Source organism: Diadema antillarum, unplaced genomic scaffold, assembly GCF_040938485.1.
Source record: "Diadema antillarum isolate AM-2024a unplaced genomic scaffold, OU_Dant_1.0 scf00000160, whole genome shotgun sequence".
Lineage (NCBI taxonomy): Eukaryota > Metazoa > Echinodermata > Echinoidea > Diadematoida > Diadematidae > Diadema > Diadema antillarum.
This window is the reverse complement of record NW_027271049.1, coordinates 757,324-829,412: the sequence shown is the minus strand read 5'-3', so window position 1 is coordinate 829,412 and position 72,089 is coordinate 757,324. Positions and strand designations below refer to the sequence as shown.

General features: G+C 37.2%; 1 protein-coding gene across 1 annotated transcript; it reads left to right on the top strand.

Annotated features, from left to right (window-relative positions):
- The first annotated feature begins 23,170 nt into the window (after positions 1-23,170).
- Positions 23,171-49,044, top strand: LOC139722190 (lactosylceramide alpha-2,3-sialyltransferase-like). The gene is made up of 10 exons (XM_071633504.1): positions 23,171-23,522; positions 28,078-28,344; positions 29,786-29,864; positions 35,893-36,057; positions 37,458-37,645; positions 38,581-38,644; positions 40,745-40,840; positions 46,434-46,629; positions 47,711-47,854; positions 48,797-49,044. Exons 2-10 carry the CDS (start codon positions 28,185-28,187, stop codon positions 49,040-49,042), a joined length of 1,338 nt encoding a protein of 445 aa, XP_071489605.1. The 5' UTR covers positions 23,171-23,522; positions 28,078-28,184; the 3' UTR covers positions 49,043-49,044.
- The last annotated feature ends 23,045 nt before the right edge of the window (positions 49,045-72,089 follow it).

Here is a 72,089-nt window from a genome sequence, read left to right as displayed (position 1 = left end):
GTAAAACAGGTCCACTTCCCTATAATAGCTATAGACACTCAGTAAAACAGGCCCATATAGGCAAGTAATTGAGGCCCACGAGCTCGAGACTGGGCAGAAAAGGTCAACGAGTTCGGCGCTCGTTGGCTTTTTTTTTTTTTTTTTTTTTTTTTGGGGGGGGGTTGTTTTTTACCTAATTTCGAACTTGGAGGCCTTATAACCTATAGTCTAGCTCATGGACCGTACTGCTTGCGGGCCTTTTTAGCTGATGTTGAACTCGTGTACTTGGGCCTTGTTCACTTTAATCAGGGGGTGCCACCTTCCTGCTTTAATAGTGTAAAGCTCGTGGGCTGTATAACTCATGGGCTGTATGTGCGTGTTTATACAGGAGCCTCTCGCATCGGCGCGCATGAGCCGGTATTTTACTTCCCGCATGAGCGCTTTAATTATTTCTCGTGTTTATACAGAAGTCAAAATACCGGCTCATGCGAGCCGATGCGAGCCGATGCGAGCCGATGCGAGCGGACCTCAGCTGAACCGGACCTCTCGAATTTTGGGGTCAAGCATAGGTCACGTTCGCAGTGCAGTTTATTGCATGATGATGGGAAAAAATGAAAAAAAAAATCAAGATGGCACCGCCAGTCATCAGGACCACCAAGCTTGAAGGTCATTCTTGTAACGTTCCTCTTGACAACCACCCGGCCAAATGATCAATTGAAATTCAGTTTTTCAGTAAAGGCCCCGTCACACTACAGCGAATGCCCAACGAATGCCAAGCGAGAGCCCAACGAATTCGAAAATGTGAAGACAGTTTGCATGTCTGACGTTCTTTGAATTCATTAGCTATTCGTAGGGATTCGCAGAGATACGCTGGAGATTTTGGACATGTTTAAAAAATAAAATCGGCTCCAGCGTATCTCTGCGAATCCCGACGAATAGCTAATGAGTACAAAGAACGCCAAGCATGTTACGAACTATTCTAGTATTACCAACGTATCTTCACATTTTCAAATTTATTAGACATTCGTTGGGCATTCGTTGGGCATTCGCTGTAGTGTGACGGGGCCTTAAGAAGGAGAAGACGTGGTTCGATCATGACAGATATTAAAATACACGCTTTCCGGTTACCTCTCGAATTTCGGTCGTTTGTATAAATACACAGCAAAATACGCGAGGCTCCTCTCGCATATCTCGCATCGGCCACCTCAAATTTAAAGGTGGCGGACGGAACCTCTCGCATGAGCCTGCATTTGGCGGCGTATGCCGGCATACGCCGTGTTTATACAGAGCAAAATTCGAGAGGTCCTCTCGCATGAGCCGGCATGAGCGCGTATTTTGCTTCTCTGTATAAACACGCTCTATTATGACTCGTGGTATGGGTCTCAAGCTCGTGACGTGCACCCATATTAAATTGGCATAAGTGTAGTCTTCATACATTATAGCAAGCACACCGCATTCCTACATATTGCATGTAATCACTTTCTATCCCATGATTTTATCGTTGGCGTTTGTTCAATTTGATTCAGATCTCGATGTGGTTACAAATAGATTTCTTTTTTAATTCTCTGTTTATTGGAAAATAGAACGAGACTGAAAGAGGAGTAGGCCTACGTTTGGAAGGACGAAGAGATTTTCCAGGAAATGCAAAGAACTTTTGAAAGGGAGAAGACGGTGTACAACAGAAACGTTTAGGATCTTGCAGATTGGGATACAGAAGAACAAGGAATTAACCAAGTGAAAAACAACTCAGGAGGCTGAAAGCGCGATACATTATTTGAAAGTGAGTGCACACAGGGGATCAAATATTAAAAGTTTTGACGCATGCGCAGGTCACTTCTTCGCAAATGATCGCGACCCTTGTTTCGAAAAATTAGACAGTGATGAGAACGATCAATCCAAAAGAAATGACTCTCTGATCGCCACCCAAAATTCGATATTGTTTTTAACAAAGTAGGCCTATACCTGAGTTTTTTCCCCCTCTTTCGATTGTGTATTGCTCCAAAAGATTGAGTGGGGGTCACAGTCTATTTCCATTTATTTTTGATATCGGTCCAACAGCTCACTGATTCAATGGACTCGTTGGCCTTGTATATCTGTCGTTCTGCCCTTATTATTGTACCGCAAGGTATACAGCGATGAAAGCATCATTGTGCACTTTGTTACGACAAACTGCAAACAAGTATCGCTGTTATTGATGCCATTGATATCGCAGCTGCTATTAGCATGACGATCAAAATCAAAAAGCGAAACAAAACAAATTAAGTCATACAGTGGAAATAATATGTACTTTTTCAAATTGTTTATGACAAAAAACAGTATTCGTATTCTTTTTTTTTTCTTTTACTACTATATTTCTTCTTCTTCTTGTTCTTTTTCCACACTTAAAAGGGGAATTTTAGACGATTTTTATTATTTCACATCACGTACGTAGTACACATAAATTGATAGTGCCAGGTATTGATTTGTTGAGTTTATTGTGGTTCTTGAGAAGATAAACCAATACTCTGAAAAACCCAAAACAATTTACACTGGACAAGGATGATGACGTATGCAAAAGATACATTCCAGTAATGGAGCAATGTGATGCCATCATAATACCACTTGCTTAACAAATTCACCTGTGTAGAATTTATGCATGCTTTCTTGTTTGGATTTGTTCTGCTTCCTTCAACACCCATCATTCATTCTTATGTGAAGCTGCTACGTCATCATCCTCGTTCATTGTGATTTCTTCGAATTTTGAAAACCTTCTTTTTTCCGCGTCGCGGTCACAATAAATTCTAAATCTCTGTAAACAGTATAACCAATTTATACTGTATAATATGTTGAAAATGCTTAAGTCTGATAAAAATAATCCGGAGTTCTCCTTCAGTTTGTTTCAAATGAAGCCTTGTTCTACTTCTGGAAGCCTTGTGTTTATGACTATTTTACACAGGGAATGTAATGGATGTTACAGTTTAAAAGAGGTGAGACCTGTTAGTCCTGCTTCAGTGTGCCACATTTTTGTTGATATTGTAGCCATATTGACCGTAATTGATCATTACTATATGGGTTCGCGGAAGGGGGGGGGGGGGGCGGCTGAAGGAGGGGGCACTCTAAAAAACAAAACTACTTAAAATGGGAAAAATGATTATAACTTCAGAGGGGTATGAATGACCCCCATCGGCCCGCAGCTCACAAAAACAAAAACCTTCCGCAGCCCCTGTACTCATTGTACGTGTATATTGCATGGGATCTATAGTGTTACGATGATTATTGCAATGGTAGGTTCATTAATCGCAAGAAACATGAAACAAAAGTTGCGAAAAGCAGCGTTTCCCCCCCCCCCCTTCAATGAACTATAAAAAAATGGATTCACAATTAAAACAAAAACAAACAAGTCTTTGACAAACTTTCCCTATACATATAAGTACTTCAATAAACTATAGGCCTACCGTCCCAATATTGCCGCCGCGTAGTTGCTGTGGAACTCAACGGTGATGAAGATAGAACTTACGATGACGACGATGAGTCATGTTATGATGATTGTATTCATAAGGAAGCGGATAATGGTGATGGTTGAGATGCGAAAGATGACTATCAGGTGGTAATCGTTTTGATGCCGAGGTTGACGAGGGGGATGAGAATGATGATGAGGGCGACGATGATGATGAATAGGTGATGAGAATGAAGGGGATGATGAGGGTATTGATGAGGATGAGGATCCGATTACATAGCAGATCCGATTTAAAACCCGTTATGTGTCTGTTCGTCTGGTTTCAATGTATTTATTAACAATCTTGTTAACATGGCTAACCATTTGCGTTTTGATTCAACTATGTGCAGACCTATATACACAACTCTCACATACTTTCAAAGACTTTTACACTACAACATTGTCAAATCTGGAATAAATCGAGTTTAATGATCACTCAATTGTAAATTTATTCACAACCAAGTGTTTGTCATGGATAAGGCTGAATATCTTTACAAATATTATCTATACCTAGAGGCTGGATGTGTTTCCATTCATGGTTAGAAAGACTGAGCAGGCAATCCTGTCCTTAGCGGCCACCCGAGGGAGACAAAATGCACAGGTGACCGCTATAGACAATGTCGTCAACAGGGTTTTTCTGTCAGGGGATTTTTGTAGTGGCCGTTCACGGCAGATGGAAGCTATAGACAGGTGGTCGCAAAGGCAGGTTTGACTGTATTTTTTTTTTTTATTATCATATTCACGTTAAAGGGATGGTATAGTGTTGGCTGAGGTGAGGATTCAGCCTTTAACTATTAGTGAGATGTTTAGAAACCATTTTATGTAATGTTAAAGAGAGTACAATTCTAAGAGGAATTCAAAGTTCATTAGATGAAAATTGGTTTTGAAATTGCTGAGATATCCAAAAAACAAAGTAAAACAAAGCGATCCTAATAAAAGGTGGATGCCGCCTTTGATTAGGATCGCTTTGTTTTGGATATCTCAGCCATTTCAAAAGTTCCTCTTAGAATCTCATGTTCTTACACATTTCATAAGAGATTTCTCATCTTAAAAAATCATCATCAAAAATCGTTGGAAACCTGTTGCCCCATCTCAACCAAAACTGTCTCTTTACGAGTCAAAAAAGAATGAAAACAAAATAGGTCATTTTTATTTTTTTTTTGGGGGGGGCAGAATATAAGCAGTCTCACTTGTCAAGACTGAAGTAAAACGAAAATGTTGGGCACGAGAATATGAAACATAGTACATTTTAGGAGGAAGAGAAAGAAAAAGAATAAAGGGATAAGTTAAAGTAGTTAAAAAAAGAAAGAGAAAAAGGAGGAAAATGAAATGAAAAGGGAAGAAAACAAAGACGACAAGAAAAGTAGAAATATAGTTGGAAAAGATCAAGAAGGACATCTGTGAGGAGAAAAAAAAAGACAAAGGAGGAAAGTGAAGAAGAAGTGGAGAAAAATGAATTGAAGAAATTAAAAGTGTAGGAGCAAGAAGTTGACGAAAAAGAAAAGAAGGATTAAAGAACGAGGAGCTGCATTCCTCCGATCCTTCCGATTGTAATTTGGATCATTATAGAACCATTTATTATCATTTTGTGCTCTTCATTCAACGTGAGCTCTATATGGATATTTGCACTACTTAATCGGAAGCTTTCAGGTCATTCCTGTCGCTCGTGGATTACCGGGGAAAGGTGAGTCACAGTTGCGTAATATCCCCAACTCATCGCAGTGCAGAGAGCGCGCCCCAAATTTTAGACAAGATTGTTACAGTGTATGCAAGTCAAGCGGGAAAACGTACTGTGATACATAGGCCTACTATATTTTTACGATGCATATGGCAGCACCAGGGCTCGTCACTAGTCTGGTTTTTTTTTTCTGTTTTTTTTTTTTTTTTTTTTTTGGTGGTGGTCCTTTTGGGCAGCTAAAATCTTTCAATCTTTCAACAACAACAACGACGACGACGACAACAACAACAACAACAACAACAACAACAACAACAATGTAATGACCCGAATCAAATGAAAACATCACAATCTATTTTTTATCATAGTTGTCCGATCGGGCCACACACACGCGCACACGCACACACACACACACACACACACACATGAAAAATGAGTTTTTTGAAAAAATTTGGCGGCCCGACATAAATTTTTGGCTGCGTTTATCACCTTTTCCACGTTGGAAACGCGTTTCAATATCCTCTATCATAACTCGCTTGCAAACGCCTAGGCCTACGTCTGATCGCCTTTATCGAGTTGTATATCAAGTGGCCCCGATGACACGCGGTGATGATGATTATGCCGTAGACTTCCATGTGTTTATGGTTATATGCTGTAAGGATTAAAATGGAACACTATGTCAGAGATAAATAGAAAAAAAAAATGTAACGATGCAAGACATGGATCAGTCTAAAAGTAGAGGAAAGGCAACTCGTCGACTTTTCACACCTAGTCATTATTAGCAGTCTGGTAAAATGGATGATGCTTTGTATTATTTGTGAACTGAAGGTTTGGGGTTCAAATCTTGCTCGGGGGTTCATCAGGCGTTCATCCTTTGACGAGGTGTTTTCATCTAGGTGTGTAGATAATTGCTTGGCAATGCTGAAGTAAAAATGATAACGATAATAATAATAATAATAATGATGATAATAAAAATAATAATAATAATAATAATAATAATAATAATGATAACAATAATAATAATAATGATAATAATAATAATAATAATAATAATAATAATAATAATAATAATAATAATAATAATAGTAATAAACCGTATTTTTATAGCGCATATCACAAAAGTAGATTAATGTCTCTATGCACATTGAAGGAAGGAACTGATAGAAATTAGGAAAATAGACATGAGAGAGAGAGAGGAGGCAAAACAAGATGAAAAGTGACAGAACCGTGACAAACATTGTACAGTGTTAAGCCCAGTCCACGGACGTGTTAAAAAGATGTGTTTTCAACAAACGCTTAAAATCATCTACTGTGTCGGTTTGCTTGAGATACATGGGTAATTTGTTCCATAACTCTGCTGCTGCCAGTTGAAAAGATCTTGCGCCGTAAAACTGTGTTTATATTGTGGCGGTGTACAACAGAAGTTTGGACTGAGAGCGAAGATTTCTTGCGGACGATATTTTGTTATCAGCTGTAGATAAATAGGGCCTAGTTCTTGCAAACACTTGAATACCATGAGTAATCTTGAAGTCAATCCGTTGCTTTACTGGGAGCCAGTACAGATGTCTTAAGATTGGCAGACCCTCTGGAAGAACAAAATCAACACAGAGGAAAGTATACTCTGTGGTAAATAACACTATCTTATCATTATCATTATCATTATTATTATAATTATAATTATAATCATAACAATAATTATAACAATAATAATAATTATTATTATCGTTATCATCATGACTCTCATAACTACAATGTATTTTCATCTTACTCTCTAAAAAATGTTCATTTTCACTAATTTTGGAGTGATCCATGAGGTCACTCCAAAATTAATGAAAATGAACATTCTCACTCAAAACTCACTCCAAATTTACTCGAAACTCACTCTCTTCTGTTATTTACTCCTTCGAGAGTGAACATTTTCACTCTTCATTTTTTAGAGAGTATGTACATCATGAGTAGTGGTAATATAAATGCTTCTTGACCTTTTTTTCAGACCTTTTTTTTCTCTGTGCATTAATTTCTTCTTTTTTTTTCTATTGACGTTCTTTACCTGAGGGGTACACATTCTATACAAGCTTTGTCTTAATAGTGGGTACCGCCATTTTCGGCTGTTTGTGTATTGTTATTTCATTTTCATCACTATAGTTTTCATGACAATAAGGTTCCACTACTATACCGTTACCAAAGGAAGTAAAATGTCTGTGTTCTCGTCAAAAACTAAAATAGAATTTGAATTGAATTGAAATGAATTGAATTACTATCATTATCATTTTCATTATTAGTATGTCTATATTGTCATCATCATGTGGCATCATTTCTGTTATTATCGCCATCACTATTTTCATTCCTATTCAATTTATATTAATCATTCCATTCTACAGAATTATGCTTTAAACACTGACTTTAGTGAAATATATTGTATGATGTGAATGCGTGTTGCTTTCGCATCTGTGTCAGTTCTGATACATCTTGCGGCTTCATAAAGGTCATAGTCAGAGTACTTACACGAAGCCTGTATCGTAATCACTGTTGTTTGACCTTGAATTGTTGGATGAATCACTAATACCATTTTGGTGCAAGGAATCATATTTGCGCTTATTGTTGCATTTTGTTTCCCCCTCTTGATTAAATCTACCCAAAATCTCTAGCGTATCCATCACCATACCAACCTCCCCTGAAGACACGCGAACTTGCTCTCTCGTTAATCGTATCATCGCACTTGGGCCCTTGCCGCGTAGGGATAAACGCAGGATTTGCTAGATAGTGTTGTCTTTTTGCGAGGATCTCGCCTAATATACCCGCATTTATGATGAACTGATTTGTTACATTCGATGCTCCCCTGCCTGGCTTTTCTTCTTACAGAGGGAACATGTAAGTCTACACTGATGCAGTGGAATAAAGGCAATCCCATACGTTCAAGAGCCACACAGTGTGATTTACAACTGCTTCTTGGTGCAGTTTAGATATAGAAATTACCACATGAGTATAGCGTTACTCCTAAAGACAAGTTATGTAATGACAAGCATATATATATATATGATAAGGACCTATAGATACATAATTGTATTTCAACGTCTATTGAATGAAATGAAACATAACAATTAGACTTACAGGAATCGTAACATGTGCTATAGACATGACTCACAAAGTAAAATTATGTAATAATAATAATAATAATAATAAAACAGAAAATTTCTATAGCGCCATTTTCCATTCTGATTGAATGCTCAAGGCGCTTCACACCTAATGTAATGTAATGCAATGTGAAAGACTTTTCCCTTTGAAAAAAAAAAGAGAACAGAATATTTTAAGTATCAAAATTGATTTAACATTTCCGGAAATGAAATAGTAGACTACATATCTTTTTAGCTTAATCATTACAAATACTTTAGATCCGTGTTATACCTTAGATCCTCGTTACATTTCAACTTTACTGAGATTTGAAGCCATCAACAGGAAGGTGGTTGACTTGGAAATTTCAAATATAAATATGGCATTTCGACAGCACAAATGCAAAGGTCTATGTTAAAAACTTATGAAATCCAATCATTTCTTCTTCTTCTTCTTCTTCTTCTTCTTCTTCTTCTTCTTCTTCTTCTTCTTCTTCATCATCATCATCATCTTCTTCTTCTCCTTTGATAGAGAGAGAGAGCGAAAGTTGGAATGTGCGATCTCCATTTTGTATTATCGTGGAATAATGTCGTATACACTTTTGAGTGGATCACTAGCCTGTTCAAACTCTCAGATTCAAACATACGTGTACTCAATTACTTTGCTAAAGACAATTGACTTTTGTGTTGTACTAATAAAATACTAATGTAAGATATAAATATGTGTTTCATGATATCTTTCACAGAATGTATAAGAGGGAATCCTTTGCATAGAATTTGAAACAGGTTATTCAGAAAGCAATAAAATAATTTTTGTATTGAATATTTTACGAAAACCAGTGAGATGGATCTTTTATACATCTCCCTGATAAAACACACGAAGGCGATTGTAAAGAGTATCTATAGTATATTTTTTTAATTAATTTTTCTCTCAATGTGTATCATCTGGCAAAGAATAAAAAAAGAATTGATTTATGATGTTGCATTCATCACAGAAAAAGAAAAGTACATCAGTATTTTGTGACTTTTCCCATTGCTCTGTCTTTTGAGTATAGCATCATGCACGTTCTAAGATCATGTATATCTTATGTCAAAGCCAGCGGGAGGAGAGTGCTATTTTTCATTTTTTTAATCTTTTTTTCATCAATTCATGATATGATATGTAACTGGCAAAAGATGAATAATTAAGAAGACCATTTACAAATGCAATGCCCTTGTGAAAGTAATATTCATAGTAAAAAAAAAACTTTTTCGAATTTGAAGTTATATTCAAAATGCAGGAAATAATTTCCAAGTTCTCTATGAAATTGTCCTCAAAGAATCTGTTAACTAGCAACATCCCAAACTTACATAATATATTTTCGGGTGGATAAGATTTTGGTAAATCGGCACTCCTATTACTAAAGCAACTGTGAGTTCTAACTTTGATAGTTTTCCACCTAAGACATTTTTGTGCTATGGAGAGATCTAAATAAGGATCAATCATACGGAGGCCAGATCGTATAGTTGTTACAAGAAATATTTGTATTTGACTCTCTCTCTGTTACAACATTTCATATGAACTTATTTTAAAAAGGTTACGGAAGATTCTTATAAAAAAGATAAACAAGGATTTTTAAACAAGTTACTGGGAAAATAATTATACAGACATGGTGGCACATACCAAATACGAGTTCAACAATTTATAAAACATATCTGTCCAGTGACTATAAAGTTTCCAGTAGCTTAAACATATCAAAGTTGCCTTCAATGCATGTTTCATCGATAAGTATATAAATAAGGCCACTACAGTCTGCGATAAAAGATTAATTCTAAGGGTTGAGAACTAGCCCTTCTTAGAAAAATGGGCAATCCTTAGTCCTTGCTTCTGACCGTGGCACAATAGTTTTATGCAACAAGAACATTCAGCTTAATCATTGACTACAAAAATATAGAGTTCAAAGCCACTATTTAAAGGACAAGTTCACCTTCATCATAGACATGTGGGTTGAGTGAATGCAGCAATATTAGCAGAACACATCAGTGAGAGTTTGAGGAAAATCGGACAATCCGTACAAAAGTTATAAATTTTTAAAGTTTCTGCTCGGTCACGGCTGGATGAGAAGACTACTATAGCTTGTGATGTCACATGTGTACATCGATATAAAGAAAGTATGAAGAAAATTCAACATATTTTCACTTTTCTCGCATAACAAAAGGTCACTCCACTTCTCTCTTTTAGAAGGCAGGGGGAATAATATTACCCTTAACATATGTCAGTAACAAGTTGAAGGAATGTGCACTTCATTCAAAAAGTAAAGTTTTGTGAAATTCTCTTTTTATTTTCCTTATAACGTTGTACGCATCTGACATCATACACTGTAGTAGTCTTCTTTTCCAGCACTGATTGTGCAGACACTTTAAAAATTCATAACTTTTGAACAGATTATCGGATTTTCCCCAAACTTTCACTGATGTGTTCTACTAATATTGCTGCATTCACTCAACCCACATGTCTATGAGGGTGAACTTGTCCTTTAAGTATCTATTAGAACCATTAAAACTGAATATTTGCCGACAAATCCTTAATTGTATATCACCTATAAAACTACCTTTGATATCGTATTTTGATTGATTGCCAAGGTCATGGGTTTGAATACAAGTAAAAAACAAAACAAAAACTAGACTATAGTCCTCTGCACTGAAATATGACAGCCCTGAAAATGATCTCTTTCAATATCAGTAATGATAATGTAATATTAGTGGGAAAGTTTTTCATACTACGATAAATTGTATACTACGCCAATAATTGACAAAATTTTCTCCAAAATCAAAACGATGTCAGCCTAAAGCTCTTTTGTAATTGACGTTATGGTTTAGGCTGTCAAAGAATAGCGCCTGGACCCCGTTTTATCAAAAGATATAATCGATCATAAATTTCCTTACCACACAGGCTACCATATACTTATGATAGGAATCAATCATATAATCAATCATAACTCTTCATAAAAGAGGGACCTGATATGCTATATAATCCGCACATCGAGAGAGATATTGCGCAGGAACGACTCGAGAAAACCAGATCAAGCAATAAAAACAGTCAGTAAAAATCGAAGTCAAAACTCGCAAATAGGGGAGTCGGTGCTGGTTGGGGGAGTCGACCTCTCATCCGGAATGTTAAGCCTCCTCATCAACTGAAAACATGATACTTCATGGAATCAACTTTGTGTGCTACACAACCACACCATTTTGATTATTCCAGAATTTGGGCGAGGAAGAACAATCGACTTCCTCTGTCATATAAACCAAAAGTTGTAGTTTGTTCATAATCAAGACGATGCCGCCGATAATACTAGAGCGGATCGGGTTTAAATGCTACGCTGTCCTGCGAACTCCCTTGAGATAAATGGAAATCAGCGACATTGTGTAGGCGTATGTCGGAGCTGTGCTGATACTATATGTTGTTGTTGGGTTTTTTTTTTTCAGATGAAAAATATACACAAGTTGCATATACATTGCATATACATAGAAGAAACGGGGGATTGCCCGTTCAGCCATATCTGCATGAGGATAGGACCGTTCTTCCACAGGGTCCCGTGTGAATGATTATCGCAGTCAGTCGGTCTTTTGACATAGGTTTCCTTCTCTCTTTCTGCTTAGAAAACTACTCATCTCTTGCGGATGTAGGCCTATACCCCCTACAGAGATCAGTACGTGCTAAGAAACACATACAGTGTACCACTCCATGATCAGAGAGGGGGGGGGGGGGTTAGAAGGGGGGGACCCTCCAATTCCCCACAGCATGTTAGATTCGTATTCCTATTCCAGGTCGCTGGTACTGAGCAATTCGCACGAGGCCCTCACACGGAAGAGAAATACTTAAAAGTACAGTTTGTACGTCTGTCCGTCTCTGTCCGGGAGGAGTTTATAATATTTTTTTAAATACTTTTACGGCCCTCCTCCGGCCTCCGGACACAATAATAGGAGGGAATTCCGTGAAGCGTATAGTAGTCTCCGCGGAACATCATCCCTGACGACAAGATATCTTTCGGTCAATGCACCTCGATACTTTCTTCACTCTGCCAGACCAGGGAGGTGACACCTCCCTGGCCAGACCCCCTGGCCAGACCATGTGCCCTGCATCCGCAATAATGGCAATGATCGCAAAACCAACTTCAGCAGAGTAAGAAAAAATCCAGTATTTTCACGTGAAATCGGCTTCTGCTGCAATACACGCCAAGCGAATACATCGACGCTGCATGAAGATTCTGTACTTTGGAAAAAAACAACAAACGATTCTGTACTTTGACCTTTTGCCTCTCAGCTCAGCGAATCGTTGAGCGTGCCAAACGTTGTGTTCAGTTCAGTTTTCGCGTGTTGGATCGAGTTCGGGGTAGGGATACAACAACTGATGCAACGGAGTACAGTAAACCTCGCTTAAGTCGACATCGCATAAGTCGACAACTCGCTTAAGTCGACACGATAAAAAAGTCCCGATTTTTGCCTTTGTTATTCCTTGAAAATTTCTTCGTCTTAGTCGACATTTATAAGTCGACAACTCGCGTAAGTCGACCTGATTTTTGAGTGCCAACTGAGCTGAAATACGTGTTAAATCCCTCGTCTAAGTCGACATATTTTTTTTCGCTCGAAATCTTATCGCCATTTTCTGAAAAAGAATTGTTTTCCCGCCCCGATTCGCATCATTTCTACTCGGTAATTCGCTAGTGAATTATACGGCACGGTACCTTTCGCGCCGTGCGTCCACGTCAGAATAGAGAGGGCATACACTCATTTACATTGGAGAGTTACTGTAGTACCCAAAGCAGTTCACTTTCCCCTTTTTCTCCTTCTCGTTATTCTTCAAACGCACAAATTTTGTACACCTATAGGTCCTAGTAGAGAATCATTATCAGAACATGAAACAGGTGTTTCCGTTTATCCGAATATTCTTACGTTAATTATTCCGAAGCAGTATTATAGAAACCAGGGCCCGTTTCTAGAAAATTAAATAAAATACAACTTTAAATGCAACTAAAAATCAAATGCATGTGTACCAAATCACGAGCAACTTTGCACATAAACGCAAGTGCGTTGCTGAAAAGGCTTGCGTTTGATAATCATATGAAACTAGAAAATAGTCGTACGAACCTGAAACTCAATTGTGTTTAAACGCAACTCTGAAAATCAATGAAGTCCATCAAGTCAAGCACAACGCTGTATTCAAACGCATGAGCGTTGCAAAGAAGACTTGCGGTTTTCGTAAACAACTAGAAACTGCGTTTAAAAGCATCTCTTAACATCTACGGAGGTGCGTTATTGTTGAAAAGTCTTGCATTATTTTTTATGTCGTACGCAAAATTTAAAATTAAACGCAACTCTGAAAATCAAATGCAATTGCAAGTCCATAATATCACACGGAACGCTGAAAAGACTTGCGTTTTATAATCATACGAAACAAGAAAATTGTAGGGAACTTTTTAAACAAAAAACTCAGTTGCGTGTAAACGCAACGCTGTATTTAAACGCAAGAGCTTTGCAGAGAAAAATTGCAGTTTTTGTACGAAACTATAAGAAACTGCGTTTAAACGCATCTCTAAACATCTGCGTAAGTGCGTTATTGTTGAAAAGACTTGCATTATTATTTCGTACGCAAAATCAAAAATTAAACGCAACCCCGAAAATCAAATGCAAGTCCATCAAATCACACGGAACGCTGAAAAGACTTGCGTTTGATAATCATCCGAAACTAGAACATTAAACTTAAACTCAATTGTGTTTAAACGCAATTCTATAAATAAAATGCAAGTCCATCAAATCACAAGCAACGTTATATTTAAAACGCAAGAGCGTTGCAGAAATGACTTTTTTGAAAAGGTTTTTGTACGAAACTAGAAACTGCGTTTAAACGCATAAAAATCTATACGGAAGTGTGTTATTGTTGAAAAGACTTGCATTATTTTTTATTTCGTAACGGAACTTTCGCCGTGACCGAATTTAGTCTGCACTAGCGGGGGAAAGACATCGCAACATTTACACGTTTCAAACTACCGAAACGCATGCTGCTTCACGAAATGTCAGTGAAAAAATAGTAGCAAATTATTGTTACAGTTCGCTATGCCGAAGGTTTAAATCTCAGTCCAAAGTTAAATTAGTCCGACGATGGAAAGAGGTTAGCAATCCCAAAAGATGTCGTTTTCGGATTAACAAACTTTTCTTCTTCTTTTTATTTTTCAGACTGGCCCGCGCCGTACAGAGCGGTAATGTTGCGAATCGGAGCGCGAGAACAATTCATTTTTAGAGTATGGCAATAGAAATTTAAGCAAAGCAAATATGGCGACTTAGGGAAGGAAAATCACACATCCTATTTCAACTCAGTCGGCACTGAAAAATGATCTCGACAGAATCATACGAATTTACACGCATATCTTCGCAGCAACGCAGTTGAATCTAAATCGCAAAGCCGCATGCAATTTGGGGAATATGCGTTTGATTTTTCAAATCAAATTTAAAACGTACAGTGTCTAGAAACGGGCCCAGGTTTCCGATCCCGCTCTCTCAAAATCTCTCTAGAGATTTGGGAATTGTGCGTTGTCGTTACTAATCCGCGCGAGATTTATGCATGAACTAAAACATAATTGTTGTTAATGTCAGTAGGTATGTTTTGGCGGCAAAAGGAGTAAGATTTGGGTAGCGATCCGCATCGTGATCTTACTCTGTATAGGGGAAATAAGTTTTCATTTATAAGTCGACAAAATGTCGACTTACGCGTAAGTCGACATTCGCGTAAGTCGACGTGTTTTTCTCAGTCCCGATTATGTCGACTTACGCGAGGTTGACTGTAGTACAATAAAGACGTTAGTCCTCCGCGTGAGTAGGTTCCAATTCCACCAGCCAGACGGTATGAATATTTCTCTAAGTTCGGCGGTGAGTTCTCGTTGCTGAAATCCCAGAAATGAACGCAAGAGTAAAATGTGACGCATTGGTATCGAGAGGCACGGATTGTTGTCATATCAGGCAAACAGCGGATTCGTTTAAGAGCGTGAAATATGATACAACTTGCGGTCTCCGGGAATATATGTTCGTGAGATACATGTATAATGTTGTCGGCGATTCCCTCTGACTCTGCTCTCAGTCCCCAACTTGGTAAGTGAACGTACCCGACTTTTCCGTGTCCACTAGTGTATTCTAGTCGCACCACCCGACCATCGCAAGACCTGCATCTTACTGAATATAAGATATTGATTTGTTGCGTGAGAGTGTTTCGTTTCTATTTGGGACCTCGATCCATAAATTATGATTGTTTATTAGTTAAAGAAAAGAGTTCAGATAACTTATTTTGGATAACAATACACCAAATCGAGACTGTATCTTACTGGATAGAATATTTGTAGCGTGAGAGTTTTTCGTTTCATTTTGGGATCTTGATCTATAAATTATGATTCCTTATTTAGTTTAAGAAAAAAGTTCAGATAACGTATTTTGGATAACTTCTAAGGCGAGACCGTATCTTACTGGATACAGGTATACAAGATTTCTGGCGTGAAAATGTTTCGTTTCTTTTTGAGATCTCGATCTTTATAAATTATGGCGACGATAGACGAGTTCGTTTTGTTTCAATTTTGGATCGACTCTGTAGGGCCTATGTATGTTACGTGCACCTGTTTCTTGGAGGCCAATGTTGGCCCTGTGTGCATAGCTTTTCTGTCTCGAGATAGCCCACTTTAATGTTTGCAGTCGTGACACATGCCTCTTCGCAGAATGTTATCGGCGACGTAAATTGCTCATTTAAAAAACCGAAGTGAGTCATTGTATGTAGCCAGCCTCCTGTGTATATACCCTGCAAAATCTCGTTGCACGTTTATGCAGTGCAGTGAGGCATTATACAGGAGGAGAAGGAGCCGGGGCAGAAGTTGTGTTTGCACATCACGTTCAGTTGTCCAAAGAGCTGTTTATGGTGCTCCACGCCCCTCTTTATGGCCATTATACCGATCGGGCAGCCAAACATGGCCTTGACCGTGCCAAACAAACGGTGTAACGATCTATATTCTCCTCAATAAACCTCTCCTTGGTCCAAATCGCGAGAAGGTAATCTACATATTCTGTTTTCCCTCTCCTCCTCCTCCTTCGTCTTTTTCATTATCATCTTCTTGGTCTCTTTTAATTCTCTTCACTGTCATCCTTTCCTCATCCTTCTCTTTTAATTCTCCTTTTTAGTCTCTTCAACATTATCCTCGTGTTATTATTTTTCTTCTTGTATTCCTCCTCATCATCCTCTTCATCATCCTGTTCCTCCTCTGCATCCTCGTGTCATCATCGTCTTCCTTATCGTTTTCTTCTATTATTTTCCTCGGTCATCGTATCATTTCCTTCGAGCTGATGTTGCTGACACCCACGACCAATGTCCCCCATTTCAGTCGGGTCGGGGAGCGTCCTCCTAGTAAACAAATTTCCAGTCATCAGGCAGAAATTGACTCGAAGTGTGTACTTTCCCGTCTTTCCAGGCGGAATAAGTCTGCGAAATTTGTGCCCTGTCGTTTTATGAAAGACTCCCCCAAAAAGACAAAAAACTTAATAGTTTTGTCTTCATGTAAAGACGCAATTTCATAATGAAACAGGACGCTAGCGAAAATGTAGACTGAATAATGACATGAGGGATCGATATTATTAGACTATGGTGAAAAGTCGGCAGTTGATAACAGGGTGGTCTATACCAGGAGTATGAACAGGTTACTGCAATGTGCTCGAATTCTTGTGCAACATCCTCAAAAGCCAGGAACATGCTATGCAACATCCTGGAGAATCGGCCACATGCTCAAAATGAAATGTGATCAAACATGTGAAAATCATGAGCACAACTTGAGAAACATCAAACTATCAGTGGTACGTAAGAAAATTTGCGGACAAAAAATGACAGAAGATTGAACGTATGGCAGCACAACGGGGGAAATAAGTCGCGAAATATTGTGCGCTGTGCGCTCGTGATGACATTGTGCGCTCAGCCCACATACCATTTCCGCAATATTCTCTCATTCAGAGCTTGCAACATGCTCGAATTTCAAGTTGTGGTCCACCCTGGATAATTCATCACAAAAGTGCGTCAGGTGATTATTTGTAGGCCTTTAATGTATGAAGATTATGGTTATTCATTATCATGTCAAGTACTATGTCATCATTATCGCTGTGATCACTAAAAGTTTGTCAGCGGTACGATCAATATTCACGGCCGTAATTCTTATAAGCGTGATTATCATGTCATTATTTATAATAGCATCATCATTTTCATTTAGCGCCTCATACAGAGTGTGTTGAACCATATCTGATAGGCCATGACCACGGCAGTTCTAACATAATCATATTTATTGATAAATAGAATATAATAAACAACATTATATACACACATACACACATAATACAAGTAACAATAATAATAACAATAATTATAAAAATGATAGTAATAATAGTAATGATGATAATTATATATATATATATATATATATATATATATATATATATATAATTATATATATATATATATATACATAATTACATATATATATATATATATATATATATATATATATATGTATATAGATATGATGTATTATACAATTATGTTAATATTTACTGCTATTATTATTATTATCATCATCATCATCTTCATTATCATTATTGTTATTTCCAAGAGACAATGCAAGTGTATAATCAAATAACAGCAACAAGAATCAAAGAAAACAAGGGTAATTATACAAGAGTACAAGAAGAAGTCAGGTTTCCCCTGATGTGCTTCTCTATAGGTTGGCCGAGCTTTTCAACCATGTTAAGGAGGCACATCAGGGAATAACTAAAATATATATTTTAAAAAGTGATATCATAATGTAAATCGCTAACAATTATAATAATGTCAAATGGAGCATGTAAACCGACGGCATGAATTAATGTACGGCTAACTGGAAACCTATGCATGGCGACTGACACTCCTCCGCCATCTGTTATCCCGACAAGTCTACAGAACATCTGGCCAATACGAGACAGCAGCTTGATATTATTAATAAAATAATAATCATTATCTTTATAACACCAATTTAATGAATTGAATTTGCAGGGCGACCGTATGTAGACCTCAGCAGGATGATAAAGCGGACTAATTAGATGAAAGCAAACGCGGATCTCATACAACAAGTGCAAACACACACACAGACACACAAAGGGCCCGGACGGTAGACATAATTATGTTTCTCATTATTTTGAACTCGTCGTTTTACTAGCTGCTTCGACGAAATTATAGCATGTGTTACACACGGCACCCGGTATAATTTGTTTAAGGTTCCTTCTTATTGTATATTATGAAGGACTCGTATCGGCTGTTTCCTTGTTGTGTTGGTGGTCTCACTTTCATGATTTTTTGATTGACTAGTCGTGGCTGGTATATCGACTATCAAAAATACCACACCATATGCTCTAGGCGGTAAATCTTTTGAACTATCACCCCATTTCTCTTAACAAGCGGGTTTAGCAAAGCGCTTACGAGTCTATAGCTAAGCTAAGTTTTAACTATAATAATTATTTGAGTACGCAAACAGTACTATAACAGAAGTATAGTCTGAGATTACGGTTTACCATTCTATGTAAGACTGCATGTATACATGCCTGAGAATCACAGTGTGCTCGTTGGACCATGGTTGGACACAGTATCTTTTCAAAAATTGATCCAAAGCGCTTTGAAATACAATGTATTACTGTACAACGACAAGGACATAGTGCTGACCTGCAGGGTCACATAACTTCATTGTGCGAATGTCGGATGTTATACCACGTGATTAAAGTTTTAAAGTTGCATTAAACAGGCCTGGAATTAAGCCAACCTTTCTTTTACACATTATTGCTCCGAACCTGTAATTAAATATCTCATGTGTAAAAAGTGGTGTACATTCGTGAAATCACTTATGTAGATGTTATTATAAATGCAATAAGGCTACCTTTTCATTTAAAAAGCAACCATTATGGCCGACCATAGCGCTCAACACATGAGTGATAATGGATGTGGGTAAAATAAGTGTGAACATGATGGTAGGTTGTGGGCAAATCTATCATCTGTATCAATACATCAGCAAACAACACCTACAAGAACATGAATTATGTTATAAAAAGATTGACACGTTTGAATATTGTAACACCATGACATATGATGCAGCTGTGTGTAAGGAATGAATAGCCCCGTGACAACCCATCATAACAATGGTGTTGTTTTTCAATCAGAACATAGATAAGAGGTGACGAGCCTGTTTTGATATCGATTGAACGGGTTCATTCAAAGCGATATATCGTGTTACGCGAGACGATATCCATTCGGGAAGCTCAACCGGACCTGAGACACATGAGCTTGTGAGCTGCTACACCGAAAGCGATTAAACAGACATCTGATAGTCATACACTTGTAGAATTATTAACAATGTTAGGCATGGTCGTATGCAGAAAGCGTTGTAAGAGATCTAGGAGACTCCCGTGTACGATAAGATACTTTTTATTGGAAGCATCTTTATTGAAAATACTTAATTTACTGGAAGGAATTTATTGGAAGCATTCTGTTTCCGATTGTGAGTTTAATTATACCATGGAGCTGGGTATCTCTATGGTTATATACATTAGCCCTCTCTGAAATCATGAATTAACTCCATGCTGAAACCACCGACTCTGACGTATACTGTATACTGAGGGAGGGAAGAGAGAATTCATATTATTTAACCCTATGCAAGCCAAAGAATAGATTATTACGTGCTACGAATATGTGAGTTTTTAATCAATGATGCCAAACGTGGTTGAACCGCGGGAACACGTTTACATGCCCCTTTATACAGTATTCGACTTCAGTAATAAATATTTGATATCGTGAGGCGTGTATAGGCCTACAAAAAAGAAAGAAAAAAGAAAGAATGTGAATTGTGAACAGAACACGCAGGTACATCTAATGGTAATAAAGTTAATACATGTGTGCCATTTCTTATGAACACCAGGGCGGAACAGTCGAAGAATGGACTCCATAGTCTTGGCTTCACGTGTTCGGAAGCACGTACTGCTCATTAGACACGTGAATTTTCTGGTACGTACATTTATAGTAAATTGTTTTTGGAATCGTAGGCCTAGTCTCGACTCAGATTGATGTTGTTGTTTTTGGTTTGATTTGCTTTGTCTTGTTATTATATTTTCACGAACACACGTACACATGCAAGCGATAGACATTGTCTCCTTTCCAGGTGTTTCATTGAAGTCGGTAGTTTTCACTTAGATATTATTTTAGGCCATTTCTATTTTCCATGGTACGATTAGGCCTATATACCATTCTTATATTCCATTCATGTAAGAAAAACAATGTACTGGCATTATCGCCTCGTATTCTAACCTGACGGTTTAAATGCGTATTATTCTATAGGCCTACGTACAGGTATTGTTTACGATTGGGACCAGTGATTTGAAATATGTTCGAGGTACCACACTTGAAGCATATGTGCAGGTCAGTTAACTTGTATCACAAAAAAGATTTTGCATTAAAGCCTATAAAATGCAAGGGGATATCACAATATTTCTATCTATAAACCATAAATGTAGACGGTTTTAATATTCTAGAAACGATTTTATTATAACTATTGTTCTTTTGTATATTTAACAATACTTCGCGCTGATTATGCTGATTAGCATTTTTACATTGGTTGTTTCTATCCCAAACTCACGTTTTAGCTGGGTTTTTGTTTCATCTCCAAATGGTAAACAATGCCTTTAATCTGGTCTTTTTGTGTTTCCGTAGACAGGCTCATGGTCGCAAAGCCCTGAGCTTATTTCAACTTCCCACACAAAACAAAACCTGAAAGTAAAGCAAAATTAAAACAAAACCTTGAAAGTCATAGCAACGTGCATGCGTATACTTGATGACGAGGAGAAGTTGATCGAGTAACAGCTATGCGACTAACATTTTCACGAGGGTCCAGTGTTTTACTAACATGGAAACTACATCGAACCAAACAATGAACCCAAGATTTGGCCAGATTCAGATCAGGGAGCTGTGCCACAGCTCCTAAATCATTCCTTATTTAGTTCAACTCAGTTGAGGTTAGAGACAATCTCATTATCAGTCAGTCGTCAGAAGTATATCAAGGAACTGTTTCACTAAAATATTCGGGAACAATATCTTGTCCCCGCCCCCCCCCCCCCCCCCGCCGCCACGTTTTAGTCTATGTATTTCTTTCTCATCTAATGATGATCTGTATCCGTCCCTATACTTTTTTTTTAATTCATTGTTCAGCTCGATATACTCTCCGTGTTTTAATGAACAGGACGCAGACCTCGTGAGGAATGAAACATAGTACGATTAGACATTCAAGATGTATTCTAGAAAGCGGCAAGGTGGACGCGTGATAATTGTTCCCAAATTGCTTATAGTGAAACAGTTCTTAAAGGGGATGGCTAGTAACCGATCAGTGGGAATCAGTGGGAATGCTGAGGGACGATTGTTCCAATCCTTGTGTGATTCATTTAAGAGTACATTACATATCTATTGTTGTGTGAAAATTATTTGCTTCAGAATGGTCTCATATTCAAGTAATGTCCAGATTAATGCCCCGTCACTGACCAGGCACGCTCACCTGGAAACATTAAACTGCACATTACTTGAATATGAGATCATTCTGAAGCAAATAATTTTCACACAACAATAGATATAATAATGTACTCTTAAATGAATCCCACAAGGAATGGAACAATCATCCTTCAGCATTCCCACTGATCAGTTACTAGCCATCCCCTTTAACTTCCGAGAACTATCTGATCATAAAATTGTCCCTAAAAATATTCAAGTTGACTTGAACTTCGGATTGATTTTATATATTAGAGCTTAATGAAACAGCCCAAGGAAGGTGAAAGCAAAGATAGATGAATGAAGGGAAAGACATATACCTATTGACAGATGGATAGATAAACAGTTGGATATAGACATCTCTGTATGTCTCTTTCTCTCTTTCTTTGTAGCCCTATATATTATATATAAAGACATAGATCATGGATATAGATATAGATAGATAGAGATAGATAGATAGATATAGATAGATAGATAGATAGATAGATAGATAGATAGATAGATAGATTAATGCATTTTATGAGCAATATAGATAGAGGGTTCGTTTGCAAGAGAGCCGCCTCTCTCTATGTTTGAGCGTGTGGTTGTGGGAATGTGTTTTGTTTTGTCTCTTTTTTGTTGTCTTTTTTCTTCTATAGGCAATCTGCCTTTTAATAGTTTTGTTAGTTCAGTAATCAGTCATTGCTCATGAGGAAGCTGCACATATTAAAGGCCGACTTTTTCAGCAGTCCCCTCCATTTCTAACAAGCTTTCTGTGATACTGTAAAATCACAGTACGTATATAATGATTGTTCTTCCTTATGCAGTATTTCCCTCTATTATATAAAATAAGTTGCTTAATTACGTATAACTTTGTGTATGCAAATGTTATACTGTGATTAAGTTTTGTTAAAAATGGAATGAATAAATGAAATGAAATAAGAGAGACTCTGTGTGTGTGTGTGTTTGTCTTCTTTCTTTATCCCTTTTTTATACAAAATTCTTTCTTTTTCATTCGTAATATTGACAATGTAGATTTTATGTTGTCATAATGAAATTTGTATTATTTCGCAATTAACTAATCTATTTATCATTGTTCATATGAAAAAAAAGAAAGAAAAAATATAAAAGATTGACAAAGCCAAAAAAGTGTGTGTGTGTGTGTGTGTGTGTGTGTGTGTGTGTGTGTGTGTGTAGGCCTACTCAACTAAATGCTGCGCCCCGCTCAGACGCGTCTACACGACGACCCGACCTCAGCAGTGCGGTGACCCGTCGTATGACCCAACCGTTATCCATTTCCAGCTGATGCCGTCAAGGCGATGATCTCATTTCTGTCGACTATTTACCCCGATGCCCTGCGACGAGCACGAGATCGCAAGTGAACGACATGCTAAACGCAGACCCTATCATATCATCAACTAATACGCCAGTTCGTTTATAGTCGCTGTGATGTAGCGTGCTGCCCGTTCTGTATAAGGACAAAGAGCATACATTTTGTGTTTTCAGCGATGCATCCGGCTTTGTCCTGTGTGCGGTATTGGAAATTTATGGTACTGTGGTAGATTTGCATTATATATTATATGCATCGCATAATACGCCGTGTTTGGTTCCTGTGTCGTTCACATTGGTACGGCCCCTACCAGGACTTACATCTGTATATCTGTCATGTCATCCATATGCAGCATATCATAACTGAGTGAGGTATGTTACAATATGCTCATTGTCATTGCGATTGGGTGTATGTTTATGGTCTTTTCTTCAAATTTCAGATATAATGCAATGTTGGCATATGCGTTCGACATTGACATTCATATACTATACCAACGCGATACGCCTCATATTGAACACACCAGCATAATCGACATGCGTACACTCCACACGCGCTTGTTAAAGAGAGCGTGTAAGGCATGGTTTTGCTCTGTGTCAGCGGTCCGTTGAAACTAGAACTTGAACAAAAATATTAGTTTCATGCCAATAAATGCGCTGCTTTAGTTCCCTCGATGCCTGAATCTGTATTCAATATCACGTGCACATGTACTAGTACATTATGATAAACATGTTGGGCCCTAAATCAAAAGTCCCCGAGTATCGCGTCTGCTTACGCTGTCTTGAAATTATCATTGTGTCGAACAATGCCAAGTAACAGGGGCGGGTCCAGGAATGATATCCATATTATATATATATATTATATATATATATATATATATATATATATATATATATAATATATATATATATATATATATATAATATATATATATATATATATATATATAATATATATATATATATATATATATATATATATATATATATATATATATATATAATATATATATATATATATATATATATATATAGTGTCATATACAATCATAATATAGGCCTACATAAACATGAAGTTTCAATGGACTGGACATCATTGCCTTTGTTGTTTGGCTCCAACTTGACATTGGTAATTAATGACTCTTCTTCACACTGTCTAGATTAAAGTGGGAGACGTTTCACTGACTGTTCATGATATATGTATATAATAGGTCTACATACATACATTGTATTTCAATTTCAGTTTCAGTAAGTTTTATTTCTCCACTTGTACATAACAGAAAATAAATATAACAATATCGAACATATTATTCACGAGTCATGAAAATATAAACAAAATTTCGCATTACAAATATATAATCATGTGAAATAATACATCATTTCATTATTGTATTATTATATATAACTATATATGTATATAATTATTACATATAACTATATATATATATATTGTATGTATAGCAATAATAATGTCACAACAGAGGAATGCAGGGAATGCATTAATTGCCAATCTTGATTTTAATGAATAATCCGAATTTTCGAGGATCCTTCCTCTTCATCAGGGATGACAGCGCATTGTCATCCCTGATGAAGAGGAAGGATCCTCGAAAACTTCATACATACATACGCACATACACATACATACACACAATAACTAATGAAGTTGCTATACATTGGACTGCACGAGCTATTGCATCAATAAACTTTGTACATTGTAGCGGCGTTCCCAAGTGCTGGCTATATCCTGCGAAGGAAGTACGTATAAAGTTAATGTGGGTGTGCTGCCAGCCACATATGTTTTCAAAATAACATCCCCACTGGCGAGACAAAGTTTTCAATTAAATAAATTGTAAAGTGCAGACTGAAAAAAAAAGAAAAAAAGGAGGAGGAGGAGAGAGAGGGACGATTAAGGGGATGTTCAGAAGGAGAAGAAAGAGGGAGTAATGAGAAGAAGAGAAGGCGAAGAAGATGAATGATAGATGAGGAAGAAAAAGACTGTATTAAGATGAAAATTTTAATTCATACAAAAGAATTAACGGCACTCCTTTTTGTGAAATTAGTGTTGTTTTAGAGTAGAATTAATTGTTGGTGAATTTTCACTCAATTACTTTTAGCACCTCTTGTATGACAAAAGTGATCCCTTCATTTTGGAGATGTGAGACGAATATGTTTCATGTGAATAATATTTATTGTTTAATTTTTTGATTTGATAACAACGTTGCCACAAGTAGGTAAGATAATGCGCTGGGAAATTCACAAGACAATCAGAGCTTGAACTTCTCGAGGAGAAGAAGGCATCTTCTTCAATTAGTTTCTTAATCACTGAATGGATTGGCACCGCCTTATTTTTTCAAGTCAAAGAGGACAAATATTCCTCGCGATCTGATTATAACATAAAGATTTCAACACCAAGGACTAATTATTGTGAGCGAATGATTTCTTATAGAGGGAGCTTTCACTTTAATGTGATTCCTTTTAATGTGAAAAAGGAAACAACTTTTCTATGTATTCCAAAGGTATATTAAAGAGCACATTCATTCGTCATTGGGTCTTACTGGCTAATCGATTTCATTTGTATTCTATATTTATTAGATTATATAAACAGAGTAAAAAGGTAACAGAGTATTAAGTACACGGCGTATAAAAGGTGACAGATTATAGACAGGTATAATGCTATATGCAGGGCTTGAGCTTAATCAAAGTTAATTATACTGGGTTTTTTATGTTAGGATGGGGTGGGGGAGGGCGTTTTTTATTTGTTCGTGTGTAATTGTATATTAATAAGTAGTTTTATGCAGTAAATGATTTGTAAATGTAACTGGACCCTCCTGAAAAACAGTAAGCCATGATGGCAATATTTACTGAGTGAGGCTTATCCAGCCGCTTTCAACATTGTATTATTTTTTATTTAAGTTTGATTGATTGTGACGGGAATGAATAAGCAAACAAACAACAATCCCATATAATCGGAAATAATGTGCTAGTCAAAAGAATAAGAGAGGAAGGATACGCACGATTTAAGATAACGGGAATGCAATACAAAAGAATGCGAAAACTGGGAAAACGGATCGAGTCAAACTAGAGAAGACAACATTTACCATAAATAAATGTTTCATTCAAGCACGGCTTCAGCATGATACGGAGGAGGGTGAAATATACGAAGGAATTAGAACTTAGCAATATTCTTCCGAGAAAACGAAACGGAGCGGGGATAGGGATGGGGAGGGGATCGGGACGGGACGGGACGGGAGAGGGAGAGGGGGTTGTTGAGCATGATGATGGCCATGAAAGGGAAGCTACTATACTCCCTGTACAGTCGTTAATGGGTAAGAGAGGGCTCTGAAGCGCTGACTCGAATTGTCAAAAACTTTTACACTGTGATGTTGACCGCGTGGGTTTGACATTGATTGGCGGAAGCTTCTATTTCCGCTTTGCCCATAGTCCAACAACGAATCGACTGGAGAGTTGAGATGTATCAGTTTATCCATTCAAGGAAAACTGTGCGAAGTGACAGTCTGTTTCAGAGAGAGAGAGGGGAGAGAATGAGAGCGAACTCATATACCCAACGAATAAACAGACATTTAAAGGCATATATCAAGTACGATGAAAGATTATCACGCATCCCGTTCCGATATTTGTATTTACATAAATATATAGGCCTACATCGCAACATTATGCCGCTGTAAATAAAAAATCCCAACAAGCCACGACGGCAATCATTGTCATAGCCGAAATAAGCTATGATTATTGTTTGTCAATTATGGGGGTAATAAGATAAAGCACATGAGCATGATGCCTGTAATGTTTTCAATCCAATAATCACGTAATATATTATGATGGACTTGGAGCTTCCGCCATCGATTTGTTTTGCTCCGTCGGGCATTCGCCAAATCGTCTGCATTACCGATCGAGTTCGGTCGGGACTTTTAAAAGTGCAGTATACCGATGTGAGAAACGATAGGAGCTTCTAATTATGCCATGGAGATATTGGTATATTTCTCTCACGGTTCATGCAGATGAGAGCGACTAATTGTGGAATTGTGGAATATATATATATATATATATATATATATATATATGTGTGTGTGTGTGTGTGTGTGTGTGTGTGTGACTGAATGACGAGGAAACAGAATTGAGTCACCACTTGGCTGCGTAACGTGAATCCTTACGAGCCAAGGTGACCTAACATCAGATGCTATACCGCCATTATATAGATAAAAGAGCTCTGTGCAGGCGATGACGTATACAGTATACCATATAATTATGCTGTATATATGCGTCTTTTTCTTGTGTGTGCAAATCGTGACATGGTACTGTACTCATTTTATCAGATAACGTGTAAAAAATACCCGTATGTACTCGGTTACAACTTGTTAATGTTGAGGATTGTGGCAGACATTTTATTATCTGATGTCATAGCTGGGTGTACGAAAATGAGAAAAGGTGAATTATACCACGAGCTTCATCAGAGGGTTCTGATGAAAACCAGGATGATGAACCAGGTTATTCACGGAAGCCGAATATCGCTCGCTGCACATTGGTGGCATTGACCGCGGTAAGGAAGTTATTAGGCATATGGATAGGATAAGGCTGACAAAACAAACCAACAAAAACAAACAAACAATAACAACAACACGAGCACACACGGGTGAAACAAAATAGATATATTTTGGTGCCTTACTTTCATAAAGTATACGTTTCGGTCAATGTAATTTGTTCTTTGAGTCCTTGCATCGCCCTTTCCGAGAGAGAGTGACATGGTTTTCATTTGCAAACTATTGTATCTGTTATCAGAGCATGTGGGGTTGTGCCTATACAAAATGATACTATGTGCAGACAGTGCTTTCTTCCATACAATCTGAACAATTATCGTGTTGTGGTCATTATTATAACTTTTAATTCTTTGATGGATCATAATTTATGTTTGCAGAATGATTCTCCGTCCCGCCACGCCCGGCCGTCTGTCAACGACGAGTTCGTTCGGTGCGTTTCCCTGAGGGTGTGATTACGACCACAGGTCCGAACCTTCAGACGACGATGGCGTGTTCGAAGCCAAACTGCAACCGCGCGGCGATCGTTGCTATGTTGTTGGGAACGACCTTCCTGTTAGCATCGTGGACGTCATTTCACCCAAGCACGCCAAGACTCGTTCCCTCGGTGGACACAAATGAGCGCGACCGACCATTAGTCGACTTACGTAAGTTTGATCGTTTCCTTCTTTGTTTTTAGTTCCTTTTTGGTTCATATTGAAATTCAAATCTCCCCCATGTATTCAGTTCAACAAAGGACAGGACGAGAATTCACATAATTTCACATTGAGCAAGGTACAAGAAGAATACTTGTGAAGGAAGGACAGAATAGCAACTGTCGAGTACACAACTGAAAATTACTAGTCACTTTAATAATGGAAGTACTCTGTACGTAATTGCTACGAAATTGACTGTTTTCATTATCATGTCATAAATAATTACTAGTTTGTTTTTGCAGCTCATGTTTCCAGTAGTTAGCAATGCATCGCTTTATCAACTTCTTCCAACACACGTCGCTATAGGGTTATTTCTAGACGTTGATTGAACAATAGCTTGTACCTTGTACTTCGTGGTGATCCCTTCCAAAAGTTTCGCTAGGGACTTATACACTGTATAATTTATGACCAGATGTTACAGCACAAGCGGGAGTTGACCAGAAGATGTACAATATTCTTAACAGCTGACTGTAGCAGGTTATGACAAAGGTTGCTTGTCTATGGGGAAAGGGACTTACTGAAGGGTATGGATGAACACTGAGAGACGGAGAATTGCTTGTTTTGCTTGATATTTGAGTTTTTTTCCCCGACAAGATATTTATTGTCTCTATAATTCAACGTTCTATATTACATTACAAAAAGTAGGGGAAAAGGATATACTATACTATACCTATGCTTATTTTAGGAATTTTATTAATCAGTTCCTAAACTTATACCGTACAGCTGCTCATCCATGATTTTGGAATATCCTGATGTAGTAAAATAATAATAATGGAAAAAAATCACTGTGTTGCTGACATTTCCGTCGCAGAGTGTATAAATACTTGTGTTACATGTCTCTTTTTTGTACTGATCATACAGACATGAACATGTTGTTATCCCTGACACGGACGTCAGATTTTTCATATTTCTTTGTACATTCTGTTGAAAAAAAAAAGGTGAAAATAAAGTTTGAATTTAATTAACCACGGTGAAAAAAAAGAAAGAATGAGGCTTATGCATGAGATTGTAATAGTAAAAATTTAACATTGTGCATCAACTTAATTTTTTCTTTTCATTCAAATGTTAATTATGTATTTTGTACGTTTGTATACCATGTATAAGTAAGCGTGCATGTATACAACATCTACTCGTTTTTGAACTATTTGTTTCTTAAAGTATGTTTATTTATACATCCTTTTATTAATTTATTGTATTTTACTATTTTTAAGTCATTTTATTGTTGTTGTTTTTTCATCAATTCGGTTAATTTTGTTTAATTGATTTATTTATTTATTAAATTCTTTTCAAACATGGGTTCGGTTTTGTTGTCACTGATGCTTACATACATTTATTTATTTATTTGGTGGATTTTTTTATGAATCGTTAATTGTTTTCTTGTTATCTGTCGCAGGCGTTGCCCCGCTACCGGAAGCTACAGAGGACTTTATGTTCATGAGGAAAACAATGTTTGGACGGCTACCTAATGTCAGGTTTGATTCAATTTGATTTGATTTGATTTGACAAACATTACGAGTGGTGTATAGTGGAAGAGTGTTTATGTGTGTATGTGTCTGTGTGTTTTTTGGTTGGTTTTTATTGTTATTCTTATTATTATTATCGTTATCATTATTATTATTATCATTATTATTATTATTATTATTATTATCGGGGTGGGGAGGGGCAGTCTGATGTCTTGTGTGCAGATTAATCTAATTTACTATTCTTATAGGTTCGAAGACTAGTGCACTAACGATCTCATTACATATTGTGTATAGGCCCTTTATATTATGATTCGTGTGTGTGTGTGTGTGTGTGTGTGTGCGTGTGTGTGTGTGTTTACGCAAAACCGCATAGTGAAGTGTCGTAGTATGTCTGTCTCTTTCGCCACCCATGAACACACACGTCTGGAAATATTGATATCTATAGTGAGCGTGTATTTGTTTGTACAGTAACAAATTTCACTGTGCGTGTCCGCCATGGACATGCACTGTGAGTACAAGGTCGGTAATAATTACCCCGGTATCGTTATTTATCCAGGACGAAAAAAATTCTACTGTGTGCCCGTGTGCAAAATAACCCACTATCAGTAATTTTCATGGGAATGATTAGCAAATTGTACACAGACACGTTGTCAGCTATCTAGACTTGTCCAGATCGAATGTGCACAGAATCGAAAAACCACGTTTCAGTTCGCGCGCCTGCACCTTTTTCTTTGGCAGTTCGCAGCAGCTTCGTCACTTATCATGAAAATTTAACAAATTATATCACATTCCCTAATTATATTCCCTAATGAAAGGTAATCAGATTATACTCATACGATAGACGATCAAAGCAAGCTACATGGACACCTACAAACTCAGACACGCAAAAAACACACGCACACAACATATTTAACAAAAAAAAAAACAAACAAACAAACACACGCACACAACAATCATATTTAACACACTCACAGTTAAACACAACCGCACCACACACTGATTCACACATAAACAAACACAGCACTTTCATAATGTGAATATACCGTAAAACCTTTCTCAGCGGCCACCTGCCGTATACGGCTACTTAAAAAATCCCCCGATTAGATCTTCCCAACCCCCAACCCCCATTGACCCTTGACACCCCCCCCCCCCCCTTCTCCAAACCCGGTCCGCAGCTCTCCTTGCTCATTTAATGTAGGCCTATGTGATACTCACGAAATGTCTGGAGAACCCGTCTATAGCGGCCACATTTCTATAACGGCCACTCGAGACGTTTCGTCTTCCTTTGGGTGGCCGCTTGTGACAGGTTAGACTTTACTTCAGTAACGCAACGCACACACACACACACACACACACACACACACTCACACACACCGGGGCCCACCTCCCTGCACACACACACATACACACACACACACAGGGAACACACACAACATAACGCACATGTGATGATTCACACATATTCAAACACAGCACAGACATTATACACGACATGCAACATACTTGATTATTAAACACAACATAACAGACTCAAAGATGCACCTAGACATAACATAATTATATCGAACGTACAACCGACACAATATGCACACAACATTGCCACTTTGCATATACTTCGCACTCTTGAACCACTCGAAACTATAGCTAATAGAGTAGGCCTATACTGATGCAGACCTATAGTTGGTGATCGAAATCCCGTCTGTTTATCCGGACTGAAGGGTTAAACAAATAAGACACAGCCAGTCACAACGACATGTCCCTATAGGCTGCCTCAAAGTCTCGACAAAGTACTAGTGAAACAGTTGAGAGCTATAAAAAAAGCGCAAGGAAAAAAATCGCGATCAGATAAATAGTGTAGTGCAGTGTAGTATTATAATACATATCGAGTAACATTAACGATCATGTTTAGACGTCATCAAACACGGGCGGGGCGTGAAAAGTGCAGTCTTGATTATGATGAAACATTAATGTACAAATTCAAACTAAATCAATCCCCAGCATGTCCTTCGAAGAAAAAAAAAAGAATCACGTTCCGAAAAAACCAAAACAAAAAAAAAACAAAAACAAAAACATGGGTTTCTTACAATAAAGTAAAGCAATTTTGTGACCAAGCAATTACGTCTTACGGCTGAATTAAGCTTCTATTAGTGTAAGTTATGATCACATACATTTTTTTCTTTTTTGCTTTGTAAATGAAAGACATTCACCAAAAATCTGCATTTCTTTTCTATTGTGAGAAAGGTTAAACTATATCAAAGCCAGCTCTTGATTATTCAATCCGAATATCAAACCAAATTTAGCGACAGAATGTAAGGATGAAGTTTATGCATGTGCCTGTGCATTTGCCTTTATAATTATAAAAATAATAGTGGGTATGATTATGACTATGACTATTATAGTATGTATTTATTTATATCTTATTTATACATAAGGGCAGAAGAAGAAGTTAGGTGCACGTCGTCAAGATAATGTTCTCTCTGATCATTTATTTACTAGAGTTTTCGGTCGTCTTGTCTTTGTCAGGATATTCATGGTACAACTTGTATGATGGTGAACACGCATTTTTTTCTCAACCAGGCAATTTTACAGACATACTCTTTATCCAATTGCAGATCATCAGTGTATACACTTTGCAGACAAACTAAACAAAAATGACAATCAAAATCACTTTTGCATTCTTATTTTAAAGCTCAAAATGGTATTAGCTATAGAAATTGAATGTTTGAATATTAAATGCCCAACGCAACTGAATGGGCGTAGATCAAATGCGGGTATGTGTGTCCCGTTTATATCATGTTCTGACGGTTGTCAGCGGTGGAGTGATGTTAGACCAGTAAAAGGTAAATGGACTTTATTGGTGTGGATATCTTTTCTGGCGCTGATACAAGTCTTAGTTTGCTGGTGTTTTAGGTTTCCGGTTCAATGACATTTATTTCCAGCAAATATAATATGATGTAATATAATGTAATGCAATGTAATATAATATAATATAATATAATATAATATAATATAATATAATATAATATAATATATATAATATAATATAATATTATATATTATATTATATTATATTATATTATATTATATATCATATAATATAATATAATATAATATTATGTAATATAATATTATATTATATTATATATATAATATAATAAAATATGATATAATATAATATATAACTACCAGTATAATATACGATTAACTTAAAACTGCTGGGGCCCGTTGCATAAATGTTACAATTATGGTAACTTTACAATCCAATGGTAACTTCCATGAAATTCTTGATCTTGATTGGCTGTTGAGTATTGTTACCATGGAAGTTACCATTGGATGGCAAAGTTACCATAATTGTAACTTTTATGCAACGGGCCCCAGCTGGAGGCACATCTCCATGTTGTCAAATACTAATAGCAATAGGAATTCTAGGTTCAGTTCCAGAGGCTAGCCTTGTTTTGTTTGTTTTCATTTTTCATCGGACGTGTCCTACCGATTAGCTAAGTGAAATTTTATGAAAGGCGAGTCAGGTGCAAGAAAAAGTGGAAGACCATTAATTCTGGGTAACGTAAAGTTTGGGTGTTTTTCTGTTCATTCACTCATTATAGGTACTTCTCTGTATAAAATGTCTATGAAATCAAGAATCTGTAGCAAGTGCTAATATTTATTATTATTGTTATCATCATCATCATATGTATCTAATCTATGTTTGTTGAGACTGTCATTTCCTGTCTGTGGGAGCATACCCGTCAGGACTCTTTCTTGTAGAATGTGGAGACGAAACATACCAGCACAAGAACACGGAAACAATAACAACTGAATGAAGTTTATCCACTTCTATAGCATTTGTTGAGTTTCTCAAAAGGATATGTGCATGTGTATGTGTGTGACTGTGGATAGTGTAGGGCCTATGTGTTAGGAAAGAGTAAACATCGGTTCTGTTGGCTGATTGGTGCAGCCATTGATCAAGACCAAAAAGAGTGTTGTTTTTTAGCACCGTGTTGTGTTAATAGAGACAAGAAGTGTAATGAAATTGTCCTTTGCGTGTCACTGTCAAGCAAGAAAACTGAAGGAGAAGAGAAGCTGTGCTCCACAAAATAACTGAAACAAACAGAAACTTAAGACATTATTTGAATATACTTCTTTCCCCTTTATCTCTACTTGGCAATGACAATGCTTGGGCTGAGTAACTGTTTCCTGTTTCTTAGCTGTCACTCTTTCATAAACGTTCTTTTTAAAGAAATGGCAGTTACGTGTGAACTCAAAAGTGTTACTTTTTCCTCTGTCGTGATCTCTGCGCATCGGGTTTTAATAATCTTGGCAAAACTACCATCTGAAACATGACAACATTAATGGCATGGCAACAGTCCATCATTTTCATATTTTGTGTGTGTGTGTGTCTGTGAATTTAGTAGTCAATGCCAAAATCATGAAATCATGAAAATGAGTCTAGAGAGTCATCCAAGAAATGAAATAACAGGGGGAAAATGCTTCCTAGTTATTACGGGGCTTCGAGAGAAGCAAGTTCGTGAAAAGACTGAATAGATGCGGTTACCATGCAGGATGTTTTGTGGTCATTTCATCTGTTTTCTGTCATACCCTCATAATTGACCATCCCCCTCCCCCCCCCCCCCCCCCCCCCCCCATGGGCTGCCAAGTGAAAGTGTGATGAGCATAGAAAAACGGCATCACTCCGATTTGGCATTGACATTAAAAATAGAGAAGACCTTTTTTTCTCTCCTTGTCAGCCGATTTGGGAAGAGAAGTGGCATCTCCCACCCCCCCCCCCCAAAAAAAAAGCAACATGTGAAGACCTTTTTTTGTTGTTGTTGCTTTAGTTTATGTGTGTGTATGTGTTTTATTTGCGTATCAGTCAAGTTAGAGAGAGAATTGTCACTGGGTCAACCTTTTTATGGCAAAAAAATAGATCGGTCACTGGATTGGTATGGGTTAGAGAATAATGATGATAGAACCCACCTCCAATTAGTCTTCCATTGTCTATTTCTAGATCATTTGTACATACGATCTTTAGAGATGTCTTGTAATGTGTGTGCGTGTGTGCGTGTGAGTGCATGCGCGCTCAGGAGGCTATACTAGTATTGTAAAAAGACACGAATCCACGCATTTGATTTTATGCGATGAATCCACTTTGATAATAACTATGGCACAAAATAGCGCAGAGCGTGACAGGATCTGTAATTTGATCCAATTTATGGAGACATTGATGCTGAGGGTGAATTCAGCATTGCCTCGAATTATCAGTTTAACTGATGACAAGACTTCGTCACGAGATTTGACAAGGATACGATGGTTTGTTAGTTGTTTGTTTGTTTGTTTGCTTGTTTTTGATAACCGTATTGTGTCATATCGGATGTTCAGTTCAGTTCCATTAATTTCCATTGTTTCTCAAAGCAAATAACAATTTCATCACATTCATACAACAGGTAAGAATACAAAATGTATACTTGCAAGTATGCATGTGTCTTCATTGTAGCAAATAAAGAACACACTGAACACATTATGTTAAGGGTCATAATGGTATAGAAGGCGTCTCAAAGAAGTAACAGAAATAATGATAGGGCCCGCATAGTAACGAGCTAGTCTGTAAAACTGTATAGGTCCCAAAATTCACAGGTATGGAATTATCAAGGAGAGCGGCTATGAGTGTCGTGACCAGCGAAAATAATTACAATATAAAAATCAATCTTAAAAACGCATGTGGGCAGGTTACTCTTTTCTACTTCTTCTTTTTATTTATTTTTTCTTTCTTTACCACCCGGTAATATAGAATATGTGTCGGCCCTGTATAATGACAGACGCAGTTGTGTCGTGAATTACAATGCAGAAATCGAACGATATGCCTGAAACAAATCAATCTTTATATTCACATGGTTGAAGCTATTAGTGCCGTGAATAGTTTATCGCAACGCTTGTGGGGGTCATATTCGTAACAGCTGTGGTGCCTGTTGATAACAGAATTTTCACGTGATCAGCATACAGCTTGTAATCTACTCGTTCTCATTCTGTTCTCTCTTTGCAGCAGTACTTCAAAGTCGGACAGAACAAACCTGCAAGGTCAGGACGCTATCGCAGTAGAGAAACCGTCAGAGATGAACGTAGTCCACTCGGCCGAAACATCTCGGAATAATAGCGACAGCAAGCCGACCCCAGCCATCCCCAAACCGGCAGAAATAGATATCTCAAGGTGTGGTGACGTTTGAGGTTGTTCACATGTCGTTATCTTAAGATAATTGCTTACTACCCCGTGATTTTGTACTCAATTAAAGATGACAATGACGACATTCAGTGAAATTTATGAATGTAACAATTATGGAAGCATGAAGAAAGTATCGATATTTTGTTTATTCCCCATTTCTCTCTTTCTTTCCTTGTATAAAAGCCAGCTGTTTTGAGATGTTAATATCTGTAAAAATCTGTTTCTGTGGGTGTAAAATAAACTTTGGGGAACTTTAAATCAAAGAATGATACTGTTGTGCATGTCTTCTCCATTTTCACATCCATTACATGGGGCTCGACACTGACATTTTTTCTCGGGTGACCCGTTCAGGCAACACACACAAAAAAGAAAACAAATCTATTAATATTAGATTTTGATGAGTCAACATAAGAGGAAACATAACAATCCATTTTGAATGTTATTTGCCCGATCGGGCCATCAACAGGTAAGCTGTTAGGAAACTTGATGGCCCGACATCATTATTAGTGGCCCTGGGCCACGGACCACCGGGCCACCGCTAATTTCGAGTCCCGTTTAACATAACTATTTTGTTTGATGGCGTCAGAGAGAGAGAAATATATATAAAGGTACTTTTTAATCTTAGGATATTTTGATAAGGGTAGAATTTGATAGATAACCGCGGTAATGTCGTCGATGAATCTGTTAGAGGAAAGAGGTAAAAAAGGGGATGGGATGATGAACATCTTCGTTATAGCAAATTAATATTTTTGCACGAACAATATTATTTAGGATCTCGCTCTCGATCTCTCGATCTTCTCGATCGTCGATATCATTTACAGTCGATATCTCTCATGAATGCTGTATGTATAGTTAGTTGTTTTATCACGTGATTTAAAGCTGATGATTGCATTTTAGTGGGATGTTCTATTTCAACACGAAATAATATGTGTTCCACTTCTTGAGCTGCACACACTTGTTTCCGTTTCCTGCTAGTAATCCCCGTCACGTTGCATGGGACTAGACTATACGTAGAATTAAGCGCCCGAACGGTAGGTGGCGACATAATCTAGGCAACTAAAAGACTGCCTAAAATATGCCCCAATCCCATTGATCACACGTGTGAGCCGAGGAAAGGCTCTTTCGCTAGATCATCCAAACTATATGTTGAATAATCTGATCTAAGAGAACAAAGCCCCTTTGTCTTTAGTTTAAGCTCGGTCAGTCAACTGAATAGAAAGCATGCGAATTGGAGTCAATCCCTGTCTCTATCTGATGTAGTAGGACACCACTGTTCACTATTACATTGAGAAGAACATAGATATCGTCACATTCTGTCGCTTTATATTTAGTTATTTCTAATGCCACTTTTCGATGCTTTAAATATTGTTTGTGTATTATTTGTTCAGGCAAGACAAGGCTGACGCAGCACCAGTCATAGAAAGACCTTCGTGCACCAAGGGGAAGACACGCCAACGCCTTGACAATCTATTTGGGGAGAAGTTCAATCCCAACCTGCCCCCCTTCGCCACCCCCGAGAGTATAGAGAGCCAAATATCGAAAAATTTCCCCTTGCCGTTCGGATTTAAGGGAGCTGGTAAGAACTTGCACTCTCTTGCACAGTCACACAATTACACACAAACCTGGATAGCGGCCACCCACAGGTGGCCGCTAATGTCTTCTAAAGGGTTTTCTCGGGGGGGGGGGGGATTTTGTAGTAGCCATACAGGGCAGGTGGACGCTATAGACAGGTGGACGCTGAGGCAGGTTTGACTGTATATATAGTATTTCTACTCTCACACATTATGTTTCCACTCTACTCTCACATAAATTCAATGATACAGCGATTACAGTACACCATTTGAACATGATGTATGCATAACACAAAATAATACACAGGAAATTATCAGGGACCGCTGATATGTAAGTGTATTATATCAAAGTATTATATCTTTCTGTTGATCGTTTGTTGCATGGGGCCTCAGCCAAGACAAACTTTGCTGTGATAGCGGTCTCCGTAACTCCGTTATTGTTTTCTCTCTCCCATACTTCTGACCACCTCCCCACCTCACTCCGGGGTCGGAGGGACTAAATGCGTGTTCCCCAGATCTTCGGTAACGGGGTACTTTTGGCGCGACTAAACCACTTAAGTTTCATTTATATTTTGAACGATTAGCTCGTCAGTGATAATGCGATCCAGTGATAAAGATCCCAAAACGAATGAGCGTGTATATTAATCTGGTGATCTGCAGTCTATGAATGAATAATCAAGACGTCTATTTTCAGTTCCAATGAAGTGATGAAAACGATACCGTGACTATCCGACGTGGGACCCTAAATCTCAACGTAAATGTAATGTGAGAAAAGAATCTCAGCTAACATACCGTTGTCCTAATACATGTATTATGAAAGAGGTTCGACACGTTTCTATGAGTCATGCACTATCTGTTCAGTGTCTCTGTGTTGTTGTTGTTGTTCGTTGTTGTTCATTATTACAACTGTTGAATTTTTCTTTGTTCCTTTACTTAACAGAAAGTATAGCGCAAACCGTTGTGAGTAAGCTGCCTAACACCGGTCTACCAGACATCATATCAAGGTGTGTACCTTCACTGCCACAGCATGGTACAGTGTACTTGTATCTCACATTATAGGTTTTATACCTGTGAAAAAAAAAGTGGACCAGCTCGCAAGCTCCATCACATTGTCATTCAAAAATGATACTAAAATAGATGAATAGAATAATGAATATATGTATGTATATTATACATATATATATATATATATATATATATATATGTGTATATATATATATATATATATATATATATATATATGTGTGTGTGTGTGTGTGTGTGTGTGTGTTCATTTATTTATTTTAGTATCTGTTTTGAACGGCAAAGTGTTAATATAATTATATACATGTGTATATATATATATATATATATATATATATATATATCGTGTACTGGCTTTATGTCCCTTTACCAATATCAGACAATGGATCCAAATTGACATAATTTATATACAAGTAGAACAGTATAAAATCATGACTTCAAATTGTCACAGGGGAAAAAAAGGCAAATATCAGCTTACCTGCATGGATGTAAGCTGATGCCTTTAAAATATTCTGAATAATGTAACGTTTTAGAAAATGAAATGTTTAGTAAGTACCAGCAGGTTTCTTACGCAAATATAAGACACGAATACCTCGTTAAAACACAGTTTACAACTATGGTTTATGTTACAAACCACCAAATAGATAACCCGTTTTACTTGTCCAGCCCCCCCCCACCCCCCCCCCCACACACACACACACTCTCAAATGGTGGTAGAATCCTGTATTGTATAATAAGCCACTTTGGTCATAAAAAGGCATTGCGCGTGTTGTGTCAAATGCCTTTGACCTCCTATTTCCTCCATTGCGTATGTAATAGCGCTAGTATGTTTCTGTCTGCATGTGCGATTGTATGATTTGTTTTATGTTCCCTCTGTTTCTCACGCAACTAGTCTTCTCATTTCGTTTGATTATTACTACTATTTACTACTCAGGAAGGGACTGCATTCTACAAGCTAGGTTTTTTAGCAGTCCCCCCCCCCCCCCCCCCCCCCCCATTTCGGATATCTTTTCCTTGATACGATTCAGCAGTAGAGTTTGACTAGGCATTTCCTTAAACTTTGTTTTGTTCATATATTGTAAAAAAAAAACAAACAAAGAAAGATGATCTGCATTAATTTCGCTTGAATATGCACAAGTAACGTTGTACTCTATTATTTTTGTACCTGCAAAGTAATGTCATATAGTATTCACTTTCGTCGGAAATGAAATAAGATGAAACGAAATGAAATAGAGCTGGAAATACTAAATCCATGTCTAAAGGGGAAGATCCTTCCCATAGATCAGGTCATAGGCGATGAAATCGAGGGGAACAGGAAAATGCATACTATCTGCCAACAACGTTGGCTGTAGCTGACCAGGAAATCATGCGAACACAGTGACTGTGAATAGTACCACGAATAGCTGTCGTAGTATTTTGGGAATGACGGCACTTGTTGTAGTTCTTCGCCATATATACAGTTTTGCTGGAAGCACAAGCTGTGTTGTTTTGCTTTGTTTTAAGTCGACATGTCTTTTAGAGTAGAATATGCCTTCAACATGAATTCAAGAAGAATCATTAGTTTGTTCATCACGCTCGTTTCTGCTGAAATTGTACGTATCTGCATGGTATTGCTATAATAATCACATACAATTGCGCACGTAATGACTGCATAGTGTATTCACCCCTCGTTTACCCATAATTCTTTGAGTGGACATACCTTGGCACTGTAGATGATGCTCTCGACTCGGAAATACTGGACCCCTGCAATTCGAATATTGCACGTAGGCATCTCTGGCCCACTACGTACCAATGTTACCCGGATGCTGATGAACGCACACCGAACAATCATGGGTTAGAATAAACAAACAAACAAACAAACAAACGAACGTTACTGCCGTGGCTACATTGCCTTGACATTTGATTATTAAGACAATAACTTAGTATGCTAGAAGTATACCAGTATCACTATAATTGTTATTATTGTAATTATCAATATTTTGGTCGCTGCTGTTAGTGTTGTTGTCGTGGTTGTTTTCATTGTGTATCATCATTACCATATAAGGATATCATTGTCTTTGTCTTTTTTTTTAAAACTACAGCTTATCGTGCCGGCGATGCATTGTGGTTGGTAACGGCAATCTCATGAAGGGATCAAGGCTTGGTCACGTGATTGACAACTATGACGTCGTCATGAGGTATTTTTAAATAAGTGCTTTGAAAAAAAAAACAGAAACAAAATACCGTACATTCTTATTTCCTCGTAGGAGTGATATATATTTACAGTCTCATTAAATTCAAGTAGGCCCTACTTTGATAGCCAGGATTGATAGCAATACAACAAAAGCACGAATACTTTAATATACTCGAGCGCTCACAGTTTGAATTTTCATTGACGGCGGCAACTCCAATGCGCTGTGGCAAGTCATTGGGATTATCAACAAATTTGTCACTACAGCCTGACTGAACTTATGAGTGGATAAGATTTTTTGTCCTTTTATAATTTTCAGGGGGATGTTTAAAACATATTACAGCAACTTAACTTGAGTAAACAGACGCGACGTCGGGCCTTGAAAGTCAACCAAGCTACATGTACAACATTTGCCAGCACACTGTAAAAGAGTTATGGGAGGGAAATAAGCATGCTTTCGCTTCTCAGTGCGTAACAATAATTGCTGGCGTGGTGCTGAAACCCTCTCGAAACAAACTTGAGATAATGACTAATTATGCAATGGCGTAAACAATCGGCTCGAAAGCAGAGAGGAACAAAAAGAGACAGGAAAAGTGAGGATGGATGAAAGAAAAGTGAAACCAGGAAGGATCTTACGGTCTATTCAATAGTAAGTCTCATAAAAGTGTGCACTTCACACACTCTCCGATTTAGCGGTTCTGCCCTTGCATTTTTGTCATCCGATACGGTGGTACCACTTCACATTTCACAAACATGGCTCATATAATGTATGCCTGCAGAAATGTCGATTTTTATTTATTTTATTTTATTTTTTGCTCTAAAATGTACGCATAAATGATATGTACAGAAAATTTGTGAAATAATGCTGTGATTTTAATTTAAATCTTTTAAATTATGATAATCATAATTGCCAAGAGTTTCTTAATCAACTGTTGTCTAAGTCTTTTATTCCTCTCATAAGGAGACCTACAAGAATCACCGACCTCTCTTCTACTTTAATAGATAATATATTTGTTAACAAGTCATTTTCTGATATTTCATCTGGTATTGTTGTTACGGATATCTCTGATCATTTTCCTGTGTATGCACTTATTGGTAGTATCCACCCTCTTGCTGACAGTGTGCAAAAAAAATCCGGTTTTCGTGTTATGTCAGACTCGAACCTGAATAGTTTTAGAGAAAGGTTGAAACTCGTTGATTGGTCGATTGTATGTAATCAAAATGACGTAAATCTATCTTTTGATATTTTTATAGATATTTTGATAACTCAGCTTAATATTGCTATCCCTTGTCGTAAATTCTCTATCTCAAATCATAAAAAAGTACCCCGGCAGCCATGGGTTACAAAATCACTTTTAAAATCAATCAATAAGAAAAATAAACTTTATCATAAATATCGCAAAGTACCCACAGTTACAAACAAGTCCAGATATACTCAGTATCGTAACATCCTCACTTCTGCATTACGGTCAGCCAAACGGATGTATTTTATGAATCAATTCGACAAATGTAAATTTGATATGAAGGGTACGTGGAGGGTGATAAACCGAGCGTTGAAACGTAATACTGATAATAACGTGCCTAGTTATATTCAAGAGGATGATGTTCGTATTGATGACCCCATAGATATAGCTGAAGTTTTTAATGATTTTTTTGTAAACATTGGGCCAAATCTGGCTGATAGAATTCCTGAAGCACAGCGAGAATTTCACTCTTTCCTGGGTAGTAGGAATATGGAATCTTTATTTTTTGTCCCAATTGTCGAAGATGAAATAATAAAGATTGTTGATAAGTTAAATAATAAAAAAAGTTCGGGATATGATGGAATCACAAACTTCTTGGTAAAAAATGTGATTCATGAAATAATCTCGCCTCTTACTTATATTTTCAATCAATCTTTGTCTACTGGTAAAGTTCCTCAAAAATGAAAGTAGCCAGAGTTGTTCCCATTTTTAAAAAAGGGCGAAAAGACCGTGTCAATAATTATCGCCCCATTTCTCTTTTAACTTCTTTTTCAAAGATACTCGAAAGACTTGTGTATAAACGCACCCTTAATTTTTTTCTTCAGGCAAAAATATTTACTGAATCTCAATTTGGATTTCGGAAAAAACATAGTACAACTCACGCATTACTCAAGTTTATTGATAAGATAGCTCATGCTATAGATGATGTTTCTCACACTGTCGGTGTTTTCCTTGACTTCTCCAAGGCATTTGATACAATAGACCATGACATTTTACTTTATAAGTTAAATCATTACGGAATTCGGGGAAGGGCGCTAGAATGGTTCACTGATTATTTAACGAATAGAAAACAATTTGTAAGTATTCACGGTCACGATTCCCAACCAAAGCTGATTTCTTGTGGTGTTCCACAGGGTTCCTTGTTAGGCCCACTTCTTTTTATTTTATATATTAATGATATCCAGAACTCCTCTAAGATTCTCTCCTTCGTTTGCTTTGCAGATGATACAAATTTGTTCTTCTCTCATCAAAATCCTGATGCGCTTATAAACATAATAAATAAAGAACTTGTTTCTGTCCAATCTTGGATTTTTGCGAACAAATTATCCTTAAACATTGATAAAACTCAGTATATGTTATTCAGTAATTCGCTACCTGTGTTACCTCTCTCTGTCAAGATAAACAACATTGATCTGTCACAGGTCAACAATACAAAATTTTTGGGTCTTCATATCGATAGTGATTTATCTTGGAGAACCCATGTTAATTATGTAAGCAGAATTATTGCTAGAAATACCGGGGTTCTTAACAAACTTAGCTATTATTTTCCAAGTAATATTCTACAGAGCATATATTCAACTTTGATATCTCCCTATCTCAACTATGGGATTCTGGCGTGGGGAAATGCTTCTAAAAACCTTATCGATTCGTTATTTCTTGTACAAAAACGAGCTGTTAGAATTGTTAACCACACTGGATATTTATCCCACACGAACGAACTTTTTGTAAGTAATAAAATTTTGAAAATTCCCGAGTTATTTTATTACAACGTCGGCCTGTTTATGTTTCAATTTTCAACTGGCCAATTACCAGACGTATTTTCCCAAATGTTTACAAGAAATTATACAGTTCATGATTATCCAACTCGTCAACGTTACGCATATCACCTTCCACGTACCCGAACAATTTTCGCGAAAAAAACCATTATGTTCGCTGGGCCCAAATATTGGAACGAACTCCCTATGGAACTTGTAAGTTGTACCACTGTAACCTCATTCAAACGAAAACTGAAGCAATATCTTCTTAGCAGCTACATTGTACGGCATGCATAGTGTATAGTTCTTGTTGCTCTTTACTGTTACCCCTTGTCTATCCCACCTTAGTCCGGCGGGATCCTAACCATGAACACTATTTTTGAACAGTCTGCCTATTGCGCTGTTCATGCACCTATTGTTCCACTCGGTTATCGAAACTCTCGCGCGTGACAGCTGTCGGTTACTATGGTCACACGGAATGCTTGGTTTTAGGACCCATGCTGGAATGTTACTCCTGAGCTTTCGGTATTGTTTACATTCACGACAAATCTCATTATCCCACCTTCTACTTATGTATTTATGACATACAGTTACGCCATTTTCTATACTCTGCAACACACCCCTTGAATCTCTGCAGTTGTTGTTCACTGCTGCAACATGTGACCTTTCACCTTTCAGCTTTCTGTTTTTCTGTATTTTTATTTAGTGATATATATTTAATTGGATTTTTTGTTTTGTTTGTTTTAATCGGTTTCCCCAGATATAGTTGGTCTTAAAAAACATCCGTACTTTAAACTTCCCCTAATCTGATTACTCACGGGACCTGCGGCTGTACAAGCTAATGCTTTTACGCAGGCCCCATCATATTTTTTTTTTCGCATTATGACCACAGTGTAATTCGCATGCATACAGACCTCGTGTTTATACCAAATCAAACTTCTGTACATTCTGATGAAGTCTCATCTGAATTATGTTTTGTATAATTTTCGTATTTATATACTTTATTGTGATATATGTGAGAAATATGAAAATAAATTGAAATGAAATGAAATGAAATAACACGACTTCAGGTAGGTAACGACGAAAATGTTAAATATTACCCGATAAGATTAATAGCCGGTAGTACTACAGCATGAGAGTATACCAGATTGTGTTTCCTACGTATCATTTTTTTAATGATTAACTATCTATACTTGACAAATCGGGCCACAGCAGTATCCACCCATCTTCCGCACTATATACAAAGTGAATCGCATGTGGCGTGTTGGGAAAACGATTGCTAAGACACGATCGATTATCACGTCACGTTCTAATACAATATACTTATACCTACTATAACTGAACAAGAAGGGTTCTCCAGGTATAAAAGTCGGGTACATTATTTTACTCTTTTGATTTCATTTATTATACTCCAAAATTTTGATTCCCATTCGCATAGGGTCTAAGCAGTTAAGATAAAGTGCCATGCATGTATGGTCATTGTTAGTCCGTGGTCTTGAATCCACTGAGCTATAGCATCTCCTTACCATTACTCGTGAGAATGATGGAGAAGGCCTGGCGGGCGCATCACTCTTTCTGAATGATTCATCCGCCGAATAATTTAGTTTCACTTTTGTAACTTTGTAACTTTATTTTTCATTTCCATTGAATAAACAGGAGAAATTGTATACAATGCATAAACCAGACAAATTTCTAGTAATTTCCAAAAAAAAAACCCGTACATTAACAAAATACATGTGATGATGAGTAACAACATAATTGCATTTATAAGGTACACATGCATATGACACGGATGGGAATGGAAATGGAGGGTCCCACTAAAAAGCCAAGCTTGTACGATATGGGACCGTCAGAATTTCAGAAATACATAAGAAACAAATAATGACTTTATGAAACTACAAACAAATATATGAAACAAAATCAAAGAAACCAATGTCAACTGACATGAAATTAGATAACAGGAAAGACCGAAAAAAGGGGAAACAAGAAAAAGAAAATGAAACTGCAGCACACGCCATCGTGGACACAAGTAAACTGAATTCCAGGATGTAGGAGTAATAAGACGCATCCTGGAATGATATTGCGAATATAAGAATTGGGTACATATGCCAGAAAAAAATACAAAAGAGCGGACATATTAAAAGGAAAGAATAGACACAATGATACATTGTTCAATAACTGTAACATTTGAGGAGAAGTGAAATTCGACAGATTAGTTTACTCTAATAGTAAAAAATATTTGATATGAAATGATTACAAGACATTGCCAAATGAAATTACTAAAATTCGTTCAGACCATCAGTGCCGCCTGAATAATGAATGGCCTTCTTTGGACCGCTGCTCGCTTGAATTCATTACATGCATTTGCGCCACTAAACGCTGCTACCAAAATTCGGTGATTCAAATTCATATTTTCATCCAGACACTGTTTATTCGTTTCCCCTCCGAAAGTCAAATGAGACACGGACAATACGGATATTCAAAACGCCTGTATATTTAGTGTTTACTGTACAAATAAGAAGTTTTACGATGCATTACTTGGGATTACGCCATAATTGAAAGGCCGCCGAGTAAATTTATTCCCTTGTTCTCTCTCTTAAAGGCTGAACGACGCCCCCATTAGTGGTTTCGAGAGAGACGTGGGCGCAAAAACGACGTTTCGCCTGCTGTACCCAGAAAGTTCCCTGCTACCAGGAAGTAGGTACGGCTACGCCAAGTCTAACTTCACGCTGGTCGTACTGCCGTTCAAGTCGGCAGATGTCCAGTGGGCGGACAAGGTCGTTGACGGCCGAGACACGGTGAGGAAAAAAATCCTAAGAAGATCTAAATTCTAGAGAGACGGGGAGGGGGGGGGGGGGGGGACAGGAGATGCAGGGAGAAGGAGATGGCGAAGGGGTGAGAAGAAAGGGGGAATAACTGAATTAAAATACATATCCTGCGTTTTATTACTATTTTATCTTCTGTAATTTTTTATGTTTGACTGACATTGAAAACCATGCATTCTCTAACTTTTTGTAATCTTTTAGTAAACCTTGACGTTTGACTGGCTGAATTTTGTCCGCTCCAGCAAACAGCTGCTGTGTGAAATTCAAATTCGAATCATTTCTCTGTTAGAAGCCTTCTTTGGCATGTAACCAAAGCTAATGAGAAGTGTAAATGTTTTGAAAACCTCAAGTGAAAACCTTGCCAAAGTAGGATTTGATGTTACGAGTTCAATGATTAGGGGACAGGGAAGAAAGTCATGTCTCTTCAAGTGTGCGTGTGTGTGTGTGTGTGTATGTGTGTGTGTGTGTGTGTGTGTGTGTGTGTGTCTGTCTGTCTGTCTGTCTGTCTGTCTGTCATTGTGTGTGCGTTTTAAATAGTGCATTGCCATCTGCGCAATAGTTCCTCATTTTGTAAATCTTTTGACCAGAAATGACAAAATTTGTCACTAGAAACAATTTTCTCACAGTCTAGGTATGAAAAGAGAGACGCAATCTCAAATTTGAATCACTTGATTGAAAAGTATGAGTATTTCATTATTTTTTTGTTTTTGGTGTCTACCTATTTTTTTTTATTTACTTATCTATTTGTCCATCAATTCATCTATTTGTCTATTAATATGCATACCTTTCTGTCTATCTAATTATCTATCTACCTTCCAACCTATCAAACCTCCTATCTTAATCCATCAATCTATATTGTTCGTCTATCCACGTAACATTTCTTTCTTTGTTTCTGTCCTTGCCATCTCCTCACCCCATCTCGACCTGTATACCACCGTGACCTCCAACCGCTTCCGCCAAATCCCGTTCCCCTCCCCCGTTCCCCTCCCCCGTTCCCCTCCCCCTCCCCCCCCCCCCCCCTCCCCCACACACATAACATATCCAATCTGCACAGTCCGGCGTGAGAGGATTCTGGGCTTCAGTGGCTCACGTGGTGCGGATTGCCAAGAGTAACGTGCGGTTGTTTAACCCTACTATCAGCTACGAGCTATCCTCTAACCTCATTGGGTTCAGTATGAACGGAGGGAGGATGAACAAGGTATAAATCATCATACGGGGATCTCTATATCATTAATTTTGTATGTGCACTTAACCCACTAGCATATGAAATATTCTTGTTATTCGTCGATATAAGCACTATATGTAACAATGCTTCACATTAACAGTGTGTGTTTCGTGGTCCTATGCAACCAGTGTCTCTCATACTGTGAAAAAAAAAGTTATGTAATTTGAGGGAATCCGAAATGAAGTTGAATGTTTCACAAAGTGAGAAAGAAATGAATGATAATCTGTAAATTACCGGATTTACCGTCCTCAGTGATGCTAAGAGAAACAAACAATTCAATATGAAAATAACGGCCGAACAGCATTGCGATAATTTGCTTTTTCTTAATAATATATGGTAGTACATTAATTTTAACAATATAATTAAAAAAATGCAGAGGGTCTTTTTCTTCCATGTTGATCAAATTGTACAGTAAGGTCAGGAAATCGGCAATCAGTGTTAAAGAGTGTCCCTTTGATACAATGTAGGGCCCACGTACTCTCGTAAGCAATGGGTTAAACTTCAGCTGATTTTCAGACTTTCGCATTTGAACAACTGTAAATTGGTTATACTGGGTACAGAGTTTCAGAATAAGTCAATAAGTCCACAAAATGTAAATATGGAGCTGTCGATTTATATACTGCATGATGTGAAATCATGAAAATCACTTGGATTTCCCATTTAAATATTGGCCATGTTCAAAGGAAACATGGGGAAAATGTAAAGAGAACTCCAAGTATTTTGATTTTTCTGGCTTGATGAGAGAGCACTTGACTTAGCTCCTTCAGAAGGCAGGGAACGTAACATAAAACGTAGCATGAATATTTACATGTAAGTAACAAGTCGAGAAAATGTGCCCTTCTCATTCAAAAAGAATACATTTCGTGAAATTAACCAACCATTATGTCGGTTTTGTTTAATTTCACCTGTCGTCAGAATGTGCCTACGTCTGGTGTGATGGCCATTATGCTAGCAGCCCGTATATGCGACGAAGTATCCGTGGCCGGGTTCGGCTATGACACGAGCAAGCCGAAGTCTCCCCTCCATTACTACTCGTCGGCCAGTACGCAGGTGGTCATGAACTCGCACACGCACAACATCGGGCCCGAACGAAAGATGCTCGGGCGACTCGTATCGCAGGGCGCCATCAACGACCTGACGAAAGGTATTAGAACTTATTGAGTTGTGGCCACGGAAAGAGTTCTGTGGTCGTGACGCCGCACGGTCCGCGGACGATTATAAGTTGACCATGCTGGACGTTTTTTTTTTTTTTTCATCGTGCCAATGATGCTCCTACTGTACAGTGGAAAAATGTGACAGACGAGACAAATTTATGCCAAGTTTGAGATGACCGCCAAAACTGTACTAAAACAAGCTCGTAATCAGTACAGTGACCTTAAAGGGATTGCACAGTTATGGTTGAGACCTAATTTCAGGTTTCTAACATTCTTTGGTGAGATAATGAGAAACCTCTTATAAAATGTGAAAGAGCATGTAATTCTATGAGGAATTCAACATTTATTTGATGAAAATTGGTTGTGAAATGGCTGAGATATCAAAAAAGAGCGATTCTAATAAAGTGTGGAACCCACACTTTATTACGATCGCTTTGTTTTACTTTGTTTCTTGATGTTTCAGTCATTCCAAACCCGATTTTCGTCAAATAAACTTGAATTCCTCTTAAAGCGGTATGTTCTGTACTATATCATAAGTGTTTTCTTGGTATCTCGCAAAAAGTTAAAAACCCAATTCTCATCTCCAACAAAACTGTACTATTCCTTTAATCCATGTGTCTTCGATTGTAATGATCGAAGATGTGTATCTCTTTGTTAGAGTACGATGAGTTTGTGTGTGTGTGTGTGTGTGTGCGCGCGCGCGCGTGTTTGTGTGTGGATGTGTAATGGATGTATATGGATGGAGGTGTGTTTGTGATGGTGTCGATATAGATTCGTGGCTTTGTGTGTGACGTAGCTTCCGCTATTGCCTCCTAATTGTAATTAGATGGATAAGAGGCACACTTCACTGAGGGAGTAAAAAGCATTTCATCATGGAGGAAAAACAAACTAACCTTGTGCACTTTGCTGTCGTGAGCATGCGCGTTTTCAGCAGGGCCGATTGGGATGCTGCGAATTATACAAGCCGTTAAACGACGTTTGATTTTTTGCAAGAAGGATTCAAGGGGCCCGAAGGGGCTTGAAAATGGATGAGATGTTACAGCAAGAGGCATCACACGACCATCTACCAGATTCTCCACGTATACTTTATCCTGTCGATATTAAAAAAAAAACAAATTGTATCAGACCAATACATTGTATACTTACGTGTGCGTATGATTATGCTACAGTTTGTCTGACCAAAATAATACACGTAAACATGCCAAAGGTAGAGGGGAAATTATTGTGTTTTCAGTTCTCTGTAGCTCGTAGATCGTTTTGTATTGATGTGGATTTTAACCTTGGTTTCTTTCGTCCCACTATGTGCATGTACGTAGAAATATTTTGTTTGGTCACATTTTAAAAGCGTATTTATTATGTGGGTAAGTAAGAGACAATAACGCGAAAATGGACCTGGACAACGTAGAACTGAAGACTTGTGTGTCAATCCGATGTGTATGGTTTTAAATTGATTTACAGCGTAATGCGCATCTATTGGGCAGTTTCATGGATATTAGTGAAACGTTCGAACTAGTCACTTTGAACCATTCCTTTGAAACCCAATGGATGAACCGCGATCCTTGCTCAAGTCAATTGTGCTCGATAAGAACAAAATTGTGAACAGTTAGAGGATTATAGTAATAGGGCAAAGAAACCATGGATAATTTTTTGACTGATCTTGGATTTCACATGTCACCGTGAAACAGTAATATCGGTCTTGATTATGAGCGAAAATAAAAGGTAAAAGAGTAATTTTCATGCTAGCCAACGAAAGGCTTATGACACAATAGTGACATCCAGACGGTGATCCTTAATTTTGAGGATAAGCTAACTTCGAGAATAATCTTGTAGATAAGTATGGAGCGCCAAGTGTCGAAAGAGACCATGAGACACTTGGCGCCCCATATACTTAACTACCGGCTTATCCTCGAAGTTACGGATCACCTTCTGAACGTAACTATTGACGTGGCCGTCACCTATGTAAGATTTGCTTATCTTATAACGTCAGCACTACCTTCATCACCATCTGGTAAAAAAGAGGACCAGTAAACGTTCCTCATTATTTTGCCATATTTTTTTCTTCCGTTCCTTTTTCTCTTTTTCTACTTTTTATGCATTGTTCCATTTTCCATATTTCATACAATTTTACATTCCATTTGATTTCGAGAGGGAAATACAACACGAAACATTAAGTGTAAGATGGAAAGAAACAATATTATGAGCAAATATGAATGATGTGTAATAGCAGAAAATAATATACTAAAAAACTTGTAGAATGTAGGATACTCCTAATATACTGTATGTAATAATAAAAAAATGACGGAACATGCAAGAAACACCATGTCGATAACGATATAAGGTTAAGCATTGCACTAAAAAAACAAAGAAAAAATGACGCAGTGTTCATGATTAAAACAAAGCTTATTGACACTTTGATCAAACAAATTAATTCAGTTCTGCGGAGTCGACTAATACATCTTCTCTTGATTAACATGTGTAAGTCACTTTCAAAGCTGCTACGATGTACTATCACGATTTCATGTTTGTGTTTCTTCCGTCAATTTTCTTATGAACTCGAAGAGTATTTTCGTCTTACAAAGTCATACCTGTCAAAGTATCGACACTATACGCCCCATCCGAGGTCTTAGACTCGAATACATCACGGATCAATCTTTGTTACGCTGCGGCGGCTGCATGAGTACCTAAGAGTAATGAACGCACAGAACTACAAGTAGACAACATGGAATATTATATGTTTTCTAAATATTCGCCTTTTTAAAAGATATATTAGTATTTGTGTTTTCTCGTGCTGTCGTGTATCAATTTTAGGTTCACTCTATTCCAAATTTCACATCAGTTTAAGGGTTGTCCTCGGAACGGTAGATTGGAACAAAGACGGAAAAGATTTTTCCCCTCTCGGGGTTTGTGTGTGTGAGTGGGGTTTTTTTTCTCTCCCTCTTTTTAATTTCTGTTTGTGATGATGATATAGGAAGTATAATATTATGTCATTATTGTACAAGAAAGCCATTTGCCGTTGGTATGGCTTGGCAGTTAGTGTTTGTTTGTTTGTTGTTGTGATATCCCAACAATATATTGGCGTAATTATTTAGAACAAGCAGATGACACAAGTTAGAAGTTTGCACAGTAATGCATTAATATCTTCACGGTTCTCATGTCTGCTAGTTTTCATCTTTTATGTCAATGTTTACGAGGGTATATCCCAGGCTATCCAATGACGTCATTCCACTGTCAAATTGTGTACAGTCACTAAGGGAAAATTCCGGTGGAAAAAAATGTCTCCAGACCTTACTAACTGCTGATACGAACGTACTATGACGCAGACTGTCGAAGCGCGCTTTGGGGTAAAAATTTGGGTTAAATGTTACAAAGTGTGAAAATCTTTTCACGACGAATGACTGTGACCGAGAACCCAGAATATGACTCATCAGGTTTACACTGACACTATATGCTGCTACTTTCCCTCTCCATGATCAGTGATCATTATCTTATTCTGACAAAATGTAACCTGGTATAGATTTGTCTTTAGAAAGTTATCTATTTATTTCCACTCATTGAGTATAGCGAAGAACACCTCTCAACAGTGTGCTGATATTCAAGAGGCTACAATATCGGCTTATCATACGGTTAAAACCGTGACATGTGTATTTCGTGTATTGCTTATGTACGTTTGTGAAACAATTGCCATTTAAATTCACAGTAGTATGCCTATTTTATAAACGGATCAGGGGACACAAAACTGTTTGGGTATAATGCCAGAAAAACTTTCATTTTGTCGAAAAGGTACGTGATATTGTGAATGCGCGTTGTTGACCACTCGCTAAATGCCAACCACTATCATGCAAGATGGAGGTGGGCTTATATCTCCACTGATTCTGACCTTGGCCAAAAGGAGGTTATGATTTTGCTGGCTTTTGCTTGTTTGTTTGTTTGTTTGTAAGTTCGTTGATTGGATGGTTGGCTAGCAGTACTTCTTCAAAAGCATTTGAACGGATATTGATGAAATTGTATATGTCCGTTGGAGTGATTACTCTTTTTGTGGTGATCCAGATTCAGATCAGTATATAATATCCGGGATTTTGTTTTTGTTTTTGTTTTGTTTTGTTTTGTTTTCTGGAGGATGTGTGTACAGTTCTGTGGCATTAGTAACCATTATGATGGCATCAGAAAACACTTACGCTCTCCAAGTGCTTCTAAAACATCTACAATAATGATAACAATGACAATGAAGTTTAACGTTACTCAAAGGCAGCAAAGAAAAAAAGGTATTGATTTGTGTTGTTGCTATAATCAAAATCATTTTATCATTATTCATCTCTGTTGCGCCTATTTTAGATTGTTTTTTTTAATTCCTTGTGTGCAAGCGTGTGTTGTGTATACTAAGCATCATTATTGCCATTCCACTGCCGACAGTGGTAGATTGAAAAAATGTACACGACAAATTCTTGTTCTCTTTCAAAGGTTTTGAAAGTTCTCTTTCAAAACTTTTGAGGTTGGAGTTTTTCCGCACAATGGCATTATTATGATGAGCCAAATGAAGGAAAAAATTTAATGAGAATAGAGTAACAAAGCAAAACAAATGTTAGGGATACGAGTCACTTTCAAGACACGGATTGTGTGTAGAGAGGAAAAAAGTCTGGCTAAGTATTAGACACGAAAGAGAACGTGTTTTGGCAAAAATGGAGTGAGAAGTTAACAATCGCTTATGTGGCCTTTTATGATATTGAGGACTTCAAGTACAAGTACAATGCATACGAAAAGAAAGAAAAATATATCTCAAAACTACACTCAGTTGCGAAAACCAAGCTAGTCGCATCTCAACGGATGGAAAGTTACATTTCCAAACAAGATAGGCAGCTGTTCTTAATGTTTTTCCTTATCAGCCACAAATTGTCAAACTCTGTGGCTTAACGTCATTCCTACAAACTTTTTTTTTTCCAGATTTGAGTTTCTTCTTTAAGTGTTTTCCCTGTTCTTTTTTTAGTAACTACGCACCATGTGAGTGCCTGTAATAATTACGATATTTGCACCAATACGCATCATACAACGAGTGATTCTAGGCAGTGTAATGTAGGTTAGAAGGTTATCGCGCAAATCTGTTGTTAATACATATAGAATAAGTAGATTATTTAGTCTTTATTTCATTGTTCAAAAGTGGTTACGAGACCAAATTTATATTTTCAAATTCCTTCTATTTTTTGTTCGTTATATAATGTTATCCCAGGTGGCAAGTTCGTTATTTCTCCTGGTTATTCCCTAATTCTGCTCAGGCTGGAAATTCATAAATAATGTCACTCCACAATGGGCAAGTACCCCGAGTACGTGATTATTACAAAGTGTTTGTTTACGTTTAGTATTCAAGATAGTTTAATCCCCACACTATCCCCACGGACGAAAAGCTGACCCCCCACCCCCGTCAACGTTACGTTGAATTAAATCCATGGGGTCAGCTACAGCATCATTTAAGTCGGGACGCATTTTCACTGAAAAAAAAAGATGAGGGTGAAATAAAAAGCCGTTATCGTTCCACTTTGCGCATGAGCAGAAAAAGGTAATTTGTACCAGACTTTCCCCATCTGTTGTCGATTTATGTATATAGAACAGACCAAATACAATGATCAAGAGCAATAATTATTTAAGATCAAAGCAAGACAAGAATGTTTAGACTATCGGAAGAAGTGAAATCAACACCTCGCCACCGTGTATTACATTTAGAAACATTCATGTATTATTTTTACAAGAGTACATTCTATTCTCGATTTGCCAAAATGTTGTAATGAAAATGGAAAATGTTCAAAGCAATGTGCATAGTATACCTGGATTCCACATTGGCAGTTAATAGTCCGAAGATGCCTATGGATATTGAGAATTTGTAAATCCATGAATTCAAATATGACCCATCGCAGGGTACACTTATTTTGCTTCTTTTTTTTTCTTTAGTCCATAGATTACAGTTAAACCATGACATTTTTAAAACTATATATGTAAATAATGTGGGCCCATTTGGTATCCATTCTCATCCTTTTCCTTCGTGAACCATTGGAGTCCTACACAATGTTTTTACATTGAGAAAAAAACAACAACTCATAATAGGGATCAGGTTACATGAAACTAAGAGCACTGAAAACTTAAGCGCATTATTTTGTGTGCCCTGTGCTATAATGATATTGGTTTGTTCTCGTTGAGTGCATGCTTCTGTGTTTCCTTATTTTGAGAAACGTACGTGTATTGTATACATGCATTACTTTGTTGCAGTGATTCTAGTGATACAATCATTGATATTTGTCAGTTGTCGAGTCCCTATAGTAATATCAAGGGAAGCGAATACAATGTGTAGATGACTAATTTTCGGTTACTCTCTGCAAACGCCTATGATGGTTATTATTGTTACTTCTCGTTGTGCGTGTGGGACTATGAGAAGGAACTCGCGCCGATGATATTATTGTTACTTCTCATTGTGTGTATGGGACTATGAGAATGAACTCTCGCCATTGTAATAATAGGCAACCTAATGATGTTATTTGATATGAGTGAAATTTTCCCAGTCCTATTCCAAAAGTTATTGTTATTGTTTGTTTCTTCTTCTTCATTTTTTGGACTGTGTATACTAGGGATGAGAGTGGTTAAACCACATTTTACTGAAATATTTTTCGAAGTCGTTGTTTTGTCTTGATTATAATTATGTTACGCAATATCGATGATATAATACTGCAGCACGCGATGTATAGAGCCCGGTGGCGAATACTTGCCACGCAGAATCCCGAACTCCATTGGACCACGGCGTAGTCTAGTGTCCAGTCTTACTCAGTATTTACCAAGCCATCGCGACAACGCCGTAGAGAGCATAGTACGATCACGCGGAATAAAATAAAACAAAACAAAACGAAGTAAAACTGATTAAAGCCAGGAGCACATCGTGTAAGAGCTGTTTCAATGATAATTTCCGGTAGCTTGTGCTATGAAATAGGCGCCTGTCTTGCCGATTTAGCTGTAGAAGAGTCTCGAACGGAAAATAGAGTGCTCAGTAGTGACGTGTAGTGACGACATAATAATCTGAAATATCCTGTCAACCCATTTTCTTCACCATGATCTGACAATGTTTGTGTGAGATCTTCTACTGTTATACGTTTTGACATGACGCAACGGGAATATCTCTTGAGTACTTATTGAAAAATACGGGAAATTTGAATACGCTAAAATATTGCTTGAAATGTGAAAATAACTTGCCTTTTTCGGTGTTTTAGGAGTTATCTAGATTTAGATTCAATTTCGAACGACGGTTAGTATGTGCATCGCTGTATAGGAAGAATTAGAGTAATAGTGAATACCGGAGGGAATATGAGTTTACATGAGACTCGTGCACAAATAAAACATTTAGTGAACACGTTTTCATTCATTCATTCATTTCTTGTTCCAGTCAAAGCTAGCTTGAAGAGGTTACTTTAATATAATGATTGTAGGATACATGATATAATAGATACATGCATATTGATACTTTCTTGTCAAAGGTGTGAGATATTATGTATGCTTTTCATTGCAAACTTTTATCTTTTATAGAGAAAAAATTGAGAATGGCTTCTGCAACAAACTAAAATATATTATGATATTTAACTGACTCTATGCATGTCTGTGTTGCATGTGTTGGTGATCGATTCTTGCGATATCTAATGTCGCCTCTTTACTCTCGTACTATACATTGTCGTGTAGTCTCCGGTATATAGGATTGTTTTCCACTGGTGTGACTATCATGCGTTGATGGAGTTAATAAAAGGACTGCTATATCTTGAATATGACACAAGTAGTCTTATGGCGTCGTCAATTTTGTACTGTAAGATGTCCATAATATACATTACTATCTCTCCATCTGTCTATCTATCAATCTTATATATATATATATATATATATATATATATATATATAATATAAGTAACATGTATATATATAAAGATAAGTAAAATTTGGGTGCAAAACTGGAACAACAAGTGTTGAAAGGACGGCGAGACGCTCGAAAATTTGTGTGCAGAAATAAACCGTTGATGAATACAGCATGAACTTTGTTCCAGTTTTGTTACTTATCTATTTATCTTGCCAACACGTGGACAACCTAATCAACATATATATATATATATATATATATATATATATATACATATAAAATATGTATATATAATATGTATATAATATATATAATATGTCATCTTATTTCATTTTCAACAAAGAGTGTCAGTGAACAAAACAAAAACATAGTACAAACAGAGAAAAAATACAAAAATACATGATTTGCAAACATAGAAAAATAATATTAACACAATATAATGAGGAAGAAATATGTATATACATGCTAAGTTGATGTTGAAAGTGGAGGGGAAGCTAAAAAGCAGAGCTTGCCATATGCTTTCAACTCAAAACCATTATTAACTAGAGAGGGGCCGTCAAAGGCGGCAGACCCACGCCTTGTACAAAGTCGGGGTAAACATACTGTGCATTCGGTCATCTACCAGAATTCGGTCACTTAATTGCCAGTGTCCTTTATCACCAGCCAGTGCGTTCTACCAAAGATCGTACACTGAAGTGTACGATCTTTGGTTCTACAGTCACATCACACGCAAATCACATCATTTCACATACGGTAACACTCATTCACCACAGGAAAGTCCTTTAGTCTCCTCCAAAAATCCATCGAAAATCCCAAATTCCACCGTCAAAAGTGCAGATTCGGAACTTTTCCAAGCGCGCGCGAATTAAGTCCAGTTTTAAGAGTATTGTCTACGCGACGGGTCGCCGAAAAAGCGCTAAAAATCGAGAAATACGCCGTTTTCTTGCGGGATATTTTGCTTATAGCAAGCCGAGAGCGTGTTCATATCAAAGGTCGTATGAGTGTACGATCTTTGATGGTATCCACAAAAGCGCAAAAGAAAAACAAAATTTACGTACCCCCTAGGCAATTACCCCTATGATTAGTGTCTACGGGAATTATTCAATGCAAGGGTTAAATGCAAATTGTCTACTGAACCAGTATTCGGTCACCAACGAGCGCCGCAACGTCCCCGATGCTATTTTGCACCAACAGGGTAGAGCGCGATGCATTTTCAGCGGCCTTGCACATGCATTGACATTGAGCGCGCATATCGTGCAGTGTGACTGCGACCGAGCAAATGTTCCTCCAACGAAAAAAACAACCAATTTTAATTTGAAAAATCATCAAAATACGGGCCAGTTTGTGACGACGGAGAACGAACTTTCATAAATCCAGAAGGACATAGTCCTTCAAATAGGCCTAAACGTAAATTTCGGAATTCTTACGAACATTTGAGCAGCGAAGTCCGATCGTTTGGGAGTTTATGTTTTCGTATGGTAGCGGAAAATCGCAAGGTGAGAAACGGGAAATTTTCGGAGTGGTCACTATACCATGGGGTCAAAACTTAAAGGTCGCACAGAATTTGCAAGGGTCAACCGATTATCACCAAAATCTAATCGATTCTTTCCTGTCATTATCCAGACATCCCCTGAACATTTCGTGCAAATCCGTTTACCCGTTCTCTTGTTATCTTGTACACAAACAAACAAACAAACAAACAAACAAACAAACAAACAAAAAACAAACAAACAAACAAACAAACATACGGAACCCTTTACATAATCCCCTGCCGATTTTCATCGGCGTGGGTAACAAAGTACGAAAGATGTTACCATGTACATTGTACAGGGAGGCAGACCTACAACTATAGGGTGCGTAAAGAAAAATGTAACACTAACGACAGAATTCAAACTCTACAAAGCCCTCCACAAGGTCGCCTTCTCGCAGCAAAGAATTTGAGTAAGGAGGAGTTATGAGTTGAATTCAAAACGGACCATTTTGGACTTGGAAAAGAAATTGCAGGTGAAAAGTACCATTCTCACAAATAAGAACTATCACAATATTAGAGAGAAGAGAAGAAATAATGCACTGCATGAGACAGAATTGCCTCTGAAGAATATTTGTTTAAAACAAATTAATAACAGGAAAAGATTCGGATGACTGACAATTACCTAAGGCTGATTCCCTGAAGATCCGATATAGGAACTTAACAGAAACCATTACAGTCTAAAGTTTTAAACGACGTGACACTTGGTGCAAACTTAATGCTGTCAGCAAAATAATTCCAAAAGAACATATATCCATAATAATATACATTTCTTTATTCATTCATATGTACCTCATTTGATGAATCTTCGATTCTGATTGGTCAGTATTGCATCTTGCATCTCTACTTACGCATTACTGAATTATACTTTTCATAAATTCTCTGACCGCTAGCACGACAACTTGATTTCAATTCCCTTCATTTAAAATAAATATCTTGAGAAATACAAGTGTACAGACAAAGGGAATACGGACCAGAAAGAATAAGTATAAATGAAAAATGAGCAAAGAAAGTGAGATTCCATCGGGATCCCGAAGGAATCAGGCAGTGACGATGTTTTTGTCAGTGACGATGCACGTCATTATTCAAACATTTGCATGTTCTCATCAACATGCACATAATCATATGGCGGAGGGGATGATGGGATCAAAGTAAGAGCTCCGTTCGTAGTCCATATTATGTGTTGTAGGTCCATGGTAAAAGTAAGATGAAAAACAAAGTTCATATTACATGTATTATAATAATTGTACCCATGTTTTGTTGAAACGTATATGATTCAAAGTTCCTTAAATATTATGTACTCATGTAGGCGTTATCATCGCTGGGGTGACAAGACCTTGTATCTCAAATTTTGGTGAAATTGACTTTTTTTTAAATTAATCGTCAAATAATCGGTTAAGTGATGTCCTGTCCACATCCTAGTTAGAATCCCGAATTAGAAACTAGGCACAAAAAAAAGGAAAAAAAAAAGGTAAACGAGCTGGACAATAGGCTGAAAAAAAAAACCCACAAGCTAGGCACTAGGCAAGTACAGTGTGTGTAAGGCCACACGATCGACACTGAACAAGCCAAGTCCACGAGCTCGACGGGATGAATAGCGCCATCTCGATATGTATGTACCAACGAGCGCTCCATTGAAAAAAGGCCGGCATACATCCACGAAACATATAACCCACAAGCTTGACACTAACCCCCCCCCCCTAACAAAAGGTCCAACATCTCGACGCTAGGTAAATAAGGCCCACAAGTTCGACACTAGACAAGCTAGGCCCACAAGTTCGACACTAGACAAGCTAGGCCCACAAGCTCGACAAGATGAATAGCGTCATCAATATACCAACGACAAGTACGTATTTGTACAGGGTGTTGCAATAATGACGTAAGGAAAAAAAATAACTGGTCGAAGGGGGATATATGACTTTCGTCATACTATCCAAGGCAAACGAACCAGAGGAGGTAGCATCTCACATATCCATGATGCCTACAACGTCTGTCGAGTTCGGGGACAAACAACTAGCTCATAGACTCACCCTTTCCACGAACCTAAACTGCGAAAATTTCTACTGATTTGAGGACCACTATTTTAGGCCGTTGTCGTAACAGATGCAGGTGCATGTCTCGAGTCCGACACCCACGAGTCATACAGCCCACGAGCTAGACACTAAGTGAACAAGGCCCACGAGGTCAATATCAAGTCATATACCAGTAAGGCCCATGAGTCGGACACGAAAAGGCAAAAACAAACAAACAAACAAACAAACAAACAAACACGAGACCGACATTACATCATATAGGGCTGGTCTCGTGGGCTTTTCTCTTTTTTTTTTTGCGTAATTTCGAGCACATGGGCTGTATAACTCGCGCCCTGTATTACTCGTGGACCTTTTTCTTTTTCTGTTGTCGAGCTCGTGGGCCGTATGACTCGTGGGTGTCGGGCTCGTTGGATGACCTCAACAGATGTGGTACCATGGAAGGTTGGAATACTGGATATTTTTTGTAGGCCATACATTTCCGATATATCTTCCGCATCTTTCGCAAAATCCTCACATTTGGGAGGAGTCTTCGTAGGGTGGCAAAGAATTAGGGAGAAAGGAAAACAGAGGAAGAGTGTGTGTGTGTGTGTGTGTGTGTGTGTGTGTTTGTGTGTGAAATAAAAAGATTATTAAGTTGGTGGAAACAAAGAGATTTATCTTTGATGGATAAGATTAGTTTACTTAAAACATACGCATTATCTTAAATTGAATTATATATCGTCGTCAATTGTTGTTCCTTTGTGGGTATTTGCATAGGTTAAAAAGATCTGTTTTAAATTTTTATGGAAACGAAAAGACCGCATTAAAAGGGCTATTTTGTATCAAGATTATGGAGAAGGGGGACATAGAATGATGAATTGAGTTGTTTGTTAAAGCTCAAAGAGTAATATGGGTGAAAAGACTTTTTTTTGTGGAGAAAAGAATATGACCTGGAAAAAGTATTTTCAATATGTTTTTAGGTCAGTTGGTGGCATTTTAATTTTTCAGTGTAATTTGGAAACAAATGAATTTTCTTTGAAAGTTCCGAAATTTTACAAAGAGATTTTACGAGTGTGGCATGATTTGGGAAGATTGAGAAATTTAGAAGAGGGGCATATGAATCAAATAGTATTTAATGATATTTTTTTTTTTTTAATTCAAAGGTAAAATGACATTATAATGAAAATCTTTTCAGGAAAAAATTATAGATTATGTCATTATTTTGATGGAAAAGGTATACGGCCGATTATGTATTTTCAAAAAGCAGGGTTGTAGTGAGGAAATTGAATATGTTTGGAGGATTTGTGATGTAATTTTGAAAAGTGGACGGTTTAGTTTATCCTGGGTCAGTACTAAACTTTTTCAAGTGTATGATATTTGGTTAAAAATCACATGGAAAAGAAATTAGGATTGGTGACATACCTTCGAGAAAGAATTACTCTCATCTTTTAACTGATTTACAGCAGTTATATACATTGGAAGTACGAGATCAACAGAATAATTTTGTCTTCTCCCCAAAAGTAGGCCTAACTCAAGATATTTTTCTCCGACCCAGAGTCACAACTCTTATCCCAAAGCTTAGGGAATTTCAGTTTAAACTTCTTCATGGTGCACTTTATACAAAAGTTAATCTGTTCAGATTTGGGGTTGTTTCGGATGATCTCTGTTCTTTTTGCAAAAAGAGCACTGAGACATATTCATTTTTATTTTGGGAGTGTATTAAAGTGCAGGATTTGTGGCAAATTATCATTCAGAAATTTAATTTAGAAGAACTAGGAAATATGAATTGGGAAGTTGTTTATACAGGTATATCCGAAAAAACGTTAAAAGTCAAAGGATGGAATAGAATTATGTTGATGATTAAATATATTTTGTATTCAGTGAGATCAGAAGGGGAGGTACAAAAGTTTAATGATGTTATGAAGTATTTCAAGATGTGTAAAGAAGAAGAAAATTAGATAGCGAGTAAAAGAGGAACAGTTGGAATGCATTCGTTAAAGTGGGAATATATATACTATACCGAGGATGATATGTGATTTTCTTTTTCTGTTTTGAATTTGCCGTACATATATCTGCGAGTTATTGTCATAACGTTGTCGGGTTCTCTTTTTTTTTTCTTCTTCTTCTTCTTCTTCTTAGTATTTCCACATCATGATTAGGAAGTAATTTATTGTTTGAGAAACAAAATGGCAATTTACACGGCAGAGTTATTCAAGTGTATAATTGAAACCTGAGGGCTGAAGGCAGGAGGTAGGGGGCGGGGTGCATGTTGGCGTTGTGTGGGGATGTGTGTGTGCATGTGTGTATGTTTTCTCGCAAATGGCGTCGTTTTTTTCTTTCTCGTTTTCTTTTCTTTCGAGAAGCAGTGAAATATGCCCCGTTTTGTGTTTTAAGCAAATTATCTATTATGTTCCCGTTTTGCGGGCTTTTTTGCGAGAATATGTGTTAAAAAAAAGCGGATTTCGTTTCCTTGGTTAAAAGAGTTACAATGTAAGTTTGACATTAGTTTGCACAATGTTGGTGTTACTGCATTTTGTCCTTATATAGTGTAAGATTGACGTTATTTTGTACAATGTTTGTGTATAATGCAATTTGTCTTTGTACGATGTTTTGTTTCTGTGAACGTTTCTGATTCTGTGATATGAAATTGAACGAAATTCGAATAAAGAATTATAAAAAAAGTGAGTGAGTGAGTGTGTGTATGTGTGTGTGTGTGTATGTGTGTGTGTGTGTGTGTGTGTGTGTGTGTGTGTGTGTGTGTGTGTGTGTGTGTGTGTGACATGTATTACGTGAACTCTTAGCGTGCGGTCACATGCCGCAATAATCTATTATACCTGGAAAAAGAGCGCAGTGAGTGAAGGAGGGTCCATGGTCTGTGTAGGTTACATGGTGCAAAGATCCTGCTTGCCACCCCCCCCTTCTTCTCTCCCTCCCCCCCCCCCCCGTTTCTTTTTTTCATTCCATCATCTTATTCACTTCGTATTCAACAAAACTTAAGATGGCTTTTACATTTCTTGTCATATATCTTCGTCGTGTTTCTTTTCATATGTCGAGATTAAACGGGACTTACTGATTTCAAGTATAGCGTATTTAGCAAATTCCAGAGAGAGAAGGGGGGGGGGGAGGAGTTAGAAAGAGAGGGGATGAACAAAGATAAATTACATTAATTCCGCTCAGCTGCTAAGCGGACTTAACTTCTCATCGCATGGCGGAGATTAGTACGGTATTGTAGAGATAAAAACCCGAGTCGCGAGAAGTCATAAAGTGCAAGTTAATAAATCCTGTATAATAGTAGGCCCTACTCAAGTGTATAAAGCATACTTCGCTAGTATAAGCAAGGCAGAAAAGGTACTCGTGAGTGTAGAGACGTTGGGATAACGCCATGTTGAATCACACATCAGTTATTTCACATATACTACTACTACTACTACTACTGCTAATACTAATAATAGTGATAATACAAGTGTAATGATAGTGATAATAATAATAATAATAATGATAATAATAACAATAACAATGATAATAATAATAATAATAACAATAATAAGAACAACAATAATAGTACTAATGATGGTAATCATAATCTTCATGATCAATTATGACAACTTTCATTCTTTATCATTAAACTGCTTTCTGCACACAATTGATCGCCCAATTCTCCCAAGAGAGTTATGTCGCCGAGTATTCATACTTAGGTTATTTTTTTATCCAAAAAAAAAAAACAAAACATTTCCATATCTTATCTTATTGACATGTTTTGTACATAACACTATTTGTCTATGTTTTTATACTTTTGATGAATACTTTTGTTTTTCACTAATGAATCATTGCCCTTGTCAATGTTATCATTTCCTGGAATCTGCGTTTACAAGCTTTGCTTTTGCGGTTCCATCATATTTCACAAGATTTAGTCATAGAGAATTGTCTTATGTACATTATGTATGCTGACACACTTTGTATTCGTATTTTGTTTGAATAAAGAAGTAAACCAAACCAGACCAAACCAAACCAAACCAGGACTTGGAATTGGTAAAACTTTCAGTACAATTCCACATAATCGACTTTGTAAATATAGAGTGAAATCAAATAGACAAAATGTAGGAGTGGTGGTCATCAAGAAGTGGACTTAAAGACAGTAATGTATAGTGATACACGTTTTAGTAGCATGCGTATTAATTATGTATATTGTATTTTGATGAAGTGATGTAAGCACGTGAAATCGCAACGATAACTTAAAAAATAGTGAATCAATCCACTCACAATTTCAGGGTAGGAAACTATAGCTCATTGCCCATATCCTACAGAAAACCCCATTCAGTTTGCTTCTGTGGTCAAAGAAAAATGATGAATTTTGTAGAGCATGTCAGGAATCCCTTCCCTCCAAGTTCTGTCTATTGTGTATACACATTAATATGTTCCAAGAGCATCCAAAAGTGCTAAACTTGGAAGAATCAGACTCATGACATGCTTCACAATAATCCTCATTTCTCTGCAACCACTTAACCAAATTGAATGGGGTTTTCTGTAAAATAGAGCTTAGATGTTATGTTTTAGGACCCTGAAGTAGCATTTAGACGGTTTATTCATATTAGGTGTTACCAATGCAAAAATCCGATTGTAATTTTTGTGGGGGACATTGTGTATAGAGGTAACTATGTGTTTGCGTGTGTTGTGTGTGTGAGTGTGCGTTTGTGTAGTGTGTGTCTGTCGCACAATGAGAATACATGCCTGTTTGTAACGAGGATAATGAGATAGATGATCGGTTTACATCTTACAAGGATAACTCTCAGAACTGTGCTGAATGGAATCGATGGGCGAGAATGTAAGGAAGTTTTGAGAGCTTAATTGCTCTCAAAATGTTTAGGACTATCCTGACATCAGTGAACTGGAACGACTCTTTATCAGCAAATCTCGAGTAGAATGAGAGAATAGCAAAGGTAAGCATTCAGTTCCACAAACTGAATAGTGAGTCTTATGTCGAGCCGTGGCATCATCCATTGTGAAAAATCATGTTGCGGTAGCTTTGGTTCATTTCTTTCTTTTTTTTTTCCGATGTCAACTTACATTTCAACCCTCGCATACGACATATCCTCGCAAACATCTTAAAATCCATGATTCTTTGCTATGTGCTGTCTCAGGCTTCGATGGAACTGCATGGTATAGTTACCGATTCTATCTCTTTCTTTTTCTCTCTCTTTCTCTCTCTCTCTCTCTGATATATATATATATATATATAATAATAATAATAATAATTATAATAATAATAATAATAATAATAATAATAATAATAATAATAATAATAATAATAATAGTGAGACTCTTATAAAGCGCACATTTCTACCTAAAAAAGATACTCAAGGCGCTATAGAACAGAGCACATATTGTGTCACGTTACAACAGTATCACAGAAAATAATAAGACAATAAACCAAGAAACAATATAGTCCTATATACGTACACATACTATACATACAGATATACAATATTTTCAATTCAAATTAAAAATATATGTCTTGAGATTCTTTTTGAAACTATCAATGGAAGATGCTTCTCTAAGAGATTTTGGTAGGCCATTCCATAGTTTTGGGCCCATATATGAAAAAGCCCGATCCCCCCAATTATGCTTGATTCGAGGTATCTGTAATTTTAGCGAGTTTGATGAACGGAGATTACGTGGTGGTTGGTGAAGATGAAGAGTATTTTGAAGGTAGACAGGGGCAAATTTACGCAATGTACGGTAAACAAGAAGAAGAATCTTGAAGTTAATACGTTTTTCTACAGGAAGCCAGTGTAGGGACCGAAGTATTGGGGTAGTATGCACAGTTTTCTTCTTGAAAGTAAGTAATCTAGCGGCACAATTCTGAAGACATTGCAGTTTACTGAGTTCTTTTTGTGGAAGGCTGCAAAACAGAGAATTGCAGAAATCTAGACGAGACGAAATAAGAGCATGCATCAGTTTTTCTGCTGCTGATCTAGTTAAATATCTCCGAATTGAGCCCAGGTTACGCAAATGAAATCTTACAGATTGGGATACATATGAAATGTGGTCTTTGAATGTCAGATTTGCATCATAAACAACACCAAGATTACGAACTTTGTTCGAAGGCTTGATATTACTATTGCCAATTCTAACAAAACATGTATCAGAATTCACTTTAGACAACATCTGTTTGGATCCTATCAGAATAAATTCTGACATACTGTCATTAAATTTGAGACCATGTCTTTCCATCCATGCCTTAACATCATCAATACATAATTCCAATCGTTTTACAGCTTCAGTGAGTTCAGTCCTGGTTGGTGAAAAGGATACAAATATTTGTATATCATCTGCATAACAGTGATACTGAATGTCGTGTCTTTCAAAAATGTGTCTAATCCTTGAAAGATATAGTGAAAATAGAAGTGGTCACCTACAGACCCTTGCGGGACTCCGCAAGTAAGTGCAGCCGGATCAGAGTTACAGTCATTGATCTTAACATATTGTGAACGGCTGGCAAGGTAAGATTGAAACCACTCTAATGCAAGTCCTGTGACACCAACAGATCTGAGAGTCTGGGTGAGAATGGAATGGTCAACAGTATCAAAAGCTGCCGACATATCAAGTAAAACAACTGCAGTGATATTCCCAGCATCCATTTGTCTCAAACATTGATCAGTTAGGTCAGTAAGTAATGTCTCTACACTATGATCAGGGCGATACGCTGATTGGTGGCTATCAAGAAAATCATTCTCCTGCAAGTAGTCTCGGAGGCGTGAAAAGGAAACACGTTCCATAACTTTGCTAACAAATGGCAGGTTTGAAATTGGTCGATAATTGTTTAACATGTTCTTATCTAAATGAGGTCTTTTGAGGGTTGGAAATATCACCGCTGTTTTCAATTCATTTGGCACAACACCTGCTGCAAAACTGCCATTTATTATGCTCGTAATGGCAGGGGCAGTCACTGATACACATTTTTTATCAGATCTGTACAAAAAGGGTCTAATTCACATGACTTATTTGGAGACTTCATGATCATATTCTTAACCTCAATTACAGAGGTTGGATATAGTGAGTCTAATTTTGAAGTAGTTGCAACTTCAGCTTCACTTTTAACCACACGGACACATGGTAATAATAAGCGTATATTCGCTATCTTATCAACAAAAAACCGATTAAACTCGTTAGCCAACTCTTTGTCAGAATCATGCTCAGGTAGAGGGGATTTTTGTTTTCTGCCAAGAAGCTTATTTACAACCTGAAAGAGTTTCTTCGTGTCTTTACCACAGTCATTAACTTGTTTAGAGTGATATTCAGTTTTCGCTTTCCTGAGTAGTGAACGGACATACTGACGCTGTTTACAATACAACTGCCGATCAATCTCTAACAACGATTTCCTCCATTTTCTTTCTAATTGCCTTCGACGCAGTTTCGCACTTGCAATTTCTTCATTGTACCATTGAGTGTTTGGGCGAAGGTTAATACAGCGTTTCTGAATAGGGGCGTACTTGTCCAGAACCGTCGACAAAGTAGAGTTATAACTGCTGATAGCTTTTTCCATATATATATATATATATATATGGAGAGAGAGAGAGAGAAAGAGAGAAAGAGGGAGAGAGAGAGAGAGGGAGGGAGGGAGAGATAGATATAGATATAGATATAATCGAGACAATAATGAGGACAGAAGATGTCGCACGATGCCGGCTGGTGGTAGAAGCTTTCGACCTCAGGTCTTCGTCAGCTTTATTGTCTGTTTATACGAAATGGAATAGATGAATACGAGCATAACAGATCATAAACAAATGGAGTAATGAACGTAATACATTGAGTACAGTTTCAGCATGAGGTAACACCTTCAGAGCATACTTGGCAACATATCTAGCAATTGCAAGACATTCAACAATATATCACTGTGATTAAATATGTAATAATGGATATATATTACATTCAGGCATATCATACAACGAAAAATAATAAACAGAAATAAACATATCATAACTAAACTTAATAATGTAGTTACCTGCTCGGCGGATGTGTGTGTTTCTTGGGTGTCTTGTGGCTGTCTGTCTGTGGCGGGATGAGAGAGATCATGTGACATATTGGGAGGAAAGGTGTATGTGCCGTGGTGCATGTCAGACAGGAGTAGTAAGTTGTCCACACGCCCATATCATCAAAAATAAAACTGTGAAACCAAGCTCATGCTGTAATCACCAACAGTTTATTTCGGCACACAAATTTTCGAGCGATTCGATCTTTCTCAATCACGAACACTTGAGAAAGAGTGAATCGCTCAAAAACTTGCGTGCAGAATAAACTGTTTGTGATTACAGCATGAACTTGGATTATATATATATATATATATATGTATATGTGCATTTATAAACATATATGTTAATACACTGTATGAATATATATATATATATATATATATATATATATATATATATATATATATAATTACATATACACCCAGCAAAAAAAGAAAGTAAACACTTTTTCAAGTTCATCTTTCTCATAGACTATATTGGCTAATAACGGTGTTTTATATACCATGTTAAAGGTAATTTAATTGGCTATCAACCTAGCAGGTCAATTAAAAGGGAAACTTTACGCATGATTGAACACATTTGTTTTTCTCTTTCAAGGCACAAACATAAAAATTACAAAAATGGACAAGTTGCTTTTCAAGCGTGCATGCTCTTCCATATAACAATGACAACAAAAGACAAATTCAATACAATAGAATTCCAAATTGATTCACAAAAATCAATTTATGATCTCTGTAATGTCTCTGTAACCCTCCAAATATAAAGAAAGGCAAAAAGTAATGGAGGAAATTGAAGAATCTTCAGTCAAATCCATAGTCAAAAGACATAAGAGAAAAAGTAATGGTAACAAAGAAGGTTAAATTTGAAACGTTATTCCAAATTAAGAAAATTTGAAATAATATTTGGCTCTTGAATTTGTCTCATGCATTCTTAGATTCCTTAATTAAAAGGTGATAAGAAGAAATTCTGTCGATTTTATCACCTTTGCGGCTTACTTCCTATGTCATTTAACGTTTGAATTGAAAGAAAATTCTTATGTTCCACCTTGAGTTTCCCCGCTTTGTATTTGTTTTAGAATATAAAGAGAAATGAAGGAACGGAAACTTATTTCTACTATTTTATTTATGTCTCTCATTGCGTTGAATTGGCCTTTTATTATTATTGCTCTCTTGGAGGGAATTTGCAAATGAATTTCAATATGTCAATTTTTGCAATTTTTACTTTTCTGCCTTGGAGGACAAAACCAAAGGTGTTCACTCATGCGTAAAGTTTCTCCTTTTATAACCCTACCAGGTTGAGAGCCAATTAGATAATCTTTAATATGGTATATGACACAATGATCTATGAAAAATATTAACTGGAAAAAGTGTTAACTTTCTTCTTCTTTTTTGTTGCTGATTGTATATATTACATACGTGAAATATTAACACATGTAAATGCATAACAAACAAGCGTACATTATATTATATAGACACATGTACACCTGTATGCATGCATAAGAATGTATGTATTTGTTTCAAAACACGTTGAACATGAGAATTCTGTATAAATTGACGATGCCTATATACCCCACATTCCAGCTACATTGCTGAATATCACCTGCTTATCACCATAGTAATATGACTAGAATATCACACCCAATTAAAAGCCAATCCGTTAATTTTCTCATGGGATTTTTCTCATGGGATTTTTCTCACCATTATTATACGTTGTAAGCATGTCAGTCAAGCATTATGGTGTCAAGACTGACATCCGACGAAAAGAAATAGAGGGAAACTTGGGATGGTTAGAGAAGGATAGGGAGAAGGGGCGGGGTTCGGTGGTAGGGGAGACAGGGGTGAGGGAGAGGGGAAGACTATAAACAATTTACACATCTCTTCATTCTATTGAGTATAGCCGGAGGCAAGGAAAAAGTCTGAAAATCTAAGAAAAAGAAAAGAAAAGAAAAGCAACAATCACATCATGCGCTTTGCCTCGGCGTCTTTTAAAGGCTTCGCATTATCCGAAAACCTCGTCCCCTCAAAAGTCTTCAACTTATCGTGTGAAAAGAAGCACAAAGAAAAGATTTCTATCGCGCCAAGTTACGCTAAGAATGATAATGACTGGGTAGTAAGTAGATATGACCTCAATATCAGGGTGTACTTATTTTTGATTTTTGATTTATTATTTTTATTGGGGGGGGGGGAGGGCAGGAGGAAAGAAGACTTTCGCCGGTCTTTCTTACTTCTCCTGTAGTTCCTTCATGGGTGTGATAACGGAATGGTTGAGTTCTCTGCCCCTATACATAGTTCTGGTGTTGTTAAAATAATTGCCCCAGCAATAACAACGACAACAACATCAACAACAACATCAGGTTGAAGTCTAAAAGCACTTATATGACGGAAACGTATTAAGAAAATGGACTTTCATAATGGGCGCGGTATCGTCCTGAAAACCATAGCAACGACCAAGTAAACAACAACAACAACATCAAGGGATGTGCAGTTGATCAGTGAAGTGTTTTTTTTTTTTGTTTGTTTGTTGTCTTGCAGATATAGGCGGCTAAATTGATAAGGAACTGGCTTATTGCAGACCATAACTTTTGGCACCACATTTTATTTGGATACGGCAATGCCGCCTATGCAAATACAATTGTATATCTATTAAAACTTCCCCTCCCTCCCAAACCATCCTAAAAAACAAACACCAAGATACCATGTTTTATAAAACATTAGTCACACTCGGACGTTCCGACAAACTGTTTTCCCCCTCTGGTGGCCCGTTCATTCCCCTAAACGTCTTTGAATCTGAGATTTTGGTGTCCTGAAAAAGAAATGTAGTGGCCCGAAATAACAGATAATATCAAAATTGATTTTGAATTGTAGTGGCCCGAAATAACAGGTAATATCAAAATTGATTTTGAATTTTAGTGGTCGGATCGGAACACCCAGAAAATAGTCTTTTTGAAAATTTGGTGGCCCGACATTTTAGTTTTAGTTTTAGTTGCCCTTTATCACCGGGCCACCGCTAATGTAGAGCCGTGTTCCAGAAGAAGTCATCTAAGAATGTTTCATATAAAGGATATTTTGCGAATGAATTAATTGACAAATTAAAGATCTGTAGTTAAATGACTGGAATTATCAATTGTAAATGTATTATCACCGTAGATAGACATAGCATTAATCATTATCTTTACATACACGCTGCAGTCTACCAGATTGCAAAGAACAGCAAACCAGTGCTATGTAAACGTGATTCCATTGCTAATAATGACTTGAAACCGCTGAACTCTGCAAAAGCATCACCTTGAACCAAGGTCTTAATAATTAACTGTTGTTGTATAGTTGTTTGCTGGGGTCGTGTCTTAAAATTATGAATCAGATGTCTCTAAGACCCGTAAATTCTTAACTAAAGCAATCTTCCTTCACGGACGCACTGCGTCTACCGACCGTTGTGACGCATTGGGGCGAAGCTCGCCACTATGAGTATACAAAATAACGTATATTACACAGGGCGTTAGTAACAACCACCTCCCTATAGTAACTTTACAGAACAGTTGGAAACAAACGAAGAAAGCCGAGTGCGTTTTGAACTGTTCAAACGCTACAGAGAGTGAATGATTTTAACTATAA

Bases quoted from the DNA above. Each gene is read 5' to 3' on its own strand.
- LOC139722190 (XM_071633504.1), top strand. From the start codon at position 28,185: ATGGCGTGTTCGAAGCCAAACTGCAACCGCGCGGCGATCGTTGCTATG. The intron at 36,058-37,457 runs GTGTGGTGACGT...TTATTTGTTCAG, and splicing joins GCAGAAATAGATATCTCAAG to GCAAGACAAGGCTGACGCAG. The intron at 37,646-38,580 runs GTAAGAACTTGC...TTTACTTAACAG, and splicing joins GTTCGGATTTAAGGGAGCTG to AAAGTATAGCGCAAACCGTT.